At 40.9% G+C, this 72,089-nt stretch overlaps 1 protein-coding gene across 1 annotated transcript; it reads right to left on the bottom strand.

Annotated features, from left to right (window-relative positions):
* Positions 1-25,975: 25,975 nt before the first annotated feature.
* Positions 25,976-61,295, bottom strand: LOC126299375 (uncharacterized). Its single transcript, XM_049991237.1, has 2 exons — positions 31,518-61,295; positions 25,976-29,149 (listed from the first exon to the last, which is right to left on the bottom strand). The coding sequence occupies exon 1, from the start codon at positions 47,662-47,664 to the stop codon at positions 46,447-46,449; it is 1,218 nt and encodes a 405-aa protein (XP_049847194.1). The 5' UTR covers positions 47,665-61,295; the 3' UTR covers positions 25,976-29,149; positions 31,518-46,446.
* Positions 61,296-72,089: the final 10,794 nt, after the last annotated feature.

The following is a 72,089-nucleotide window of genomic DNA, read 5'->3' as shown; positions in this document are numbered from 1 at the left end:
TAGTAAATTTCATACAATGAGAACTGTGATTATTTTGTATCGGTGCATCAAGCATTTATGGGATACATTGTATGGCCACATCCATCTTTTATTAATTAATGTGTTCCTTCCACTGGAGCTATTACATTTCCAGAGGATTGATCAGTGCCATGTACAACCTAAAGAGCTCTTTGTAATTGTGCTCATCCCATGACGCGTTGGAAATCACGTTCCCAACAGTCTAAATGACCGAACGCGGCAGACCCAGAGGCCATGATGGAAGTATGATTTTACAATGCTTAAGTTTGATTGCATGTATTGAATGACCACAAAAGTTGATGCATTTCTGCTGTCATCTTTGGTATGGTGGAATCATCATAATGTCCTCCCTGTCATTAGATGCGTACAGGTTGACTTGCGACTTTAATGGAGTACTAGGTTTCCCATGAATTATTCCAAACAGCTATTAGGAAAATTCGTCATTCCATACAATAACATTTCATTCTTACACTGTGCCTAAAACAAGGAGAGTATGTGATGAGTGTTGGCATCTCAGTTGGAATGATACGTAATATTAAATTTTAGGATAGTTAATCCACCAACACACTCAATGGTTTACAGCACCTCAAACATTTTCAATATACAATCTGGAGTCACATCAGTCTTGTAATAAACTACGTCTTCTATCCATTTGAGCTGCCACATCATCAGAAGTGTAATCAGTGCCATGTAAACTCGTTTCATATTTGGCTGTTCTGTATGCTTAGGCTGTGGGACATTTGAGAATGACCATTCCAACGATCTTTTTGAGCAAGCAAACAAGCCATGGGGTTGGTAATTTTCTCATATGGGCAAATATGATGTCATCCTATTACAGGTATTGATTACAGTTACATGCATTGAACGATCGCAAAAGTTGATGCAATTCAACTGTTCTCTTTAATACTGTGTGAACTCGTCTTGATGTACTGCCTGTCTTTACCTGTATAGATACAGTGGAGGTCTCGACTTCCCATGAATTATCTCGAGCATCTATTACGAAATTTCATTATTCTGAACTACAACTCTTTATTCTTACATGATATCTTAAAACAAGAGATCTGTGAGGTAAAGTGATACATAATTATAAATTGTTGTGTAGTTAATCCTTCACAATCTTACTGATACAATAAATGTCGTACAATGAGAACCATAATTATTTTGTATCAGTGCGTCACGCATTTATGGGATACATTCTGTGGCCACATCAGCCTTTTATAAAATGATGTGTTCCTTCCACTGGAGCTATTACATTTCCACAGGATTGATCAGTGCCATGTACAACCTAAAGAGCTCTTTGTAATTGTGCTTATCCCATGATGCATTGGAAATCACCTTCCCAACAGTCTTAGTGAATGTGCACTGCAAACCCAGAGGCCATGATGGAAGTATGATGACGCATTGGGAATTACCTTCCCAACATTCTTAATAAACGTTCACTGCAGACCCAGAGGCCATGATGGAAGTATGATTTTACAATGATTAAGTTAGATTGCATGCATTGAATGACTGCAAAAGTTGATGCAATTCATCTGTTATCTGTAATGCTGTGTGAACTCGTCTTGATATACTGCCTGTCTTTACCTTCATGCTAACAGTGGCAGTCTCGACCTCCCATGAATTACATCGACCATCAATTAGGAAATTTCATTATGCTGAACTACAACTCATTAATCTTACATGATATCTTAAAACAAGACACCTGGGATAAAGTGATAGGTAATTCAAAATGGTTTGATAGTTAATCCTTCACAATCTTACTGATGTAGTAAATTTCATACAATGAGAACTGTGATTACATTCCTGGAAATTGAAATAAGAACTCCGTGAATTCATTGTCCCAGGAAGGGGAAACTTGATTGACACATTCCTGGGTTCAGATACATCACATGATCACATTGACAGAACCACAGGCATATAGACACAGGCAACAGAGCATGGACAATGTCGGCACTAGTACAGTGTATATCCACCTTTCGCAGCAATGCATGCTGCTATTCTCCCATGGAGACGATCGTAGAGATGCTGAATGTAGTCCTGTGGAACGGCTTACCATGCCATTTCCACCTGGCGCCTCAGTTGGAGCAGCGTTCGTGCTGGACGTGCAGACCGCGTGAGACGACGCTTCATCCAGTCCCAAACATGCTCAATGGGGGACAGATCCGGAGATCTTGCTGGCCAGGGTAGTTGACTTACACCTTCTAGAGCACGTTGGGTGGCACGGGATACATGCGGACGTGCATTGTCCTGTTGGAACAGCAAGTTCCCTTGCCGGTCTAGGAATGGTAGAACGATGGGTTCGATGACGGTTTGGATGTTGCGTGCACTATTCAGTGTCCCCTCGACGATCACCAGAGGTGTACGGCCAGTGTAGGAGATCGCTCCCCACACCATGATGCCGGGTGTTGGCCCTGTGTGCCTCGGTCGTATGCAGTCCTGATTGTGGCGCTCACCTGCACAGCGCCAAACACGCATACGACCATCATTGGCACCAAGGCAGAAGCGACTCTCATCGCTGAAGACGACACGTCTCCATTCGTCCATCCATTCACGCCTGTCGCGACACCACTGGAGGCGGGGTGCACGATGTTGGGGCGTGAGCGGAAGACGACCTAACGGTGTGCGGGACCGTAGCCCAGCTTCATGGAGACGGTTGTGAATGGTCCTCGCCTATACCCCAGGAATAGCAGTGTCCCTAATTTCCTGGGAAGTGGCGGTGCGGTCACCTACGGCACTGCGTAGGATCCTACGGTCTTGGCGTGCATCCGCATCCGTGCGTCGCTGCGGTCCGATCCCAGGTCGACGGGCACGTGCACCTTCCGTCGACCACTGGCGACAACATCGATGTACTGTGGAGACCTCACGCCCCACGTGTTGAGCAATTCGGCGGTACGTCCACCCGGCCTCCCGCATGCCCACTATACTCCCTTGCTCAAAGTCCGTCAACTGCACATACGGTTCAGGTCTGCACTGTCGCGGCATGCTACCAGTGTTAAAGACTGCGATGGAGCTCCGTATGCCACGGCAAACTGGCTGACACTGACGGCCGCGGTGCACAAATGCTGCGCTGCTAGTGCCATTCGACGGCCAATACCACGGTTCCTGGTGTGTCCGCTGTGCCGTGCGTGTGATCATTGCTTGTGCAGCCCTCTCGCAGTGTCCGGAGCAAGTATGGTGGGTCTGAAACGCCGGTGTCAATGTGTTCTTTTTTCCATTTCCAGGAGTGTATTTTGTATCGGTGCATCAAGCCACATCCATCTTTTATTAATTAATGTGTTCCTTCCACTGGAGCTATTACATTTCCAGAGGATTGATCAGTGCCATGTACAACCTAAAGAGCTCTTTGTAATTGTGCTCATCCCATGACGCGTTGGAAATCACGTTCCCAACAGTCTAAATGACCGAACGCGGCAGACCCAGAGGCCATGATGGAAGTATGATTTTACAATGCTTAAGTTTGATTGCATGTATTGAATGACCACAAAAGTTGATGCATTTCTGCTGTCATCTTTGGTATGGTGGAATCATCATAATGTCCTCGCTGTCATTAGCTGCGTACAGGTTGACTTGCGACTTTAATGGAGTACTAGGTTTCCCATGAATTATTCCAAACAGCTATTAGGAAAATTCGTCATTCCATACAATAACATTTCATTCTTACACTGTGCCTAAAACAAGGAGAGTATGTGATGAGTGTTGGCATCTCAGTTGGAATGATACGTAATATTAAATTTTAGGATAGTTAATCCACCAACACACTCAATGGTTTACAGCACCTCAAACATTTACAATATACAATCTGGAGTCACATCAGTCTTGTAATAAACTACGTCTTCTATCCATTTGAGCTGCCACATCATCAGAAGTGTAATCAGTGCCATGTAAACTCGTTTCATATTTGGCTGTTCTGTATGCTTAGGCTGTGGGACATTTGAGAATGACCATTCTAACGATCTTTCTGAGCAAGCAAACAAGCCATGGGGTTGGTAATTTTCTCATATGGGCAAATATGATGTCATCCTCTTACAGGTATTGATTACAGTTACATGCATTGAACGATCGCAAAAGTTGATGCAATTCAACTGTTCTCTTTAATACTGTGTGAACTCGTCTTGATGTACTGCCTGTCTTTACCTGTATAGATACAGTGGAGGTCTCGACTTCCCATGAATTATCTCGAGCATCTATTACGAAATTTCATTATTCTGAACTACAACTCTTTATTCTTACATGATATCTTAAAACAAGAGATCTGTGAGGTAAAGTGATACATAATTATAAATTGTTGTGTAGTTAATCCTTCACAATCTTACTGATACAATAAATGTCGTACAATGAGAACCATAATTATTTTGTATCAGTGCGTCAAGCATTTATGGGATACATTCTGTGGCCACATCAGCCTTTTATAAAATGATGTGTTCCTTCCACTGGAGCTATTACATTTCCACAGGATTGATCAGTGCCATGTACAACCTAAAGAGCTCTTTGTAATTGTGCTTATCCCATGATGCATTGGAAATCACCTTCCCAACAGTCTTAGTGAATGTGCACTGCAGACCCAGAGGCCATGATGGAAGTATGATGACGCATTGGGAATTACCTTCCCAACATTCTTAATAAACGTTCACTGCAGACCCAGAGGCCATGATGGAAGTATGATTTTACAATGATTAAGTTAGATTGCATGCATTGAATGACTGCAAAAGTTGATGCAATTCATCTGTTATCTGTAATGCTGTGTGAACTCGTCTTCATATACTGCCTGTCTTTACCTACATGCAAACAGTGGCGGTCTCGACTTCCCATGAATTATCTTAAGCATCTATTAGAAAATTTCATTATTCTGAACAACAACTCTTTATTCTTACAGAATATATTAAAACAAAACATCTGGAATAAAGTGATACATAATTAAAAATAGTTTTGTAGTTAATCCTTCACAATCTTACTAATGTAGTCAATTTCATACAACGAGAATCGTGTTTATTTTGTATCGGTGCGTCAAGCATTTATGGGGTACATTGTGTGGCCACATCCATCTTTTATTAATTAATGTGTTCCTTCCACTAGAGCTATTACATTTCCAGAGGATTGATTAGTGACACGTACAACCTAAAGAGCTCTTTATAACTGTGCTTATCCCATGACGCATTGGGAATTACCTTCCCAACAGTCTTAATGTACGTTCACTGCAGACCCAGAGGACATGATGGAAGTATGATTTTACAATGGTTAAGTTAGATTGCATGCATTGAATGACTGCAAAAGTTGATGCAATTCTACTGTTATCTGTAATGCTGTGTGAACTCGTCTTGATATACTGCCTGTCTTTACCTTCATGCTAACAGTGGCAGTCTCGACCTCCCATGAATTACATCGACCATCAATTAGGCAATTTCATTATGCTGAACTAAAACTCATTAATCTTACATGATATCTTAAAACAAGACACCTGGGATAAAGTGATAGGTAATTCAAAATGGTTTGATAGTTAATCCTTCACAATCTTACTGATGTAGTAAATTTCATACAATGAGAACTGTGATTACATTCCTGGAAATTGAAATAAGAACACCGTGAATTCATTGTCCCAGGAGGGGGAAACTTTATTGACACATTCCTGGGTTCAGATACATCACATGATCACATTGACAGAACCACAGGCATATAGACACAGGCAACAGAGCATGGACAATGTCGGCACTAGTACAGTGTATATCCACCTTTCGCAGCAATGCATGCTGCTATTCTCCCATGGAGACGATCGTAGAGATGCTGAATGTAGTCCTGTGGAACGGCTTACCATGCCATTTCCACCTGGCGCCTCAGTTGGAGCAGCGTTCGTGCTGGACGTGCAGACCGCGTGAGACGACGCTTCATCCAGTCCCAAACATGCTCAATGGGGGACAGATCCGGAGATCTTGCTGGCCAGGGTAGTTGACTTACACCTTCTAGAGCACGTTGGGTGGCACGGGATACATGCGGACGTGCATTGTCCTGTTGGAACAGCAAGTTCCCTTGCCGGTCTAGGAATGGTAGAACGATGGGTTCGATGACGGTTTGGATGTTGCGTGCACTATTCAGTGTCCCCTCGACGATCACCAGAGGTGTACGGCCAGTGTAGGAGATCGCTCCCCACACCATGATGCCGGGTGTTGGCCCTGTGTGCCTGGGTCGTATGCAGTCCTGATTGTGGCGCTCACCTGCACAGCGCCAAACACGCATACGACCATCATTGGCACCAAGGCAGAAGCGACTCTCATCGCTGAAGACGACACGTCTCCATTCGTCCCTCCATTCACGCCTGTCGCGACACCACTGGAGGCGGGGTGCACGATGTTGGGGCGTGAGCGGAAGACGACCTAACGGTGTGCGGGACCGTAGCCCAGCTTCATGGAGACGGTTGTGAATGGTCCTCGCCTATACCCCAGGAATAGCAGTGTCCCTAATTTCCTGGGAAGTGGCGGTGCGGTCACCTACGGCACTGCGTAGGATCCTACGGTCTTGGCGTGCATCCGCATCCGTGCGTCGCTGCGGTCCGATCCCAGGTCGACGGGCACGTGCACCTTCCGTCGACCACTGGCGACAACATCGATGTACTGTGGAGACCTCACGCCCCACGTGTTGAGCAATTCGGCGGTACGTCCACCCGGCCTCCCGCATGCCCACTATACTCCCTCGCTCAAAGTCCGTCAACTGCACATAAGGTTCAGGTCCGCACTGTCGCGGCATGCTACCAGTGTTAAAGACTGCGATGGAGCTCCGTATGCCACGGCAAACTGGCTGACACTGACGGCCGCGGTGCACAAATGCTGCGCTGCTAGTGCCATTCGACGGCCAATACCACGGTTCCTGGTGTGTCCGCTGTGCCGTGCGTGTGATCATTGCTTGTGCAGCCCTCTCGCAGTGTCCGGAGCAAGTATGGTGGGTCTGAAACGCCGGTGTCAATGTGTTCTTTTTTCCATTTCCAGGAGTGTATTTTGTATCGGTGCATCAAGCATTTATGGGATACATTGTGTAGCCACATCCATCTTTTATTAATTAATGTGTTCCTTCCACTGGAGCTATTACATTTCCAGAGGATTGATCAGTGCCATGTACAACCTAAAGAGCTCTTTGTAATTGTGCTCATCCCATGACGCGTTGGAAATCACGTTCCCAACAGTCTAAATGACCGAACGCGGCAGACCCAGAGGCCATGATGGAAGTATGATTTTACAATGCTTAAGTTTGATTGCATGTATTGAATGACCACAAAAGTTGATGCATTTCTGCTGTCATCTTTGGTATGGTGGAATCATCATAATGTCCTCGCTGTCATTAGCTGCGTACAGGTTGACTTGCGACTTTAATGGAGTACTAGGTTTCCCATGAATTATTCCAAACAGCTATTAGGAAAATTCGTCATTCCATACAATAACATTTCATTCTTACACTGTGCCTAAAACAAGGAGAGTATGTGATGAGTGTTGGCATCTCAGTTGGAATGATACGTAATATTAAATTTTAGGATAGTTAATCCACCAACACACTCAATGGTTTACAGCACCTCAAACATTTACAATATACAATCTGGAGTCACATCAGTCTTGTAATAAACTACGTCTTCTATCCATTTGAGCTGCCACATCATCAGAAGTGTAATCAGTGCCATGTAAACTCGTTTCATATTTGGCTGTTCTGTATGCTTAGGCTGTGGGACATTTGAGAATGACCATTCTAACGATCTTTCTGAGCAAGCAAACAAGCCATGGGGTTGGTAATTTTCTCATATGGGCAAATATGATGTCATCCTCTTACAGGTATTGATTACAGTTACATGCATTGAACGATCGCAAAAGTTGATGCAATTCAACTGTTCTCTTTAATACTGTGTGAACTCGTCTTGATGTACTGCCTGTCTTTACCTGTATAGATACAGTGGAGGTCTCGACTTCCCATGAATTATCTCGAGCATCTATTACGAAATTTCATTATTCTGAACTACAACTCTTTATTCTTACATGATATCTTAAAACAAGAGATCTGTGAGGTAAAGTGATACATAATTATAAATTGTTGTGTAGTTAATCCTTCACAATCTTACTGATACAATAAATGTCGTACAATGAGAACCATAATTATTTTGTATCAGTGCGTCAAGCATTTATGGGATACATTCTGTGGCCACATCAGCCTTTTATAAAATGATGTGTTCCTTCCACTGGAGCTATTACATTTCCACAGGATTGATCAGTGCCATGTACAACCTAAAGAGCTCTTTGTAATTGTGCTTATCCCATGATGCATTGGAAATCACCTTCCCAACAGTCTTAGTGAATGTGCACTGCAGACCCAGAGGCCATGATGGAAGTATGATGACGCATTGGGAATTACCTTCCCAACATTCTTAATAAACGTTCACTGCAGACCCAGAGGCCATGATGGAAGTATGATTTTACAATGATTAAGTTAGATTGCATGCATTGAATGACTGCAAAAGTTGATGCAATTCATCTGTTATCTGTAATGCTGTGTGAACTCGTCTTCATATACTGCCTGTCTTTACCTACATGCAAACAGTGGCGGTCTCGACTTCCCATGAATTATCTTAAGCATCTATTAGAAAATTTCATTATTCTGAACAACAACTCTTTATTCTTACAGAATATATTAAAACAAAACATCTGGAATAAAGTGATACATAATTAAAAATAGTTTTGTAGTTAATCCTTCACAATCTTACTAATGTAGTCAATTTCATACAACGAGAATCGTGTTTATTTTGTATCGGTGCGTCAAGCATTTATGGGGTACATTGTGTGGCCACATCCATCTTTTATTAATTAATGTGTTCCTTCCACTAGAGCTATTACATTTCCAGAGGATTGATTAGTGACACGTACAACCTAAAGAGCTCTTTATAACTGTGCTTATCCCATGACGCATTGGGAATTACCTTCCCAACAGTCTTAATGTACGTTCACTGCAGACCCAGAGGACATGATGGAAGTATGATTTTACAATGGTTAAGTTAGATTGCATGCATTGAATGACTGCAAAAGTTGATGCAATTCTACTGTTATCTGTAATGCTGTGTGAACTCGTCTTGATATACTGCCTGTCTTTACCTTCATGCTAACAGTGGCAGTCTCGACCTCCCATGAATTACATCGACCATCAATTAGGCAATTTCATTATGCTGAACTAAAACTCATTAATCTTACATGATATCTTAAAACAAGACACCTGGGATAAAGTGATAGGTAATTCAAAATGGTTTGATAGTTAATCCTTCACAATCTTACTGATGTAGTAAATTTCATACAATGAGAACTGTGATTACATTCCTGGAAATTGAAATAAGAACACCGTGAATTCATTGTCCCAGGAAGGGGAAACTTTATTGACACATTCATGGGGTCAGATACATCACATGATCACACTGACAGAACCACAGGCATATAGACACAGGCAACAGAGCATGGACAATGTCGGCACTAGTGCAGTGTATATCCACCTTTCGCAGCAATGCATGCTGCTATTCTCCCATGGAGACGATCGTAGAGATGCTGGATGTAGTCCTGTGGAACGGCTTGCCATGCCATTTCCACCTGGCGCCTCAGTTGGAGCAGCGTTCGTGCTGGACGTGCAGACCGCGTGAGACGACGCTTCATCCAGTCCCAAACATGCTCAATGGGGGACAGATCCGGAGATCTTGCTGGCCAGGGTAGTTGACTTACACCTTCTAGAGCACGTTGGGTGGCACGGGTACATGCGGACGTGCATTGTCCTGTTGGAACAGCAAGTTCCCTTGCCGGTCTAGGAATGGTAGAACGATGGGTTCAATGACGGATTGGATGTTGCGTGCACTATTCAGTGTCCCCTCGACGATCACCAGAGGTTTACGGCCAGTGTAGGAGATCGCTCCCCACACCATGATGCCGGGTGTTGGCCCTCTGTGCCTCGGTCGTATGCAGTTCTGATTGTGGCTCTCACCTGCACAGCGCCAAACACGCATACGACCATCATTGGCACCAAGGCAGAAGCGACTCTCATCGCTGAAGACGACACGTCTCCATTCGTCCCTCCATTCACGCCTGTCGCGACACCACTGGAGGCGGGGTGCACGATGTTGGGGCGTGAGCGGAAGACGACCTAACGGTGTGCGGGACCGTAGCCCAGCTTCATGGAGACGGTTGTGAATGGTCCTCGCTTATACCCCAGGAATAACAGTGTCCCTAATTTGCTGGGAAGTGGCGGTGCGGTCACCTACGGCATTGCGTAGGATCCTACGGTCTTGGCGTGCATCCGCATCCGTGCGTCGCTGCGGTCCGATCCCAGGTCGACGGGCACGTGCACCTTCCGTCGACCACTGGCGACAACATCGATGTACTGTGGAGACCTCACGCCCCACGTGTTGAGCAATTTGTCGGTACGTCCACCTGGCCTCCCGCATGCCCACTATACTCCCTCGCTCATAGTCCGTCAACTGCACATACGGTTCAGGTCCGCACTGTCGCGGCATGCTACCAGTGATAAAGACTGCGATGGAGCTCCGTACGCCACGGCAAACTGGCTGACACTGACGGCCGCGGTGCACAAATGCTGCGCTGCTAGCGCCATTCGACGGCCAACACCACAGTTCCTGGTGTGTCCGCTGTCCCGTGCGTGTCATCATTGCTTGTACAGCCCTCTCGCAGTGTCCGGAGCAAGTATGGTGGGTCTGAAACGCCGGTGTCAATGTGTTCTTTTTTCCATTTCCAGGAGTGTATTTTGTTTCGGTGCATCAAGCATTTATGGGATACATTGTGTAGCCACATCCATCTTTTATTAATTAATGTGTTCCTTCCACTGGAGCTATTACATTTCCAGAGGATTGATCAGTGCCATGTACAACCTAAAGAGCTCTTTGTAATTGTGCTCATCCCATGACGCGTTGGAAATCACGTTCCCAACAGTCTTAATGACCGAACGCGGCAGACCCAGAGGCCATGATGGAAGTATGATTTTACAGTGCTTAAGTTCGATTGCATGTATTGAATGACCACAAAAGTTGATGCATTTCTGCTGTCATCTTTGGTATGGTGGAATCATCATAATGTCCTCGCTGTCATTAGCTGCGTACAGGTTGACTTGTGACTTTAATGGAGTACTAGGTTTCCCATGAAGTATTCCAAACAGCTATTAGGAAAATTCGTAATTCCATACAATAACATTTCATTCTTACACTGTGCCTAAAACAAGGAGAGTATGTGGTGAGTGTTGGCATCTCAGTTGGAATGATACGTAATATTAAATTTTAGGATAGTTAATCCACCTACACACTCAATGGTTTACAGCACCTCAAACATTTTCAATATACAATCTGGAGTCACATCAGTCTTGTAATAAACTACGTCTTCTATCCATTTGAGCTGCCACATCATCAGAAGTGTAATCAGTGCCATGTAAACTCGTTTCATATTTGGCTGTTCTGTATGCTTAGGCTGTGGGACATTTGAGAATGACCATTCTAACGATCATTCTGAGCAAGCAAACAAGCCATGTGGTTGGTAATTTTCTCATATGGGCAAATATCTTGTTATCCTCTTACAGGTATTGATTAGTTACAGTTACATGCATTGAACGATCGCAAAAGTTGATGCAATTCAACTGTTCTCTTTAATACTGTGTGAACTCGTCTTGATGTACTGCCTGTCTTTACCTGCATAGATACAGTGGAGGTCTCGACTTCCCATGAATTATCTCGAGCATCTATTACGAAATTTCATTATTCTGAACTACAACTCTTTATTCTTACATGATATCTTAAAACAAGAGATCTGTGAGGTAAAGTGATACATAATTATAAATTGTTGTGTAGTTAATCCTTCACAATCTTACTGATACAGTAAATGTCGTACAATGAGAACCATAATTATTTTGTATCAGTGCGTCAAGCATTTATGGGATACATTCTGTGGCCACATCAGTCTTTTATAAAATGATGTGTTCCTTCCACTGGAGCTATTACATTTCCAGAGGATTGATTAGTGACACGTACAACCTAAAGAGCTCTTTATAACTGTGCTTATCCCATGACGCATTGGGAATTACCTTCCCATCAGTCTTAATGTACGTTCACTGCAGACCCAGAGGACATGATGGAAGTATGATTTTACAGTGGTTAAGTTAGATTGCATGCATTGAATGACTGCAAAAGTTGATGCAATTCTACTGTTATCTGTAATACTGTGTGAACTCGTCTTGATATACTGCCTGTCTTTACCTTCATGCTAACAGTGGCAGTCTCGACCTCCCATGAATTACATCGACCATCAATTAGGAAATTTCATTATGCTGAACTACAACTCATTAATCTTACATGATATCTTAAAACAAGACACCTGGGATAAAGTGATAGGTAATTCAAAATGGTTTGATAGTTAATCCTTCACAATCTTACTGATGTAGTAAATTTCATACAATGAGAACTGTGATTACATTCCTGGAAATTGAAATAAGAACACCGTGAATTCATTGTCCCAGGAAGGGGAAACTTTATTGACACATTCCTGGGGTCAGATACATCACATGATCACACTGACAGAACCACAGGCACATAGACACAGGCAACAGAGCATGCACAATGTCGGCAGTAGTACAGTGTATATCCACCTTTCGCAGCAATGCAGGCTGCTGTTCTCCCTTGGAGACGATCGTAGAGATGCTGGATGTAGTCCTGTGGAACGGCTTGCCATGCCATTTCCACCTGGCGCCTCAGTTGGAGCAGCGTTCGTGCTGGACGTGCAGACCGCGTGAGACGACGCTTCATCCAGTCCCAAACATGCTCAATGGGGGACAGATCCGGAGATCTTGCTGGCCAGGGTAGTTGACTTACACCTTCTAGAGCACGTTGGGTGGCACGGGTACATGCGGACGTGCATTGTCCTGTTGGAACAGCAAGTTCCCTTGCCGGTCTAGGAATGGTAGAACGATGGGTTCGATGACGGTTTGGATGTTGCGTGCACTATTCAGTGTCCCCTCGACGATCACCAGAGGTTTACGGCCAGTGTAGGAGATCGCTCCCCACACCATGATGCCGGGTGTTGGCCCTGTGTGCCTCGGTCGTATGCAGTTCTGATTGTGGCTCTCACCTGCACAGCGCCAAACACGCATACGACCATCATTGGCACCAAGGCAGAAGCGACTCTCATCGCTGAAGACGACACGTCTCCATTCGTCCCTCCATTCACGCCTGTCGCGACACCACTGGAGGCGGGGTGCACGATGTTGGGGCGTGAGCGGAAGACGACCTAACGGTGTGCGGGACCGTAGCCCAGCTTCATGGAGACGGTTGTGAATGGTCCTCGCCTATACCCCAGGAATAGCAGTGTCCCTAATTTCCTGGGAAGTGGCGGTGCGGTCACCTACGGCATTGCGTAGGATCCTACGGTCTTGGCGTGCATGCGCATCCGTGCGTCGCTGCGGTCCGATCCCAGGTCGACGGGCACGTGCACCTTCCGTCGACCACTGGCGACAACATCGATGTACTGTGGAGACCTCACGCCCCACGTGTTGAGCAATTTGTCGGTACGTCCACCCGGCCTCCCGCATGCCCACTATACTCCCTCGCTCAAAGTCCGTCAACTGCACATACGGTTCAGGTCCGCACTGTCGCGGCATGCTACCAGTGATAAAGACTGCGATGGAGCTCCGTATGCCACGGCAAACTGGCTGACACTGACGGCCGCGGTGCACAAATGCTGCGCTGCTAGCGCCATTCGACGGCCAACACCACAGTTCCTGGTGTGTCCGCTGTGCCGTGCGTGTGATCATTGCTTGTACAGCCCTCTCGCAGTGTCCGGAGCAAGTATGGTGGGTCTGAAACGCCGGTGTCAATGTGTTCTTTTTTCCATTTCCAGGAGTGTGTTTTGTATCGAAGTATTTATGGGATACATTGTGTAGCCACATCCATCTTGTATTAAATAATGTGTTCCTTCTACTGGAGCTGTTACATTTCCAGAGGATTGATCAGTGCCATGTACAACCTAAAGAGCTCTTTGTAATTGTGCTTATCCCATAATGCATTGGAAATCACCTTCCCAACAGTCTTAGTGAATGTGCACTGCAGACCCAGAGGCCATGATGGAAGTATGATGACGCATTGGGAATTACCTTCCCAACAGTCTTAATAAACGTTCACTGCAGACCCAGAGGCCATGATGGAAGTATGATTTTACAATGTTTAAGTTAGATTGCATGCATTGAATGACTGCAAAAGTTGATGCAATTCATCTGTTGTCTGTAATACTGTGTGAACTCGTCTTCATATACTGCCTGTCTTTACCTACATGCAAACAGTGGCGGTCTCGACTTCCCATGAATTATCTTAAGCATCTATTAGAAAATTTCATTATTCTTAACTACAACTCTTTATTCTTACATAATATATTAAAACAAAACATCAGGGATAAAGTGATACATAATTAAAAATAGTTTCGTAGTTAATCCTTGACAATCTTACTGATGTAGTCAATTTCATACAACAAGAATCGTGTTTATTTTGTATCGGTGCGTCAAGCATTTATGGGATACATTGTGTGGCCACATTAATCTTTTAATAAATAATGTGTTCCTTCCACTGCAGCTATTACATTTCCAGAGGATTGGTCAGTGCCATGTACAGCCTAAAGAGCTCTTTGTAAGTGTGCTTATCCCATGACGCATTGGAAATGAACTTCCTAACAGTCTTAATGAATGAGCACTGCAGACCTAGAGGCCATGATGGAAGTATAATTTTATGATGCTTAAGTTCGATTACATGCATTGAATGACCACAAAAGTTGATGCATTTCTTCTGTCATCCTTGGTATGGTGTGGAATCATCATAATGTCCTCCCTGTCTTTACCTGCATTCAGCTTGACTTGCCACTTTAATAGAATACTGGGTTTACCATGAATTATCCCAGGCATCTATTACGAAAATTCATCATTCCAAGCAATAATATTTCTCTTCTTACACTGTGCCTAAAAAAGGAGAGTATGTGATGAGTGTTGGCATCGTTGTTGGAATGATATGTGTTATTAAATTTTGGGATAGTTAATCCACCAGCACACTCAACGATTTACAGCACCTCAAACATTTACAATATACAATCTTGAGGCACATCAGTCTTGTAATAAACTACGTCTTCTATCCATTTGCTCTGCCATATCATCAGAAGATTAATCACTGTCATGTAAACTCGTTTCATATTTGGCTGTTCAGTATGCTTAGGCTCTGGGACATTTAATGTTGACCATCTTGCATTGACTATCTTTCCGAGCAAGCAAACAGTCCATGGGGTCGATAATTTTCTCATATGGGCAAATATGATGTCTTCCTTTTACAGGTATTGAGCACAGTTGCATGCATTGAACAATTGCAAAAGTTGACACAATTCCACTGTTATGTTTAATACGGTGTGAACTTGTCTTGAAGTACTGCCTGTCCTTACCTGCATGCAAACAGTGGCGGTCTTGACTTCCCATGAATTATCTCGAGCAGCTATTAGGAAATTCCATTATTGTGTACTACAACTCTTTTTGTAACATGATACCTTAAAACAAGACATCTGTCAGATGTGATACATAGTAATAAATTTTTGGGTAGTTAATCCTTCAGAATCTTACTGATGTAGTAAATTTCATACAATGAGAACTGTGATTATTTTGTATCGGTGCATCAAGCATTTATGGGATACATTGTGTGGCCACATCCATCTTTTATTAATTAATGTGTTCCTTCCACTGGAGCTATTACATTTCCAGAGGATTGATCAGTGCCATGTACAGCGTAAAGAGTTCTTTAAAACTGTGCTTATCCAATGACGCATTGGGAATCACCTTCCCAACAGTCTTAATGTACGTTCACTGCAGACCCAGAGGCCATGATGGAAGTATGATTTTACAATTTTTAAGTTAGATTGCATGCATGGAATGACCACAAAAGTTGATGCAGTTCTACTGTTATCTGTAATACTGTGTGAACTCGTCTTGATATACTGCCTGTCTTTACCTTCATGCTAACAGTGGCAGTCCTGATCTCCCATGGATTACCTCGAGCATCTATTAGGAAATTTCATTATTCTGAACTACAACTCATTATTCTTACATGATATCTTAAAACAATAGATCTGTGAGATAATGTGATACATAATTATAAATTGTTGGGTAGTTAATCCTTCACAATCTTACTGATGTAGTAAATTTCATACAATGAGAACTGTGATTATTTTGTATCGGTGCATCAAGCATTTATGGGATACATTGTGTGGCCACATCCATCTTTTATTAATTAATGTGTTCCTTCCACTGGAGCTATTACATTTCCAGAGGATTGATCAGTGCCATGTACAGCGTAAAGAGTTCTTTAAAACTGTGCTTATCCAATGACGCATTGGGAATCACCTTCCCAACCGTCTTAGTGAATGAGCACTGCAGACCCAGAGGCCATGAGGGAAGTATGATGACGCATTGGGAATTACCTTCCCAACAGTCTTAATAAACGTTCACTGCAGACCCAGAGGCCATGATGGAAGTATGATTTACAATGTTTAAGTTAGATGGCATGCATTGAATGACTGCAAAAGTTGATGCAATTCTACCGTTATCTGTAATACTGTGTGAACTCGTCTTGATATACTGCCTGTCATTACCTTCATGCTAACAGTGGCAGTCCTGATCTCCCATGAATTACCTCGAGCGTCTATTAGGGAATTTCATTATGCTGAACTGCAGCTCATTATTCTTACATGATATCTTAAAACAATACATCTGTGAGATAAAGTGATACATAATTATTAATTGTTGTGTAGTTAATCCTTCACAATCTTACTGATGTAGTAAATTTCATACAATGAGAACTGTGATTGTTTTGTATCAGTGTATCAAGCATTTATGGGATACATTGTGTGGCCACATCCATCTTTTATTAAATAATGTGTTCCTTCCACTGGAGCGATTACATTTCCAGAGGATTGATTAGTGCCATGTACAACCTAAAGAGTTCTTTATAAGTGTGCTTATCCAATGACGCATTGGGGATCACCTTCAGAACAGTCTTAGTGAATGAGCACTTCAGACCCAGAGGCCATGATGGAAGTATGATTTTACTGTGGTTAAGTTTGGTTGCATGCATTTTATGACTGCAGAAGTTGATGCAGTTGTACCCAGAGGTAGAGAAAATATAGGGTCACACATGTGTCCCACTAATTGTAACTATGCTAAAAAAATATTTTAGAAGTATAATACGTTTAAGAAACTGTAGTTGTCATTTGTAAATATCAAGGTATTGAAAATACCAAAAATACTTTCTTCGGACATTTTTATTAGTCAGAATACGACAAAAACTGTCTCGAAACACAAGAAACTGAAGTTTTGCTGCGGAAACTCATACGACAACCCACTTAAACACTCACAGCTTCGTATATACTGAGAATTTCATGCATAGATTATTTTCTGAGCAGAAATATGCAACTCGCTTCCTAGTGTTTTAAATAAAGCCCAATATTAGTGGGACATATGTTGGCCAGCAACTGCGAAAGAGTCAAATGATATTTTTGGAGACGTAATCCACTGTCAGTCTCACATGTTGATGGTACCTTAAGCATTTACAATATGCAGTAGGAGGCACATCAAACTATTATTAATGTCATGTTCTCTGCACCTGTGGTGCCACATTGTCAGAGGTTTAATCAGTGTCATGCAACGAAACTGAATAGGCCTTTGTGGTAATCTTTAGCCTGTGAAACATTTGAGAATCATCTTCCTAACAATGCAGTGAGCATGGAAACTGAAAGGCGATGATGGCACAGTTGTATAATTCCTCAGTTTGGTTGCATTCACCAAACAATTCCTAAAGTAATGCAGTTCTACTGTTATGTACAATGGTGTGTGAATTGGTGATTAAGTCTTGCCTGTCTTTACCTATAGGCATTGAGAATTGCCCCTTTCTTAGTGGGTTTCTTGATGACACATGAATTACCCCAAGGAGCCATTGGGAAACTTTATCATTCGTAACTATAACTCTCCATAGTTACACGGAATCTTAAAACAATAAGCCGAGTAAATGCGGTGCCTTCAGCATTTATGGGATACTTACAGTGGACACACAAATCTTGTATTCAATGACCTTATCATTCCACTAGCACTGTTACGTCATCAGAGGTTAATCAGTGCCATGTACAGATTTTGGGGACAGTTGCAGTTTTGGTCTCCTTAGGCAGTGTGACATTAGAGAATGGCCATGCCATTAATCTTTCTTGGCAGGAACAGCAGACTGAGGGGTTCAGTAATTTTCCCATGTGGCCCAAATGATGGCAAAATGTTACAGTTATTGAATTCAGTTGCATGCATTGATCAGTTGCGAAAGTTGATGGAATTTCTAATGTTGTTTGAATGCGGTGTGGAATCGTCATGACGTCTTGCCTGTCTTTAGAATCGTGCAACTAGACTTGCCCTTTTAATAGCTTTTGTGTCTCCCATGAATTATCCAAGCAGTTGTGAGGATATTTCATCATTCGAAATTAAAACACTTTATTCTTACTGTGTCCCTCAAACGACATGTACACGATGAATGTTGATATGAGAGTTCAAATGATACGTATTATTAAATTTTTGGATAGTTAATACATTGACAACCACATAGGTTAATGGTGCGTCAAGCATTTACAATATGCAGTCAGGAAGCACAACAATCTGTTATTAATGTCATGTTGTATCCTCTTGAGGTGCCACATCATCAGAGGTTTATTCAGTGCTGTGTACAATCGGTTTCAGTGTTCCGTGGCCAGTATTCTTAGCCTCTGAGATATTTGTCGGTTATTGTCCTAACAATGTAGCTGATTGAGCATGATAACTGAAAGGCCACGTAGTTGGCACAGTTGTATAATTCCTGAGTTTTGTTACATTCACTGAATAATCACCAAAAGTTGATGCAGGTCAACAGTTATCTCTGATAGGGTTTGAACTGGTGATAATGTCCCGTCTGTCCTTACTTGTGTGCATTTAGAATTGACCCTTCCATACTGGGTACCTACTTGACCCATGAATTATCCCAAGGTGCCATTAGGGTATTTCATCATTCAGAACTACAACTCTTCATTTGTACACGGAATTGTAAAACAATAGGTTGATGACATGGATCTGATAGTCCCAGGGAAATTGGTATGTAATAACAAATCTTAGGATAATTACTCCTCCCACAATCTTTCAGAATGCAGTGAGGACCGTCATTCCTATTTCTTAAAGTTACCTCAATCATTTATAGGATACATAAAGTGGGCACATAAATCTTGTCTTAAATGAGGTTTTCATTCCACTGGGCGTGCTGCATCATCAGAGGTTGATCAGTGCCATGTACAGCCGGTTTGACAGTTGCAGCTTTGGTATGCTTAGTGAGTGAGACATTAGGGAAAGAGCATGCCCACAATCTTTCTGGGGAGGAACAGCAGACTGAGGATTCAGTAATTTTCCCATGTGTGCCATGATACTAGCATACATTTAGAATGGTTGAGGTCAGTTGCATGAATTGGACGAGTGCAAAAGTTAATGAATATCTGTTGTTGACTTTGATGCGGAGTAGATTTGTTCATAATGTCTTGACTATCTTTACATGCGTGCAAGAAGAACTCACCACTTTAAAAGCTTTTAGGTCTCCCGTGAAGTACCCAAGAAGTTATTAGGAAATTTCACTATTCCAAACACTAACATTCCATTCTTACACTGTGCGTAAAACAAAAACTGTATTTGATGTATGTTGATATGACAATTGAAATGATATGTATTATTAAATTTTTGGAGACGTAATCCACTGACAGTCTCACATGTTAATTGTACCTGAAGCACATACAATATGCAATCAGGAGGCACATCAAACTATTATTAATGTCATGTTCTCTGCACCTGTGGTGCCACATTGTCAGAGGTTTAATCAGTGTCATGCAACGAAACTGAATAGGCCTTTGTGGTAATCTTTAGCCTGTGAAACATTTGAGAATCATCTTCCTAACAATGCAGTGAGCATGGAAACTGAAAGGCGATGATGGCACAGTTGTATAATTCCTCAGTTTGGTTGCATTCACCAAACAATTCCTAAAGTAATGCAGTTCTACTGTTATGTACAATGGTGTGTGAATTGGTGATTAAGTCTTGCCTGTCTTTACCTATAGGCATTGAGAATTGCCCCTTTCTTAGTGGGTTTCTTGATGACACATGAATTACCCCAAGGAGCCATTGGGAAACTTTATCATTCGTAACTATAACTCTCCATAGTTACACGGAATCTTAAAACAATAAGCCGAGTAAATGCGGTGCCTTCAGCATTTATGGGATACTTACAGTGGACACACAAATCTTGTATTCAATGACCTTATCATTCCACTAGCACTGTTACGTCATCAGAGGTTAATCAGTGCCATGTACAGATTTTGGGGACAGTTGCAGTTTTGGTCTCCTTAGGCAGTGTGACATTAGAGAATGGCCATGCCATTAATCTTTCTTGGCAGGAACAGCAGACTGAGGGGTTCAGTAATTTTCCCATGTGGCCCAAATGATGGCAAAATGTTACAGTTATTGAATTCAGTTGCATGCATTGATCAGTTGCGAAAGTAGATGGAATTTCTAATGTTGTTTGAATGCGGTGTGGAATCGTCATGACGTCTTGCTTGTCTTTAGAATCGTGCAACTAGACTTGCCCTTTTAATAGCTTTTGTGTCTCCCATGAATTATCCAAGCAGTTGTGAGGATATTTCATCATTCGAAATTAAAACACTTTATTCTTACTGTGTCCCTCAAACGACATGTACACGATGAATGTTGATATGAGAGTTCAAATGATACGTATTATTAAATTTTTGGATAGTTAATACATTGACAACCACATAGGTTAATGGTGCGTCAAGCATTTACAATATGCAGTCAGGAAGCACAACAATCTGTTATTAATGTCATGTTGTATCCTCTTGAGGTGCCACATCATCAGAGGTTTATTCAGTGCTGTGTACAATCGGTTTCAGTGTTCCGTGGCCAGTATTCTTAGCCTCTGAGATATTTGTCGGTTATTGTCCTAACAATGTAGCTGATTGAGCATGATAACTGAAAGGCCACGTAGTTGGCACAGTTGTATAATTCCTGAGTTTTGTTACATTCACTGAATAATCACCAAAAGTTGATGCAGGTCAACAGTTATCTCTGATAGGGTTTGAACTGGTGATAATGTCCCGTCTGTCCTTACTTGTGTGCATTTAGAATTGACCCTTCCATACTGGGTACCTACTTGACCCATGAATTATCCCAAGGTGCCATTAGGGTATTTCATCATTCAGAACTACAACTCTTCATTTGTACACCGAATTGTAAAACAATAGGTTGATGACATGGATCTGATAGTCCCAGGGAAATTGGTATGTAATAACAAATCTTAGGATAATTACTCCTCCCACAATCTTTCAGAATGGCATATTTCATACAGTGAGGACCGTCATTCCTATTTCTTAAAGTTACCTCAATCATTTATAGGATACATAAAGTGGGCACATAAATCTTGTCTTAAATGAGGTTTTCATTCCACTGGGCGTGCTGCATCATCAGAGGTTGATCAGTGCCATGTACAGCCGGTTTGACAGTTACAGCTTTGGTATGCTTAGTGAGTGAGACATTAGGGAAAGAGCATGCCCACAATCTTTCTGGGGAGGAACAGCAGACTGAGGATTCAGTAATTTTCCCATGTGTGGCATGATACTAGCATACATTTAGAATGGTTGAGGTCAGTTGCATGAATTGGACGAGTGCAAAAGTTAATGAATATCTGTTGTTGACTTCGATGCGGAGTAGATTTGTTCATAATGTCTTGACTATCTTTACATGCGTGCAAGAAGAACTCACTACTTTAAAAGATTTAGGTCTCCCGTGAAGTACCCAAGAAGTTATTAGGAAATTTCACTATTCCAAACACTAACATTCCATTCTTACACTGTGCGTAAAACAAAAACTGTATTTGATGTATGTTGATATGACAATTGAAATGATATGTATTATTAAATTTTTGGAGATTTAATCCAATGACAGTCTCACATGTTAATTGTACCTGAAGCACATACAATATGCAATCAGGAGGCACATCAAACTATTATTAATGTCATGTTCTGTGCACCTGTGGTGCCACAATTTCAGAGGTTTAATCAGTGTCATGCAACGAAACTGAATAGGCCTTTGTGGTAATCTTTAGCCTGTGAAACATTTGAGAATCATCTTCCTAACAATGCAGTGAGCATGGAAACTGAAAGGCGATGATGGCACAGTTGTATAATTCCTCAGTTTGGTTGCATTCACCAAACAATTCCTAAAGTAATGCAGTTCTACTGTTATGTACAATGGTGTGTGAATTGGTGATTAAGTCTTGCCTGTCTTTACCTATAGGCATTGAGAATTGCCCCTTTCTTAGTGGGTTTCTTGATGACACATGAATTACCCCAAGGAGCCATTGGGAAACTTTATCATTCGTAACTATAACTCTCCATAGTTACACGGAATCTTAAAACAATAAGCCGAGTAAATGCATGCTAAATGCAAGCAAAAGTGATATGTAATAGTAAATTTTAGGTGTAATTGATTCTCGTACAATATTACAGGATTGGTTAATTTCATACAGTGAGGACCATGATAATTAATTCATAAAGGTGCCTTCAGCATTTATGGGATACTTACAGTGGACACACAAATCTTGTATTCAATGACCTTATCATTCCACTAGCACTGTTACGTCATCAGAGGTTAATCAGTGCCATGTACAGATTTTGGGGACAGTTGCAGTTTTGGTCTCCTTAGGCAGTGTGACATTAGAGAATGGCCATGCCATTAATCTTTCTTGGCAGGAACAGCAGACTGAGGGGTTCAGTAATTTTCCCATGTGGCCCAAATGATGGCAAAATGTTACAGTTATTGAATTCAGTTGCATGCATTGATCAGTTGCGAAAGTTGATGGAATTTCTAATGTTGTTTGAATGCGGTGTGGAATCGTCATGACGTCTTGCTTGTCTTTAGAATCGTGCAACTAGACTTGCCCTTTTAATAGCTTTTGTGTCTCCCATGAATTATCCAAGCAGTTGTGAGGATATTTCATCATTCGAAATTAAAACACTTTATTCTTACTGTGTCCCTCAAACGACATGTACACGATGAATGTTGATATGAGAGTTCAAATGATACGTATTATTAAATTTTTGGATAGTTAATACATTGACAACCACATAGGTTAATGGTGCGTCAAGCATTTACAATATGCAGTCAGGAAGCACAACAATCTGTTATTAATGTCATGTTGTATCCTCTTGAGGTGCCACATCATCAGAGGTTTATTCAGTGCTGTGTACAATCGGTTTCAGTGTTCCGTGGCCAGTATTCTTAGCCTCTGAGATATTTGTCGGTTATTGTCCTAACAATGTAGCTGATTGAGCATGATAACTGAAAGGCCACGTAGTTGGCACAGTTGTATAATTCCTGAGTTTTGTTACATTCACTGAATAATCACCAAAAGTTGATGCAGGTCAACAGTTATCTCTGATAGGGTTTGAACTGGTGATAATGTCCCGTCTGTCCTTACTTGTGTGCATTTAGAATTGACCCTTCCATACTGGGTACCTACTTGACCCATGAATTATCCCAAGGTGCCATTAGGGTATTTCATCATTCAGAACTACAACTCTTCATTTGTACACGGAATTGTAAAACAATAGGTTGATGACATGGATCTGATAGTCCCAGGGAAATTGGTATGTAATAACAAATCTTAGGATAATTACTCCTCCCACAATCTTTCAGAATGCAGTGAGGACCGTCATTCCTATTTCTTAAAGTTACCTCAATCATTTATAGGATACATAAAGTGGGCACATAAATCTTGTCTTAAATGAGGTTTTCATTCCACTGGGCGTGCTGCATCATCAGAGGTTGATCAGTGCCATGTACAGCCGGTTTGACAGTTGCAGCTTTGGTATGCTTAGTGAGTGAGACATTAGGGAAAGAGCATGCCCACAATCTTTCTGGGGAGGAACAGCAGACTGAGGATTCAGTAATTTTCCCATGTGTGCCATGATACTAGCATACATTTAGAATGGTTGAGGTCAGTTGCATGAATTGGACGAGTGCAAAAGTTAATGAATATCTGTTGTTGACTTTGATGCGGAGTAGATTTGTTCATAATGTCTTGACTATCTTTACATGCGTGCAAGAAGAACTCACCACTTTAAAAGCTTTTAGGTCTCCCGTGAAGTACCCAAGAAGTTATTAGGAAATTTCACTATTCCAAACACTAACATTCCATTCTTACACGGTGCGTAAAACAAAAACTGTATTTGATGTATGTTGATATGACAATTGAAATGATATGTATTATTAAATTTTTGGAGACGTAATCCACTGACAGTCTCACATGTTAATTGTACCTGAAGCACATACAATATGCAATCAGGAGGCACATCAAACTATTATTAATGTCATGTTCTCTGCACCTGTGGTGCCACATTGTCAGAGGTTTAATCAGTGTCATGCAACGAAACTGAATAGGCCTTTGTGGTAATCTTTAGCCTGTGAAACATTTGAGAATCATCTTCCTAACAATGCAGTGAGCATGGAAACTGAAAGGCGATGATGGCACAGTTGTATAATTCCTCAGTTTGGTTGCATTCACCAAACAATTCCTAAAGTAATGCAGTTCTACTGTTATGTACAATGGTGTGTGAATTGGTGATTAAGTCTTGCCTGTCTTTACCTATAGGCATTGAGAATTGCCCCTTTCTTAGTGGGTTTCTTGATGACACATGAATTACCCCAAGGAGCCATTGGGAAACTTTATCATTCGTAACTATAACTCTCCATAGTTACACGGAATCTTAAAACAATAAGCCGAGTAAATGCGGTGCCTTCAGCATTTATGGGATACTTACAGTGGACACACAAATCTTGTATTCAATGACCTTATCATTCCACTAGCACTGTTACGTCATCAGAGGTTAATCAGTGCCATGTACAGATTTTGGGGACAGTTGCAGTTTTGGTCTCCTTAGGCAGTGTGACATTAGAGAATGGCCCTGCCATTAATCTTTCTTGGCAGGAACAGCAGACTGAGGGGTTCAGTAATTTTCCCATGTGGCCCAAATGATGGCAAAATGTTACAGTTATTGAATTCAGTTGCATGCATTGATCAGTTGCGAAAGTTGATGGAATTTCTAATGTTGTTTGAATGCGGTGTGGAATCGTCATGACGTCTTGCTTGTCTTTAGAATCGTGCAACTAGACTTGCCCTTTTAATAGCTTTTGTGTCTCCCATGAATTATCCAAGCAGTTGTGAGGATATTTCATCATTCGAAATTAAAACACTTTATTCTTACTGTGTCCCTCAAACGACATGTACACGATGAATGTTGATATGAGAGTTCAAATGATACGTATTATTAAATTTTTGGATAGTTAATACATTGACAACCACATAGGTTAATGGTGCGTCAAGCATTTACAATATGCAGTCAGGAAGCACAACAATCTGTTATTAATGTCATGTTGTATCCTCTTGAGGTGCCACATCATCAGAGGTTTATTCAGTGCTGTGTGCAATCGGTTTCAGTGTTCCGTGGCCAGTATTCTTAGCCTCTGAGATATTTGTCGGTTATTGTCCTAACAATGTAGCTGATTGAGCATGATAACTGAAAGGCCACGTAGTTGGCACAGTTGTATAATTCCTGAGTTTTGTTACATTCACTGAATAATCACCAAAAGTTGATGCAGGTCAACAGTTATCTCTGATAGGGTTTGAACTGGTGATAATGTCCCGTCTGTCCTTACTTGTGTGCATTTAGAATTGACCCTTCCATACTGGGTACCTACTTGACCCATGAATTATCCCAAGGTGCCATTAGGGTATTTCATCATTCAGAACTACAACTCTTCATTTGTACACCGAATTGTAAAACAATAGGTTGATGACATGGATCTGATAGTCCCAGGGAAATTGGTATGTAATAACAAATCTTAGGATAATTACTCCTCCCACAATCTTTCAGAATGGCATATTTCATACAGTGAGGACCGTCATTCCTATTTCTTAAAGTTACCTCAATCATTTATAGGATACATAAAGTGGGCACATAAATCTTGTCTTAAATGAGGTTTTCATTCCACTGGGCGTGCTGCATCATCAGAGGTTGATCAGTGCCATGTACAGCCGGTTTGACAGTTACAGCTTTGGTATGCTTAGTGAGTGAGACATTAGGGAAAGAGCATGCCCACAATCTTTCTGGGGAGGAACAGCAGACTGAGGATTCAGTAATTTTCCCATGTGTGCCATGATACTAGCATACATTTAGAATGGTTGAGGTCAGTTGCATGAATTGGACGAGTGCAAAAGTTAATGAATATCTGTTGTTGACTTCGATGCGGAGTAGATTTGTTCATAATGTCTTGACTATCTTTACATGCGTGCAAGAAGAACTCACTACTTTAAAAGATTTAGGTCTCCCGTGAAGTACCCAAGAAGTTATTAGGAAATTTCACTATTCCAAACACTAACATTCCATTCTTACACTGTGCGTAAAACAAAAACTGTATTTGATGTATGTTGATATGACAATTGAAATGATATGTATTATTAAATTTTTGGAGACTTAATCCAATGACAGTCTCACATGTTAATTGTACCTGAAGCACATACAATATGCAATCAGGAGGCACATCAAACTATTATTAATGTCATGTTCTGTGCACCTGTGGTGCCACAATTTCAGAGGTTTAATCAGTGTCATGCAACGAAACTGAATAGGCCTTTGTGGTAATCTTTAGCCTGTGAAACATTTGAGAATCATCTTCCTAACAATGCAGTGAGCATGGAAACTGAAAGGCGATGATGGCACAGTTGTATAATTCCTCAGTTTGGTTGCATTCACCAAACAATTCCTAAAGTAATGCAGTTCTACTGTTATGTACAATGGTGTGTGAATTGGTGATTAAGTCTTGCCTGTCTTTACCTATAGGCATTGAGAATTGCCCCTTTCTTAGTGGGTTTCTTGATGACACATGAATTACCCCAAGGAGCCATTGGGAAACTTTATCATTCGTAACTATAACTCTCCATAGTTACACGGAATCTTAAAACAATAAGCCGAGTAAATGCATGCTAAATGCAAGCAAAAGTGATATGTAATAGTAAATTTTAGGTGTAATTGATTCTCGTACAATATTACAGGATTGGTTAATTTCATACAGTGAGGACCATGATAATTAATTCATAAAGGTGCCTTCAGCATTTATGGGATACTTACAGTGGACACACAAATCTTGTATTCAATGACCTTATCATTCCACTAGCACTGTTACGTCATCAGAGGTTAATCAGTGCCATGTACAGATTTTGGGGACAGTTGCAGTTTTGGTCTCCTTAGGCAGTGTGACATTAGAGAATGGCCATGCCATTAATCTTTCTTGGCAGGAACAGCAGACTGAGGGGTTCAGTAATTTTCCCATGTGGCCCAAATGATGGCAAAATGTTACAGTTATTGAATTCAGTTGCATGCATTGATCAGTTGCGAAAGTTGATGGAATTTCTAATGTTGTTTGAATGCGGTGTGGAATCGTCATGACGTCTTGCTTGTCTTTAGAATCGTGCAACTAGACTTGCCCTTTTAATAGCTTTTGTGTCTCCCATGAATTATCCAATCAGTTGTGAGGATATTTCATCATTCGAAATTAAAACACTTTATTCTTACTGTGTCCCTCAAACGACATGTACACGATGAATGTTGATATGAGAGTTCAAATGATACGTATTATTAAATTTTTGGATAGTTAATACATTGACAACCACATAGGTTAATGGTGCGTCAAGCATTTACAATATGCAGTCAGGAAGCACAACAATCTGTTATTAATGTCATGTTGTATCCTCTTGAGGTGCCACATCATCAGAGGTTTATTCAGTGCTGTGTACAATCGGTTTCAGTGTTCCGTGGCCAGTATTCTTAGCCTCTGAGATATTTGTCGGTTATTGTCCTAACAATGTAGCTGATTGAGCATGATAACTGAAAGGCCACGTAGTTGGCACAGTTGTATAATTCCTGAGTTTTGTTACATTCACTGAATAATCACCAAAAGTTGATGCAGGTCAACAGTTATCTCTGATAGGGTTTGAACTGGTGATAATGTCCCGTCTGTCCTTACTTGTGTGCATTTAAAATTGACCCTTCCATACTGGGTACCTACTTGACCCATGAATTATCCCAAGGTGCCATTAGGGTATTTCATCATTCAGAACTACAACTCTTCATTTGTACACGGAATTGTAAAACAATAGGTTGATGACATGGATCTGATAGTCCCAGGGAAATTGGTATGTAATAACAAATCTTAGGATAATTACTCCTCCCACAATCTTTCAGAATGGCATATTTCATGCAGTGAGGACCGTCATTCCTATTTCTTAAAGTTACCTCAATCATTTATAGGATACATAAAGTGGGCACATAAATCTTGTCTTAAATGAGGTTTTCATTCCACTGGGCGTGCTGCATCATCAGAGGTTGATCAGTGCCATGTACAGCCGGTTTGACAGTTGCAGCTTTGGTATGCTTAGTGAGTGAGACATTAGGGAAAGAGCATGCCCACAATCTTTCTGGGGAGGAACAGCAGACTGAGGATTCAGTAATTTTCCCATGTGTGCCATGATACTAGCATACATTTAGAATGGTTGAGGTCAGTTGCATGAATTGGACGAGTGCAAAAGTTAATGAATATCTGTTGTTGACTTCGATGCGGAGTAGATTTGTTCATAATGCCTTGACTATCTTTACATGCGTGCAAGAAGAACTCACCACTTTAAAAGCTTTTAGGTCTCCCGTGAAGTACCCAAGAAGTTATTAGGAAATTTCACTATTCCAAACACTAACATTCCATTCTTACACTGTGCGTAAAACAAAAACTGTATTTGATGTATGTTGATATGACAATTGAAATGATATGTATTATTAAATTTTTGGAGACTTAATCCAATGACAGTCTCACATGTTAATTGTACCTGAAGCACATACAATATGCAATCAGGAGGCACATCAAACTATTATTAATGTCATGTTCTCTGCACCTGTGGTGCCACATTGTCAGAGGTTTAATCAGTGTCATGCAACGAAACTGAATAGGCCTTTGTGGTAATCTTTAGCCTGTGAAACATTTGACAATCATCTTCCTAACAATGCAGTGAGCATGGAAACTGAAAGGCGATGATGGCACAGTTGTATAATTCCTCAGTTTGGTTGCATTCACCAAACAATTCCTAAAGTAATGCAGTTCTACTGTTATGTACAATGGTGTGTGAATTGGTGATTAAGTATTGCCTGTCTTTACCTATAGGCATTGAGAATTGCCCCTTTCTTCGTGGGTTTCTTGATGACACATGAATTACCCCAAGGAGCCATTGGGACACTTTATCATTCGTAACTATAACTCTCCATAGTTACACGGAATCTTAAAACAATAAGCCGAGTAAATGCATGCTAAATGCAAGCAAAAGTGATATGTAATAGTAAATTTTAGGTGTAATTGATTCTCCTACAATATTACAGGATTGGTTAATTTCATACAGTGAGGACCATGATAATTAATTCATAAAGGTGCCTTCAGCATTTATGGGATACTTACAGTGGACACACAAATCTTGTATTCAATGACCTTATCATTCCACTAGCACTGTTACGTCATCAGAGGTTAATCAGTGCCATGTACAGATTTTGGGGACAGTTGCAGTTTTGGTCTCCTTAGGCAGTGTGACATTAGAGAATGGCCATGCCATTAATCTTTCTTGGCAGGAACAGCAGACTGAGGGGTTCAGTAATTTTCCCATGTGGCCCAAATGATGGCAAAATGTTACAGTTATTGAATTTAGTTGCATGCATTGATCAGTTGCGAAAGTTGATGGAATTTCTAATGTTGTTTGAATGCGGTGTGGAATCGTCATGACGTCTTGCTTGTCTTTAGAATCGTGCAACTAGACTTGCCCTTTTAATAGCTTTTGTGTCTCCCATGAATTATCCAAGCAGTTGTGAGGATATTTCATCATTCGAAATTAAAACACTTCATTCTTACTGTGTCCCTCAAACGACATGTACACGATGAATGTTGATATGAGAGTTCAAATGATATGTATTATTAAATTTTTGGATAGTTAATACATTGGCAACCACATAGGTTAATGGTGCGTCAAGCATTTACAATATGCAGTCAGGAAGCACAACAATCTGTTATTAATGTCATGTTGTATCCTCTTGAGGTGCCACATCATCAGAGGTTTATTCAGTGCTGTGTACAATCGGTTTCAGTGTTCCGTGGCCAGTATTCTTAGCCTCTGAGATATTTGTCGGTTATTGTCCTAACAATGTAGCTGATTGAGCATGATAACTGAAAGGCCACGTAGTTGGCACAGTTGTATAATTCCTGAGTTTTGTTACATTCACTGAATAATCACCAAAAGTTGATGCAGGTCAACAGTTATCTCTGATAGGGTTTGAACTGGTGATAATGTCCCGTCTGTCCTTACTTGTGTGCATTTAGAATTGACCCTTCCATACTGGGTACCTACTTGACCCATGAATTATCCCAAGGTGCCATTAGGGTATTTCATCATTCAGAACTACAACTCTTCATTTGTACACGGAATTGTAAAACAATAGGTTGATGACATGGATCTGATAGTCCCAGGGAAATTGGTATGTAATAACAAATCTTAGGATAATTACTCCTCCCACAATCTTTTAGAATGACATGTTTCATGCAGTGAGGACCGTCATTCCTATTTCTTAAAGTTACCTCAATCATTTATAGGATACATAAAGTGGGCACATAAATCTTGTCTTAAATGAGGTTTTCATTCCACTGGGCGTGCTGCATCATCAGAGGTTGATCAGTGCCATGTACAGCCGGTTTGACAGTTACAGCTTTGGTATGCTTAGTGAGTGAGACATTAGGGAAAGAGCATGCCCACAATCTTTCTGGGGAGGAACAGCAGACTGAGGATTCAGTAATTTTCCCATGTGTGCCATGATACTAGCATACATTTAGAATGGTTGGGGTCAGTTGCATGAATTGGACGAGTGCAAAAGTTAATGAATATCTGTTGTTGACTTCGATGCGGAGTAGATTTGTTCATAATGTCTTGACTATCTTTACATGCGTGCAAGAAGAACTCACCACTTTAAAAGCTTTTAGGTCTCCCGTGAAGTACCCAAGAAGTTATTAGGAAATTTCACTATTCCAAACACTAACATTCCATTCTTACACTGTGCGTAAAACAAAAACTGTATTTGATGTATGTTGATATGACAATTGAAATGATATGTATTATTAAATTTTTGGAGACTTAATCCAATGACAGTCTCACATGTTAATTGTACCTGAAGCACATACAATATGCAATCAGGAGGCACATCAAACTATTATTAATGTCATGTTCTCTGCACCTGTGGTGCCACATTGTCAGAGGTTTAATCAGTGTCATGCAACGAAGCTAAGTAGGCCTTTGTGGTATTCTTTAGCCTGTGAGACATTTCAGAATTATCTTCCTTAACAATGCAGTGAGCATGGAAACTGAAAGGCGATGATGTTGGCACAGTTATATAATTCCTCAGTTTGGTTGCATTCACCAAACAATTCCAAAAGTAATGCCCTGTACAATCGGGTTGACAGCTGCAGTTTTGGTATGCTTAGGCAGTGAGACTTTAGAGAATCACCATCCGAATAATCTTTTGTGGTTAGAACAGCACAATAATTGGGTCAGTAACTTTCCCATGTGTCCCATAAGGATGGCATATTGTTACAGTGGTTGAGTTCTGTTGCATGCATATTCTTTGGTGCAGTGTGGACTCGTAATAATGCCTTGCCTGTCTTTATATTTGGGCAACTAGATTTGCCCCTTTAATAGGTTTTTGGCCTCCCATGAGTTATCTCAAGAAGTTATTAAGAAATTTCATCATTCTGAACAATAAAATTTCATTCTCACACTGTGCCTAAAATAAGGCATGTATTTGATTAATCTTGATGTCACAGTTTAAATGATATGTGGTGTTATATTTCTGGATATTTAATCCATTGACAATCTCATAGGTTAATGGTGCTTCAAGCATTTACAATATACAATCAGGAGGCACATTAATCTATTATTAATGTCATGTTCTATCCACTTGAGCTGCCACATCATCAGAGGTTTAATCAGTGCCTTGTAGAATTTGTTTCAGAGATGCATGCTCGGTATTCTTAGCCTATTTATTTATTCAGCAGGCACAAAAATCTTTTGTTAAATAACCTGCTCTCTTCACTGAAGCTGCACCATCATCAGAGGTTCAATCAGCGTCATTTAATTATTTTTTTTAGACATTTCTGTTCTGTATGATTACCTTTGAGACATTTGAGAATCACCTTCCCAACAGTGTTGCTGAGTGAGCATAGAAACTGAAAGGCCATGATGTTGGCACAGTTATATCATTCTTCAGTTCAAAAGCTTGTGCTGTTTTCCCATGAATTATCCCAAGCAGCTATTAGGAAATTACCTTATTCCAAACAATAACATTTCATTCTTACACTCTGCTTAAAACAAGAAGACTATGTGATGAATGTCGATATGGAAATTTAAATCATATGTATTATTAAATTTTTGGATAGTCAACCTATTGATAATCTCACAGGTTAAAGGTGCCTCAAGCATTTAGAATTTACAGTCAGGAGGCATATCAGATCTTGTATAAATGACATGTTCTATCCTCCTGAGCTGCCACATCATCAGAGGTTTAATCAGTGCCACATATGTACAGTCTGTTTTAGAGTTGCCTCTTTGGTATTCTTAGCCTCTGAGACATTTGAGAATCACCTTTCTAAGTGAGCACGTTGATTGAAAGGCCATGGCGGTGATATAATTCTGCAGTTCAGTTGCATGCATTTAACAATCCCAAAGGTTGATGCAATTATACAGTTATCTTCGACACAGTGTGAACTCATCATAATGTACTGCCTGTCTTTATGTGTGTGCATTTAGAATTGCCCATTTAATAGTGGGGATCTGGATTTCCCATGAATTATCCCAAGGATCTATTAGGAAATTTCATCATTCTGAACCACATACATAACAATAAATTTTTGGATAATAGTTAATTGGTCTTGTTCTCCAATAGCAAATTTCATACAGTTAGTACAGTGATTATATTTTGTTAATAGAGCCTGAATCATTTACAATATACATGCAGGGGGCACATCAATAATGTATTAAAAGATCTGTTCTTCCCATTGGCACTGCTATATCATCAGATCTTTAATTAGTGCCATATACAGTCGGTTTGAGAGTTGCCTTTTTGGTATTCTTAGGCCGTGAGACATTTGAGACTCATCATCCCAAAAGTCTTGCTGAGTAAGCACAGTAGACTGAAGGGTCGGTAATTTTGTGGTGAGGGCCATGATGATGGCACTCTTGTGACGGTTGAGTGTGGTTGCATACATTGAACATTTCCAAAAGCTGAAGCACTTCAGCTTTCTACTTCAATACAGTCTTAACTCCTCATAATATGTTGCCTGTCTGTACCCACATGCAACTGGACTTGTCTCGTTTATAGGTGGATTTAGCCTTTGCATGAATTATCCCAATCAGCTATTAGATAATTTCATCATTCAGAAGAACAACTCTTCATTTTTACATGGTATCTTAAACAAGAAGACTGTGAGATGCATGTTAAAATGTGAGGTAAAGTGATAGACAGTAATAAATTGTTGGATAGTTAACCCCCCCCACAATCTTACTGCAATAGCAAAATTCATTCAGTGAGAACTGTGATTATTAATTTTTAATGGTGCCTCAGGTACTTATAGGATACATTCTGGGGCTCATCAGTCTTATATTAAATGACCTGCTCCTTCCACTGGAGCTGTTACATCATCAGAGGTTTATTGAGCCCCATGTACAATTGTTTTGAGGTTACCTGTTCAGTATACATAGCCGGTGAGACATTTGTGAATCACCAACCCTACAATCTTGCTGAGCAAGCACATCAAACTGAAGAGCTGATAATTTTGTGGTAAAGACCATGATAAAGCCATGTTCTTATAATGTCTGAGTGCAGTAGCATGCACTGAACGATCACAAAACTTTAGGAACTTCTACTATCATATTTGATACAGTGTAAAGTTGTCATAATGTTCTGCCTGTCACACCAGCATACGACTGGACTTGTGCCTTTAATAGGATTCTGGGTTTCCCATGACTTATTCCAAGCAGCTAGGAGAAAACTTCACCAATCCAAACAATATCATTTCATTCTTACACTGTGCCTAAAACAAGAGTATTTCAAGAATGTTTAAATAATATGTATTATTAAATTTTTGGATACTTAATCCATTGACAATCTCACAGGTTAATGATGCCTCGAGCATTTACAATATACTATCAGGAGGGACATCAGTATTGTATTAAATGGTATGTTCTGCGATAGCAAATGTCATACTTTGAGAGCAGTGATTACTTTTGTTAACAGTGCCTCAACCATTTGCAGCATACATACAAGGGGCATACATATCTTGTTGGAAATGACCTTCGCTTCCATTGGAGCTGCATACATCATCAAAGGTGTGATCAGTGTCATGTACTTGGACCTCAACACCCTTCTATCCAGTGTGATTTGCCTGTTGAACATTGGGTAAAATTGTTTGAGCCTTCAATTTGTTTTATTGGTTATGTTCATTTGTTGTCCCCCAATGTTTATTTCTGGTCCAGCCATACACTGAGGTAACTAACTTTTGTAAAGGAGTATATTGGGCTGTGGGTGGTGTTATTTGTGTACAGTTCTGTGGTTTCTGCAGTTGTTTCAGTTTGAAAGTGGACAGAACTGCTTTGCACTTGTCGATGAATGCCCTCCACAGCCCCTGTGGCTTAATTGGTGGTGTAGCCATGTGTAATATGTTTTACTACGTGGAGGACTTGTGTTTCAGGAGTGGTGATTCCTGAATACGAATTTCTCGACTCTCGAGGTGTTGTTGTTGACACAGTACCCCTCATGAGACATTTGAGGATAAGCTTCTCAAGAGTCTACTTGTGAGAGCACAGCAGACTGATGGGTCAGTAATTTTATAGGGAAAGCCATCATTGCTTACTTATGTAGTGGTTTAGTTCGATTGCATGCATTGAACGATCACAAAAGTGGATGCAATCTTCGGTCATTTTCAACACGGTGTTAACTCGTCATATTATTCTGCAAGTCTCTAGTTAAGCGCAACTAGACTTACACTGTTAACAATGGTGGTCTGGGTTTCCCATGAGTTATTCAACCAGCTAGGAGGACATTTCTTCATTCCAAACTACAACTTTCCATTCTTACACAGTACCTTAAAACAAGAAGTGTGTGTGACACATGCTGAAATTTCAGATAAAATGAAACTTAATAAATTTCAGATAAATGATCCACCCACACTCTTACACCGATAGCAAATTCCATACCTTGAGAACAGTGATTATTTCTTGTTAAGGGTGCCTTAACTATTTACACGACACATACGGTGGGCACATAAATGTCTTTTTAAATGACTTGCTCTTGCCACTGGAGCTGCTGCACCATCAGAGGTTTAATGAGTGCCATGTACAATCTGTTCGAGAGTTGCCGTTTCAGTGTGCATAGTGTGTGAGACATTTGAGAATCGTCTACTCAACAGTCTTGCTTAGTGCAGACCGCAGATTGAGGGGTCAGTAATTTTTCGAGGTGGGCCATGTTGATTGCCCACTTTTGTAATAGTTGAGTTGGGTTGCATGTATTGAACTATCACAAAAGTTGATGCACTCATGCTGTCGTATTTATTACAGTCATATCTCATCATAATGTCTTGCCTGTATGTGCCTGTGGTCAACTAGACCTGCACATTTAATAGTGTAGTCTGGATTTCCCATGAATTATCCCAAGCAGCTATTAGGAAATTTCATGATTCCAAAGTACAACTCTTCTTATTACGTGGTATCTCAAAGCAAGATATGCATGTAATGCCTGTTGAAATGCTATGAAAAATAATATAGAATGTTAATCTTTTGGATAAGAATTCCACCCACAATATACAGCAGTAGCGAGTTTCATACAATGACAACAGTGATTATATTTTAACAGTCCCTCAACCATTTGCACTATACATACAAGGGGCACTCATATCGTGTAGGAAATGACCTTTTCTTCCATTGGAGCTGTGTACATCATGAAAGGCCTAATCAGTGTCATGTACTTGGACCTCAACACCCTTCTAACCAGCGTGCTGTGACTGTTGAGCATTAGGTAAAATTGTACGAGCCTTGTTGGTTATGTTCACTTGTTGTCCCCCAGTGTTAGTTTCTGGTCGAGCCAAACAGTGAGGTACCTAACTTTTGCACTGGAATGTATTGGGCTGTGGATGGTGTTATTTGTGTAGAGTTTTGTGGTTTCCACAGTTGTTTCAGTTTGAAACTGGACGGAACTGCTTTTCACTTGTCAATGAATACACTCCTCCCCCCCCCCCCCCCCCCCCCGCAGCCCCTTCTCCCCCTCCCCTTCCCCGCCAGTCCCTGTGGCATAATTGGTGATGTAGCCATGTGTAATATGTTGTACTACGTGGAGAATTAATTGTGTTTTAGGAGTGGTGATTCCTGAATACAAATTTATCCAGTCTCAGGGTGTTGTTGTTGACACAGTACCTCATGAGACATTTGAGGATACGCTTCTCAAGAGTCTAGCTGTGAGAGCACAGCAGTCGGATGGGTCAGTAATTCTGTGTGAAAAGCCAAGGTGGTGACCTCCATTTATAACGAGTGAGTTTTTTTACATGCCTGAAATGATATCAAAAGTCAATACATGGCTTTTTTCTTCTTTGGCACAGTGTGAACAGTTCATAACATCTCGCCTGTTTCACATGTATGCAACGAGACTCACCCATACTATAACAGTGCTTTGGGTTTGTGATGAATTATCCCAAGCAACTAGGAGGAAATTTTGTCATTGCGAACAACAACTGTGCATTCTTACACTATATCTTAAAACAAGAATGTGTGACATACATTTTGAAATGCCAGTTAAAATAATACTTAATAAAAAAAATTTGGATAAAATATCCACCCACAATCTTACAATGATAGCAAATTTCATGCAGTGAGAACAGTGATTATTTTTTGTTACCAGTGCCTCAAGCATTTACAGTATACATACAAGAGGCACATAAATCTTGTAGGAAATAACCCGCTCTTTACACTGGATCAGAATACATCTGAGGTTTAAAGAGTCTCTTGTACAGTCTGTTCCAATGTTGCCTTTCTAGTGTGCATAGCCTGTGATACACATGAGAGTTATGTTAATGAGTGCACACTGCAGACTGAGGGGTTAGTAATTTTGCAGAGGGCTGTGACAGTGGCCCACTTTTGTAATGGTTGAGTGGAGTTATGTGCCTTGAACTACCACAGATGTGAATGCACTTTTCCTGTGTTCTTCGATACACTGTTAACTCGTCATAATGTCATGCCTGTCTCTACATGCATGCAAGTGTATTTACCGCTGTAATTGCATTCTCTGTTTCCCATGAATTATCCCATGCAGCTGATAGGAAATAATATCATTCCGAACTACACCTTTTATTCTTACACACTATCTTAAAGCAAGCAGTCTGTTAGATGAATGTTGAAATGTGAGGTAAAGTGATCTGCCCAGTATTAGCAAATTTCATACATTGAGAATAGTGCTGCTTTTTTTAAAAAAACCTGAGGTATATACGGGATGCATATAGTGGGAACATAAATCTCGTGTTAAATGACCTACTGTTTTCACTGTAGCTGCTACATCATCAAATGATTAGTCAGTGTCATTTAAAATCTTTTTCAAGTATTCCTGTCCCATATGCTTAGTCTGTGAGACATTTGAGAATCACCCTTGCAACAATCTCGCTGGGTGAGCATGGAAACTGAAAGGTCATGATGTTGGCATGGTTATATAATTCTTTACTTCTGTTATATGTACCAAACAATCACAAAAGTTTTGCTCTTGTACTGATATCTCTGAGACGGTGTGAACTCATCATAATGCCCTGTCTGTCTTCACATGTGTGGGACCAGACTTGTGAATTATCTCAAGCAGCTAATTGTAAATTTCATCAATCCAGGAAACAACTTTTCACTGTTTACAGGTTCTTACAGGAAGATTGCATGATATGCATGCTGAAATGCCAGTTAAAATGATGATAATAAAATTTTGGAAAAGTAATCCACCCAGAATCTAACAGTGATAACAAATTTCATACTTTGAGGTCAGTGATTACTTTTGTTAACAGTGCTACAACCATTTACAGCATACATAGAGGGGCACACATATCTTGTAGGAAATGAGACCTTCACTTCCATTGGAGCTGCATAAATCATCAAAGGTGTAATCAGTGTCATGTACTTGGACCTTGACACCCTTCTATCCAGTGTGCTTGACCTGTTGAGCATTGGATAAAGTTGTTAGAGCTTCAAGTTTATTCTATTGGCTATGTTTGTTTGTTGTCCTCCAATGTTAGTTTATGGCCCCACCAGACACTGAGGTACCTAATCTTTGCAAAGTAAGGTTTTGTGGTGTGTGTGGTGTTATTTGTGTGCAGTTTTGATGTTTGAGCAGTTGTTTCCGATTGAAAGTGGACAGAACTGCCTTGCACTTGTCAACAAATAATCCCACAGCACCTGAGGCTTAATTGTTGTTGGAGCCATGTGTAATATGTTGTACTATGTGGAGTATTCGTCATGTTCTAGGAGTGGTAATACCTGAATACAAATTTCTCCATTCTTAAGGTGTTGTTGTTGATGCAGTTCCTCATGAGACATTTGAGGATAAGCTTCTCAACAGTCCAGCTGTGAGAGCACTGCAGATTGATGGGTCAGTAATTTTGTGTGAAAAGCCAAGATGGCTGCCTCCTTTCATAATGGTTGAGTTTTGTTGCATGCCTGAAATGATATCAAAAGTCAATACATGGCTTTTTTCTTCTTTGGTACAGTGTGGACACTTCATAACATCACACCTGTTTCACATGTGTGCAACGAGACTCACCCATACTATAATGGTGCTTTGGGTTTGCGATGAATTATCCCAAACAATTAGGAGGAAATTTTGTCTTTCAGAACAACAACTGTGCATTCTTACACTATATCTTAAAACAAGAATGTGTGAGATACATGTTGAAATGCCAGTTATAATAATACTTAATAATAAATTTTTGGATAAAATATCCACCCACAGTCTTACAATGATAGCAAATTTCATACAGTGAGAACAGTGATTATTTTTTGTTACCAGTGCCTCAAGCATTTACAGTATACATACAAGAGGCACATAAATCTTGTAGGAAATACCCGCTCTTTACACTGGATCAGAATACATCATCAGAGGTTTAAAGAGTCTCATGTACAGTCTGTTCCAATGTTGCTTTTCTAGTGTGCATAGCCTGTGATACACATGAGAGTTATGTTAATGAGTGCACACTGCAGACTGAGGAGTTAGTAATTTTGCAGAGGGCTGTGACCGTGGCTCACTTTTGTAATGGTTGAGTGGAGTTATGTGCCTTGAACTACCACAGATGTGAATGCACTTTTCCTGTGTTCTTCGATACACTGTTAACTCGTCATAATGTCATGCCTGTCTCTACGTGCATGCAAGTTTATTTACCGCTGTAATTGCACTCTCTGTTTCCCATGAATTATCCCATGCAGCTAATAGGAAATAATATCATTCTGAACTACATCTTTCATTCTTACACACTATCTTAAAGCAAGCAGTCTGTTAGATGAATGTTGAAATGTGAGGTAAAGTGATCCACCCACAGTATTGCAGTAGTAGCAAATTTCATACAGTGAGAATAGGTTTTTTTAATGGTACCTGAAGAATATATGGGATACATAACAGTGGGAAAATAAACCTTGTATTAAATGACCTGCTTTTGCCACTGTAGGTGCTACCTCTTCAGAGGTTTAATCAGTGCCATATACAGTCTGTTTGAGAGCTGTGAGTTCATTATGCATAGCCTCTGAAGCATTTGAGAATAACCTTCCCAACAGTCTTGCTGAGCGAGCACAGCAGACAGAGGGACCATGATCACTATTCGGTATTATAACAATTGAGTTCGGCTGCATGTGTTTAATGATCCCAAATGTGGATGCACTTCTACTGTCATCCTTGATAAAGTGTAAACTCGTCATAATGCCTTGCCTGCCCTTACCTATGTGTAACCAGACTTGCCATTTTAATAGTGAGGGTCTGAGTTTTTCATGAAAAGTCTCAAGCAGATAGTGGGAAATTTCATTATTCCACTTTACGAGTTGCCTGGAGAGTGTTGGCCCCCACATCTGCACACGTCACCTAAGTCCCTTAAATTCCAGGGAGCGAGCTATGAGCTCTAATGCTCATTTAGTCACATCCCACATGCATTTGATCGGGTTCAGATTTGCCAAGTTGGGGACCCAACACATAAACTGGAACTCACCACTGTGTTCCTCGAACTACTCCATTACATTCCTGGCCTTGTGACATGGCGCATTATGCTGTTGAAAAATGCCACTGCCATCAGGAAATACAATCATCATGAAGGGGTGTACGTGATTTGTAATCCATGTATGATACTTTTGGCCATCATGGTGGCTGCACGAGCTCCATTGAACCTACAGTTGGCCACATGAATGCTGCCCAGAGAATAATGGAGCTGTCACCAGCTTGCCTCCCTCTTGCAACACAGGTGTCATGGTAGTGTTCCCATGGAAGACGACAGATTTGTGACCTCCTACTGCCCTGATGAAGGAGGTATCGGGATTCGTCAGACCATGCAAAACTCTGCCACTGACCCTACGTTCAATAATGATGGTCACATACCTATCTTAGTCATAGTTGCTGATGCCCTGGTGTTAACATTGGTACATGTGTGGATCGTCGGCTGTGGACGCCCATTGTTAGGAGTCTTAGGTGCACACACTGTGTGTTCAGTCACACTTGTACTCTGTCTGATTTGTTAAAAAAGCCCCCAAAAAGGCCCAGGATTTTCATTTTATGCTGAAAGTATACATAATGAATTATAAGAAAAACGCTTCAAATTTAAAAGCGCTTGTTCAAAAAAATGGAGAAAATACAAGATACTTTCGTAAGGATCTATTCACAGAGCCAAGAGCTACTCTAAGAGAAAAATAAACCCTATTTATTTTAAAATACAGGTGTTGTACAGCGTAATTTTTCGTGGATGATTTTATTTATCAATATCTATTAGCATACATTGAATGTCCTCCTTAATGAGGCAGGAATAAGAGCTTGAAGAGGGTCTTGTTCTGTTAATAATAGCAATATCTTTTCTCGTGAGCACTGATAGAGAAACTGAATCACCTAATTTCATGTGTCATTGATTTTATGATCCATGTCCACTAACATTGTCCATTCCGTTCTTGCTTGTTGGGCGAGTATGCTATGAAAATCACTGTATGTATGTCAGTAGGAAGTGCATGCCACACAATATTCACCAGTTGGTCTGCACGTTCGTTGCCACCAGCTTGCCCACACTGTTCGTGAAGTGCATATTTCATGGGCAAGTTGCGAGCACTTGTTCATAAGACATCCTTCCACATGGCCCAAAACAATCACCTCAAATTCAGATGTTGATCCCCGTTACAAAACTTTTTTCTGGACATTCATTTGGCTTTCCATATACAAAATTAGAGGAAGTGGTGGTAATATGGACCCCCAGTTTGTTTTTGAATAAAATATTGTATACTAATACAATAGTAGTACCTTAATTGATATAGTTATACTCTACTTACAGTTAACTAAGACAATATATTGATAAATTCCTTGAAATGTTTTAATATATTTATTATTATTTTGTTTCCCAAATATGATAAATTTGACTGCGAACAAAATGTGCAGTTAATATGGTTCCTATGGTGTTTGTAATATGGACTCCCAGTATATTTTAAGGATTTTCTGTGGCAAGAAAACTGAAGAATTGCTTCATTATAATATGCATTTATTATGAAATATAAAACCATAAAAGTATAAAGTAGCACAGTACTAGTGACAGAAGTCACAAACATAGTCCTCCTTCTCCACCTTTGCACACTTGTTGTGAGCCCATAAAGAGCACATTAGGTGTTGCACCCATAATTCACCATGAACATCATTTGAAAACTTCCCGTCACAGAATAGGCAAAGAGCATCGTCTTTATCTGGCTGGAGTTCACCAACCAGAAGGTCACATGGAGAATCACCAGAACCAGTCGAGGGCCCCATGACGTCGTCGTAAACACAATCTGAGTCATCACTGTCCATTTCTTCTTACTTAATCAAAGTTTTCTTTTACTGTCGACTATTCTTACTAACGCCTCTTCCATGACCAGATGCACCACGCCCTCTACTACAAGTTTGGGTTTGGGTTCCAGAACAAGATGGCTGTGATATATCATAAGTCAAGTTCCTTTTGATAGCTGTCAATTTCCCTCATCTGCGTCCACAGCCACGAAGATTAGCTGCAACTTTTGTCTCTTCTATGTAAGCTTCTAATTCGTTTTTATATGGAGATCCTGTCACAAGACTAGCAACACACGGTTTTTGCCCACGAGACAATGTTTTCATCTTCTCAGGTATGTGATGGATATCCCTTGGAGACACACTAAATGCAGTTTTAATAGGCTCATGGACACCAGTTTCAATAGTATCAAGGTCCTCTTCAGTCTGAACTCTCTTTTCGGGTTCCTGTTGTTTCGGTTGGTTGGCAGGCGCAGGAATCTGGACTTCTTCCCCAGCGATGAATTCATCATCTTGAAATATATTTCTTTCTAAGGGATAAATTCCTGTTACCCTAAACCCATTTACTGCATTAATGCTGGTTGTACACTAGAGGTGGGCCTTGCCAAAGAGAGACGCCACATCATAGGGTCCAACAGGTTTGCTTTCATTAAGTATCCACTGACGAATATTCTCCCTGTAGTGAGTCTTTAAGTGCACCCATAAAAGTATGATCCAGGAGTTGCAGTTTCTGTGTTGTGTGTGAAGACTGTGGCAAAATGGTGATGAAGTTTTTTCGTGCCACATCAATATTCCTTACATGGGAGAAGTGACCATTAAGGATGAATAGAATAGGCGAAGTCTCTGTTGGCTTTGTTTTTTCAACAAAATGTTTCAGCCAGTCCGTGAATAGGTTTGCTTGAACCCAACCAGATGGGTGGGCTCTCCCAATTGACCCAGGAGAAGCACCTTTAATAAGAATGTCTACCATATTCATTCTCGGGAATATGAACATCAGCGGAACATATCAACCTCCCACACTCATCGAACAGATGACCGTTACTAGAGACCCATGATCTGCAGCAATCAGAGAACAAATTTGGCGTTTACCTCTGCTTGCAATTATTTGTGGGATCTTAGTATGAACTACACTAAGGCCTGTTTCATCGACATTCCATACATGACCTTCTGGATATTTATGTTTCTGGTATTCAGCTTGTAGCAAGTCGTAAAGTGAGTTAACCCTCTCATGGGTAAAGCCTTTTGCCCGAGCATATGATGTTCCGGTTAGCTTTCTAATTGAAAGCTTATCTTGATGATGTTGAAGAAAGTGGTCAAACCCTTCATTCTCAGGAATATGAACATCAGCGGAACATATCAACCTCCCACACTCATCGCACAGATGACCGTTACTAGAGACCCATGATCTGCAGCAATCAGAGAACAAATTTGGCGTTTACCTCTGCTTGCAATTATTTGTGGGATCTTAGTCTGAACTACACTAAGGCCTGTTTCATCGACATTCCATACATGATCTTCTGGATATTTATGTTGCTGGTATTCAGCTTGTAGTAAGTCGTAGAATGAGTTAACCCTCTCACAGGTAAAACCTTTTGCCCGAGCATATGATGTTCCGGTTGGCTTTCTAATTGAAAGCTTATCTTAATGACGTTGAAGAAAGTGGTCAAACCAAGCCCTTCCAGCAATTCCATTTCTGAAGTTTGTTGCAGTTCCATTCCTACCTGCGAGTTAGACTCAAATAATAAGGTCAACAATATACAGTGGTTGGTCTCGTTGACTGTCGATAGTACGCACTATGTCGTATGATTGATCATCAAAATACAAGGAAGCATCATCAAAAAGTTTCAATTCGAAGTCCACAGTTGGTATGTCAGTCAGGCAAAATTGCCATGGGCATTGAGGCAATCATTCCACCGATGCACCAGGTTGAAGATACCCATTTGGTAAAACACTGTGTCCTGCTGCATGAAGAAGTCTGTAGCTGCCTGCTACACATCCTTGTCCAACAGGAATCGTCGACCCTTCAACACATTTTTAAGGGAGTGTAGGCATGCTAATCACATTGGTAGAGATGAGGACTATAGAGTGGGTGTTTGAGTGTCTTGCGCTTGAATTGGGGTAAGTCTGCTTTACAGCATTTGCGATATGGAGACATGAATTATCTTGTAGCACAGCACTCCTTGTCACACTATTCCACAGTGGTAGTTTTCGGCAGACATACTTCTCCATACACATTCTTCATTCTCTGAGAAATGTGTACCAGTGTTTGTCCTCCTGAAGCCAAGAGAAGAATAACACTGTGTTGGACCTGCTTAGATGCATTTGGTAATGGTGTCACCATAATTCGTGTTTCCACATTTACCCCCTGCACGTCAGAAAGACACAAATGCCACACTAGTCCCTTGGGCACATGTTGGTGCTTATACACCCACATCAGAGTTGTGCTACATTGCATATACACCACAGCAACGACCTCAAATGGAAAATCTGATCATCCCATGCAACTAGGTCGTCTATATTCTCATAAGGGTGATACAGGGGATCCTGACTCCCTGGAGTCCCCCTTTGACTGCGTCCTTACTAGTGCAGAGGCCATGTCAAAGCGATGGCAGGTAACTGTGCAGGCGGCTCTACATAACAGGAATTACTGGCTGGAATATGGCATCAATGATACTAATGGTTCCTTAGTGAGAGCTCTGATTGAAGAACTGCTACTGCAGTCAGCGCCTCACCCAGAGCACTTAAAAGGATGGAACTGGCTGTCACAGCCCAGGATACTGCAGGGTCTGTTTGCAGCCACATGACCCCATGAAATCATTAAATGAAAAATCAAATACTCTTTATTTGGACTGTGTCCACTGTTTTATACCACACTGATAAGCATTAAAAAACATTGAAAATAATAATTTTCACAGCATTGAGTACATAAACTGTACAAGTGCTGCATTTTTACCGTTGCTGTATGTCAATTGGAAAGCAAACTTCATTCAAATTCCTAAAGTGTTTTTCTTTTTTTTTTAATTTTAATTAATGTTTTTCAAATTTTGGAAGTTAACCATTCGTACCTGACCATTTCACCAAAGATGGGAGAGAGCAACTGGTGGTGAACAATTGCTTGAACTCTTACACACTTTTTTCTCTAACTGATTTCACGCCCTTATTCAGTGAGGTAGGCACAGTTTTGCACACATTCAATTAATATTTTTACTTCATGGAAAAATATGTCACATGGCTGCATTTTGGTGGAATTACTTGCTGGGTGCTAGTAGGCAGATGCCTATCATTTTGAAAAAAATTCATTGTACAATGTGGGATTGGTTTGTCCATCCCAAGAATCAGTCAGTAGTGGAAATCTTTCATTTTTTACATATGGCTTTTCAGTGTTCTTTAGAAAACCTTTATGTAGATTTGTAGTCAGCTTTATAGATTTTGATGCTTTGTTCTCTTGCGCACTATGAGAGGGAGCACAATTAATAATTATAGAACTACCTAAATCTAGATTGGGGAGCAGTTTTTCCTGCACCCACTTCTCAAAATTGGTAACTTTCATTTACCTGTGATAAACTCTGTTGGCTTTTCTGGTTCTAAAATTAGTTCTGCTCCACTGACAAAGCTGCTCCTGGCATCTGTGTGATGAGCTTATTTTATGAGCTGGTATTTGTAGTGTAGCAGTGGCTGCAGTTGTCGTGTCTGGCCCACTCGTCTAGTATAGAGTACCTAGGAAGCTGTTTTCTCAGACAGTTAGACAACAGTTCAAGCATATCATATTAATGGTTTTTATTACATTAACCCTAGCATTACCAACGTATTTTTGGTACATGTAATACCAACGGGGAGGCCTCAAAGGCCCATAAAGATTACCACAATTTATTTTATCATAACTCAAGTTTATTTACTTCTGATACCTCTAATAACAATTCAAAATGCTTAGACATTGTTTTTGTATACTGGATAATAAAAGATGTTATTATAATAGGAATAAAATGAACAAATCACGAGATTCAGTTTATATATATTTTTGGAGTAATGTTTCAAAATAGTGTTTTCTTATAAAAACGACTTTTTTAATTCGATACACTACATGAAGCAAACAAAATTTACTGTCTCATTCTGCAACGCATTTTTCACACAACACTGTCTTCCTGCAGTGTTTCCCACAGACGTGTTTGTGGCACTGAGAGCAGGTAACAGTTGACTTTCCCAGCTTGTTGTACTTGATCTTTTTAGATGCAGCTTCTTGGCAGCATAGGTGGCACCATCCACGTGTTCCTGGTTCTGCTGTTGCAGATGATGGTTCTACAGAGCAGCTGAGCTTCCGTTGTGTGATGCTTTCCATTGCCATTATTACTGGCTTCTGAAGTCCATACAAATTTTGTGCCCGTTTATCTACTTGAGATCTTATTAGTTCGAGACCTAAGTTAGTGATAAAAACCCTTCTGCGGTTTAGCAAATTCTTTTTCCAATTCGGAAAGTTGAGGAGGAAGAGTGAATATGCATTTATTGCTGCTATGTCAATGAGTGTGTAGAAGAGAGACAAAGGCCATCTTCTTGTTCCTCTCTTTGTGCTGTAGTGTCTTGCCATCTGGTCTATGGTGTCCACGCCTCCCTTTGTAGAATTATAAAAAAGATTTATGTTAGTCTTTTTTGAGTCTTCATTCAACACCCCTTCTGAGTGATAAGTTGAAAGCATCAACAGCAGTCGCTTTGGCTTCTCGCGGACTAGCGTTGATGCAAGAGTAACTGGTGGTCTCTGTGTCTGAGGGTCAGTATAAGCAAAGATGGAAGAGTGTAAACTGTGGCCAGTTGTAGTCTTCAGCTCTTCAGGTATGTGTCGTCTGTTAGACTGTAGGGTGCCAACAAGTGTGAGGTGAAAATCATTCCATAGAGTCTCAGCAAGCTCCACTGAAGTGTAGTACCGATCTGTGGTAACATTACGGCCTGATTTTTCAATAGGTTTTATTAGTCTCTTTACAATTTCCATCGGTCCATTTGAATGCTGTGTATTTCCTGACTTGCCTGTATAGATGTCCATGCTGATCACATATCTAGTCTCAGAATCAGACAGCATTCGAATTAGAATGCCATATTTTCCAGGTTTTTCTTTTAGAAACACCTTGAATGGACAGCGACCACGGAACAAAGACAACATCTCATCCACTGTTGTATGTAGATCAGGAATGAAATACAATGGAAGTGAAGAATTGAAGCTTTCAAAAATTTCCCTCATTGGAGCAAACTTGTCAGTCTGGCGATGAATTTCTCTTGTGTTCTTATCATCAAACCTCAATATTTTAGTCAATTCGAAAAATCGGGTCCAACTCATTGATCCATAGTACACTTGTCGGCCCTGAAGCAAAGACCATAAATCTTGGACAGGTATCTTATTGTCATATTTGAACCCACGATTGGCAAGAGTCCTATATAACAAAATAACTCATCTTCATCTGTGTGCTGAATACCTAGTCGAGAAGCCTCTTCATTTGAGTGTAGTTTTATTAGATTCATAATTTGAGGTGTAAAAAAGAGCTCTATAGCCTCTTTCGGAGACACAATTCTTCCTTGTTGTCCTAGCCCCATTCTTTCTCGCACTATATTTTGTACAGAACGCCGATATTGTCGAGATGGCTTCGTAATATACTCTCGTCCACTTTTTGCAATGAATTTATCACTTTTTGCAATGAATTTATCACATTCTGTATCATTATCATCTGGTGGATTGGCTTCAACCTCATCTTCATTCTCAGACGATGAATCAGTTCTAATTTCTTCCACATCATCATCCACTTCACTTTCCTCTTAATCTGATTCGTCCAAAACTTCTTCTAGCACTCTTTCAATGGAACTATCACGTAAACGTTGACTACACATGTTGCTGGTTCAACAGCAGCAGAAACACTGAAAATAACAATGGTCCGCTTCATAATAATATATCTGAAGGCAACAATGCCAAAATTCGTTTTATGGTAAGAATTTGAAATGAAAGACTCAACCTCGTAAATCTTTCCTCGGCTATTACCAACGGGTGGGCTTCTAAGGCCCACAGAGAATTAAATCAAGTAAATGAATTTTAATTACATTTTTATTCCGAAATTCTGTAATGACTCAATAGTACATTCAATAACGAACAATTACCTTTGCTTTCAAGTTCATATATCAAAGGGTGTGGATACAACATAGAAAAACTGAGTCAGTGGGCCTACGAGCCGTCCCCCCCCCCCCCCCCCTGCCCCGTTGGTAATGCTAGGGTTAAATTGAATTGACAGTACTTAACTTAGCAGATTTACAATGAGGTGTCACAAGCAAATGGTGTCATGCAAATAATCAATGTCCTTTAATATATACAATTTCCATGCAAGCAAATAATACTGTTCACGAGTCACGGCTCATCTTCTAGCGTGCATCTTCTAGTGTGGGTGTGGCTAGCTGGAGTAGCGCTTATGTTCTCTTCGTATAGGGGCCGCTCACGTGTGGTATGGTCCTAGTCAGCGTGCTGTTGGCTGTCGTCATCTCACAGCCTTCTCTGCTGTAGCAATTCAGACCAACATGCCAGTGCTTGATGTTATGCTGGAATAGCAGTGACCACGATCGAGGGGTAGGAGCCATTCTTTGGGCTAGTCAGGAGGCATTTGGGGGTCGATGATCTCTGGTGATGATCACCCTGCTGCCTCCTGACCCAGCGGGCATGTGAGACCTTCAGGCTGTCACCTTCTGGAGCAGGCCCTGCATCTTTGCTGTAAAGGTCACCTGGTTGATGGCATTGTATTGTTGGTTACTATATGATCGGGTATGTGGCCCCAGAATAGAAGATACCATGTTAGGATTTGAGTGTGTAATGAAATCCACTCCCACAATATACACTTCAGCTATAATTGCAGAATGGATGGGATGAGCACCATATTGGGTAACCTTCTTTGCGTTATCTGAACTGTTGTAAAATTTTGAAAGAATAGTAAGGGAACCTGCAGTGGGACCAGATATGGGATACCTGAAACGAGTGAAGAAAAAGAAAGTCTGGAGAAATTAAAATAAGTACTCACTATCGCTACAGTATCTTATAGAATAGCCAGGTTGTCAACAAGGAAGTTGTTCTATAGACCAAGTTTGGGAAAAGGAATCATCAGAGAGCAGGATTGTAGCAAGCAAAGTAAGAAGTACTGAAATGGCATGGGCTCTCTATGTGCCATGCATATATTTCCAAACAAGTTGGCAGCCTACCGTGGGGAGGAGCACTACTTTTGCACTACAGATCATTCCTGGACACCCTTCCTATCACTTCATTTATGAGATAAAAGGAGTGTCTTGGAAGCTGGTGCAGTGACTGGGTAATGGAATTTGTGATATGTAGTAGTTAGTCTTTCTTATTTTCTTCTTGATAGTGACTGACCACATAAAATTTGTGTCTCTTGTCATGCTCATCTTGATTTTTATTAGTGTCAATTATGTAATGCTTGTGCTGCTTCGCCATATAAGTGATAATATTGTACTTAGGGTTTACATGAATACTTTACTGAGCAAAATATCAATAAGAAGAGTTCAGTTATAAACATTGAAAGCACAAAATAAGAATTCCAGACAGATCACACTACCACTCATCTATCATTTCAATTGACCTGTGGTGGATTCAGGGTGGTTTTCTCCAGAGAATACACCAACATGTTGAGAACTATATTTTATTTCACATCATGGCAGAACAACACATACGGAACTGAACTTTGGCATGGTAGGAAGCAAAGAAGTCAGAGATGAATACAATGCAAAAATGGTTTGTTTATGTATCGATGTTTCTGGTGATGAGTTCATCGGCGCCACATACCGCTGCCCCAGTACGGAGTACTGTTGAGAGACCAGAGGAGGGGTAACTATGGCATCAGGTGGAGTTGTGCGAGGTAGACGAACGATAGTAAGCTCGACGGAGTCCTCCAGTAGTGGTGTTGGAAGTTGTCGAGCTGCGACGGTTTGCCAGTTGACATGTAAATCGTGGAAGTGAGCCGGTCATCATACAGGCTGTGTGTGTCGGGAGGAGGCGGGTCTGTACGGAGCAATCATGACAATGTCGGCCGAAGGTGTTGCGAATGCCCGGAGCGTTTCAAGGTCGACGTCAGGCGGCAGAGGGAAACACTTAATTAAGTGGCATAATATCACAGAATTATCACTGGGCGATGAGAAACACACGATAAATAGCAAATTGTCCCCGAGTATTATAGAAATGATGTCAGAGGGCACAGGGACTGTCACCTCAAGTGAGGGAGTGTTGACCAGGGGAGTGGGGAAAGAGAAACCTCAACACGGTGACTCAGGCGAGAGCAGTTTGTGGTCGTGGGTTGTGAGCTCGATCGAGAGAGTGTGGTTGGTGGGGAGCTCGGCAATGAGCTCAAAGAGGAGTTCTGAGATGCACACGACGGTGAGTGATCGCTCGAGGGAGGGAGCAAAGGTGGAGCATCATGTGGCAGTAGGCGGAGTGGAGCGCTCGTGTCAGGTGATGGCGTAGATTCGGGCTCGACATGAGCTGTTTTAAGTCTGTTCAGCGACACAGTGATGGGGGAATTTCTTTATCAGTATGCCAAATGAGTTTGTGGATCGCCGAAGCACACTATAAGGGCCAGAGTATGGGAGCTGGAGAGGTGCTCATACGGAGTCGTCCCGGAGCATGACAAAATTACAGTCGGAAAGGGAAGTGAGTACATAGACCGTTGGAGAAGTGGGATTTCACACTTTCAATGAACGAGGGTAGGGGTGAAAGCGAGTGATAGGCAGGAGGACAGACGAGTTCTCCTGGGTGGACCAGGGTTTGTCCATAGACATATTCTGCAACTGTCCCTTTGATGTCTTCCTTGTAGGTTGCTTGAGCACCGAACAGTACAAGCGGCAGGGTCTCCATCCATAAGGAATCATGGCAGCGGAGGGCCACCTTGAGGGTGCGGTGCCAGTGCTCAACAAGGCCATTGTTTTGCGGATGGTAAGCAGTCATGTGTATGCGTCGGATTCCGCAGATATGGCAAATGCCATTTTGTTCAATGGCTGACTTGAACTGATGGTCCTCGTTGATGGGAATGACCACGGGACAACCGGAATGCGATACCCACGACTCAATGAAAGAACGAGCGACAGTTTCTGTGGTAATGTTGGGAAGAGGGGCGGCTTCGTCCCAATGAGTAGTATGATAAATGGTGGAAAGTATGTAGCGGAAACCATTGGAGGCGGCAAGAGGGCCCACAATGTCGATGTGCACGTTCGAAATCGCCCAGGGGGGTATAGGGACGTTGCCGGGAGGGGGAGAGGTGTGTTTGGGTGTGTTTGTGTACCTTGTTGCGTTGACAAGCAAGGCATACATGTGCCCACTGTTGCGAGTCTTTATTGATGTTTCACCAAACAAAGTGCTCCGCGACTAGGCAGACTGAAGCTCGAATGCCAGGGTGAGCCAAGTTGTGAAGAGCATTGAAAACAGCTCGACGGAGCATGGTGGGCATAACGGGGTGGAGTGTGCCCACTGTCATCGCACCATACTTCACCGGAGATACCGGGAAAGGTGGTAAGAACCGGGTGTAGAGAAGAAGCTGGGTCAGAGATTAATTTCTGTGTATCTTCGTCAGAGGATTGGAGTTCAGGGAGAGCAGAAAGATCCAACTGGCAGGGAACTGTGAAATGAAGTCGAAATAACGGAAGCGACTTGGGGAGGGTCGGCCGGGGAGTTCATTATAGCAGCTGCCAAGGGTTTGTGGTCAGTGAGAACATAGAATGAGCGCCCCCTCGACATCCTTTTGAAAATGTTCTCGATCGCCTCGTACACATCCAGCAGTTCGTGATCGATCGCCGAATATTTGCGTCAGGTGCCGAGAAAGATTCTGTCATTTCTGGTGTACACTGCACAGGTCGGGTTCCAGAGGTGTTTTTTTCTGCCAAAGTGTCGGTTAACAGGGCTTGGATTCCTGCGGCTTTGGGGTAGGTGTTTTCGATAGTAGTTCATGGTGCCAAGAAAACGCCGAAGTTCTCTGAATGAAGAAGGTCTTGGTAGATCTAAGATGGACTGTACTTTCTCCGGTGGAGGTGTGATACCGTCAGCCGATTCCTGGAACCCAAGGAAGGTGACAGCAGGCTGTTGCAGTTGTAGTTTGTTGGGGTTGGTTCCAATGCCTGTGGCTTTCAAGGTGTCTAGAACGGTCTGCACATGATGTATATTGTCCTCGACAGAGGAACTGAAGACAAGTATGTTGTTGAGGTAAGCAAAACAGAATATGAGGCCGAACAAAACCTTGTTAATAAAACGTTGCCATGTCTGTGTGGAGTTTTTGAGTTCAAAAGGCATAAATCGGAATTGAAAGAGGCCTATGGGCATGGTGATTGCTGTTTTTTCAATATCCTCGGGGGCCATTGGAATTTGGTGGTAAGCCTGTTTACAGTCGATGATGGAAAAAACAGATGCGCCCGATAGAGCGCTGGTGAAGTCGGCAATGTTTGGTACAGAGTAGTTGTCCATTAGAGTTCTCGCATTCAAGCGACTGTAATCCCCGCACATGCACCAGGTTCTGTCTTTTTTGGGTGTCATATGAATGGGAGTGGACCAGCAGCTGGCGGAGGGTTCGATGACACCGGCGTTTAAGAGCTTTGTGATTTGCTTTTTGAGATCACAAAGGTGCTCGGGGCAAAGTCTCTGGGGTTTACTAGAGATGGGAGGCCCCTGTGTGAGGAGCAATCTGTGCATTGTTCCGTTAGTAACCACAGTGATGTTGCCTGACACAAGGGAGACTGTTTGTGTACTGCTCGCATTGTGCGAGTCAGCGGTGCAGGATTACTGCAATCGGTGTAGGTCGGCTTTTCCAAAGGAAGCCGAGGTGGTGACGTGTCCCGGGAGTCAACGCGAGAAGATGGCCGCCGGCCCGAAGTGCAAACTCCGGAATCATAAAAGTTCGGTTGGGTTAGTGAATCGTTAGTAGGCACCACGGCCGTGGGTGTGGCCTGTGGCAGCATGGTCTCGGTCGAAACATGTGAATTGCGTTCAGACGCGAGTACACTGTCTGTGTAGTTCATAGAGTTCACACGGTGGCGGTACAGGAGCAGCGGTTTCACAGTTTGCAAGATCGTCCACTGGGGGCAGGCCAGGCTGAAGTGAGGCGCAGCGCGCATGCGTAGTGGTACACAAGTCAGAGTCAACAACTGTGGCGTGAGGAGGGCGTGGCACTATGGGGCTGTCAGTACATGCGGCGACAGCAGTACGGGGGCCTAGTTTACACACGTCTGTGTACGACATTGCGGTGACAGCACAGTTGATAGAGGTGACGGGTGAGGAGCACACGGAAGTAGGATTGTCTGTGCAGTCGATGCACTTACTAACCTTGATTTGTCCTTGTTGAAGTGTTTTTAATTTCTTGAGAGCGATGGAGAGCTCGAACTGCTTTTCGTGGATCCGGCGGGAGAGCTCGAAATTTTCGTTGCGTAGGCGAGTGACCTGTTCTTGCTCGACGAAGCACTTGTGTGTAATTTCTTGCAGCGCAGTCAAAAGAGACAAGCATGTGTGTACTAGTTGAGCACGAACAGATGCATCCAGGGAGCAAGGGCTTGACGGAGCACAGGGAAAGTGTTTGTCAGGTGATGAAACACGATGTTGCGCACTATGTCCTGGGGAAGTTTGTGGTGGCGCAAGAAATCAATGCCTATGATAGGTTTGTCAATATCACAGACTAGGAAAGTCCACTCGAGCTTGCAGTTCGGAGAGAGCATAACAGAATGGGATGTCGAACCAATGCACTGCAGTTTAGTGGAGTTGACGGCTTGTAGTGATAAGTGGTGGGAACGAATGTTCTCAGATGCTAGAGACGTGGGTAGTAGGGACACATCAGCACCTGTGTCAATGAGGAACTGTTGACCTTAAGACATGTCTTTGACATATAAGCTTCCACAAAGGTTAGGTCGTTCACAAACTGAGTGAAGCACTGGGAGGTGCCTGTCTTGTGTGCAGGAGGTGTCACCCGAACCTACCTGCGACCGGCATTTGGGAAACAGTAAGGCAACCTGCAGTTCCTTGCTGCATCACCGAAACATGTGTGGAAGTAGCAGTAGGGGTAATGTGGATGTGCATTCTGCAGAGAGCCCATAGCCAAGGGGGAAGGATGAGGGTCCGTGCCTGCCAAAGAGTTGACTGCAGGAGGGAGCGAGGCTATCGGCGGTGCCAGCGAGTGGTTACTGGTGTCCAAATTAACGCGGCGTCTGTGGCGTGCAGGGGGAGGGCAAAGCTGTTGGTGGGAGGCGGGTTCAGTTTGCCGGGTGTGAAGCTCGAGTTGTAGTGCAGAATGAGCTCGGTCAGCGGCGCGGAGAAGTGCATCAGTTGCTTGATCTTCACGGCAAGAGATGGCAGTTAGGACAGAAAGAGGAAGTTTCTTGATCCAGATTAACAAGAGTGTGTTATCGGGCATGGCCTGGTTGTTAACGAGGACTTGGAGACGGCGCCACAGCTGTGATGAAGTCGAGTCACCGAGTTGTTCCTTGGAGATGAGCTGCTGAACCTTCTCAGTCGACGTTCATGTAACACATTTCAGTATCGTCCTCTTGACAGAAGCGTATATGTCTACCTGAGGAGGTGTGGTGACTTAAATCATGAATCAAGTCAGCAGGTCGTGGAGACTGTTAATGAGACAAATATACCATGAGTAGCCATCAAGCAAATAATATTGAAAGATCTGCTCGACTAAGGCGAACCAGAATTCGGGGTTCTCGATGGAGAATGCAGGTAGTTTTGGCAATTTCGCAAGTGGTGGGGGCCTGGAAGCAGCCTCACCAGCTAAAGAGAAAGTCTGTAAATGAACGTTTAATGCACACTTCTGGAACTTTCTATGGAGAAATTCTATGTTATGATCGCAAAAATACGAAAACTTGTGAAAACTGTTTCATAACCTAATTTCGAAAGACGATTTGCATCAAGAAATATTGCTAAAAAGATTTATTTACGTTTTGAAACACGATTTAAATCATTTTACATATAAATAGTTCTAAATCACTCAAGAAATATCCAGAATCAAATGTCAAGATACTTCTGGAAACATCGGTACAAATCTGGTGAAGGTTATCCAGAGGCTGGTGGAGAAATATTATAAAATCTATTTGGAAATTACGCTTGTAAGAATTTATATGTACTTATCCTTTTACTTACTTTAATCTGTACTAGGATTCTGTAATGTCTAATTTGGTTTTGAGTCGTGAATTGCTATCGTATTGTAAACAAAACATTGTCAAAGACTCTCATTGTTTGGAAAGATATTAATACACCTAGGAGTTGCCAGTTCGGATATGCAGTGCGGTTAGCTCTGAGAGTCAGTTGTTGTGTCTGTGAAGTCTGTCAGTTCTGTTTGTAAATAAACGTCTGTAATGAAGAATTACTTGTCGTCAATATGAACTCAAGACCTTTTGCACGAAGCATTTTTGCGATCATAATATAACTTCTGGAACTTTCTATGGAGAAATTCTATATTATGATCGCAAAAATACGAAAACTTGTGAAAACTGTTTCATAACCTAATTTCGAAAGACGATTTGTATCAAGAAATATTGCTAAAAGGATTTATTTACGTTTTGAAACACGATTTAAATCATTTTACATATAAATAGTTCTAAATCACTCAAGAAATATCCAGAATCAAATGTCAAGATATTTATGGAAACATCGGTACAAATCTGGTGAAGGTTATCCAGAAACTGGTAGAAAAATCTTATAAAATCTATTTGGAAATTATGCTTGTAAGAATTTATATGTACTGATCCTTTTACTTACTTTCATCTGTACTAAAATTCTGTAATGTCTAATTTAGTTTTAAGTCGTGAATTGCTATCGTATTGTAAACAAAACATTGTCAAAGACTCTCATTGTTTGGAAAGGTATTAATACACCTATGAAGTAATTCGTCTATATTCTCGGGATGATCGGTCTCTCTTTCCAGATACTTATTTAGGTGTCTTGAATCTAGTACACGCCTGACACTGACATCACGTTTTGCAACCACTACCAAAGGATTATTGTATTGGCTCTTACTTCTCTCAATGATGCCCCACTCTTCCAATCTTTTGAAGTTCATTTTCTACATCTTTTCTCTTTGCAATGGGTACACTAGAAGGTTTTATAAAGAATGGCTCATGTGGTTTTAATCTGAGTTTACATTGATAATTCTTTACTCTGCCAGGTCTATCATCAAAAACATCACAGTAATTCCACAATAATCTTTCTAATTCTACCTTCTGTTCTTGGTTCAAATTATAACATTTCAGCTCCTCAACACCAAATTAAAACATTCCACTTCAATTTATTTGCACTTATAGCGATCCCAGCTTCCTCAACCAAATTAAAACGTTGCATTAGGAGGTGTCTGCTTCGTGCAAAAGGTCTTGAGTTCATATTGACGACAACAAGTAATTCTTCATTACAGAACAATTTCAGTTTGGTCACGTTTCGTAGGCCAAACAGCCTGCCAGAATTTGGGTAGACTAGACGGTAAGCATTCGGATGAGGATTGTCCTGAATCTTGAAAGGTCCAATGTATATGTCAAAAAACTTTTTTAATTCACCACTGATGGCTTTAGACTTCTCTTGTGTTTTAACAAGGACCAAGTCTTCAATTTGAAATTGAGTAGGCTTCAATCTTTTGTCATGTCTACATTTCCTCTTATCACCTTGAGATTTCATGGTCTTTCTCACTATTTCCTCTCTCTCTTGAGCACTTAATGGTTTGCAGACTGGAAAATCAATGAAATCACTAATTGGATGTGGTGGTTTGCTATTATACTGTATTTCATAAGGCGAAAACCCTGTTGAGGAATGCTGTAGGCTGTTCACAACATTTTCGAATTTCTCAACATAATCAATCCAACTAGCATGATCAGTATTGCAGTAGGTTCTAAAGAATCGCCCAATTTCCCTCGTGTATCTCTCTGAAGGGGTTTCGTGACGGATGATAAGCTGAAATAAGAATGTGACTTATATTTTCATCTTCAACAAAAGCTTTCCATACTCCAGAAGTAAATTGAGTCCCATTGTCTGATAAGATTTTCTGAGGTTTTCCAACCCTGCCAAAATAGTCTCCTGATTTTTGAAATAATGCTCTTACTGTTTGCCTTGCGAAGAGGGTATAACTTAATGAATTTTGAAAAAACATCAACCATAACAAAAATGTAGCAATAGCCTCCTCTGGTCGTCGGTAATGGTCCATATAAGTCAACAGCGACTAACTCGTGTTGTTCTTTTGGTAAGATGTTTTGCTCCTTAACACCAAATTAAAACATTCCACTTCAATTTATTTGCACTTATAGCGATCCCAGCTTCCTCAACCAAATTAAAACGTTGCATTAGGAGGTGTCTGCTTCGTGCAAAAGGTCTTGAGTTCATATTGACAACAAGTAATTCTTCATTACAGACGTTTATTTACAAACAGAAGCAGATATGACGTCCAAAGCGTGGGCAGCAGTAGCATTCTCGAGCCTTCGCGGCGTGGTCGGGGAGCTTGATGGAGCTGTGAACTGGCCCTGCAGTAGAGTGAAGGTGTCACATTGCGGTGGAGGACGATGTGTCACGTCGCGGAAGGCTGACGCGGATGAGGCACCGGTTTGTGCCGAAAACGAATGCGGAAGCTCAACAGGAGCCGGCGCGGATGCGACAGGTGATAAATAATTCATGAACTGTGGGCGCAAGTTAACACGCTGATAGCTCGACGAGAGAGTTCAGCTGTAATCACCTGTGTGGCAGGGAGGCAGCGGAGGTGTGGGCTGAACCAAAACACCGTGTGTATAGTGATGCCGAACATGGGGTGAGTGGTAAAAAGATTCATTGTTCAGTCACTCCACTCGAAATCACATTCGAATAAGGTGAGAGCTGTGGCACAGAGCACTGGGGCATAGTAGTAGAATGTAGGGCGTCGTTAGGCCCACTAGACCACTTGTTGTTCATGTTGCAGGCTGATGTGCAAGCATGGTCGGAATCTGACGTGAAAGGCCCACGAGTCTGGTAGGGCTGACCACGTGGCTGTAGTTAACGTGGGGTTGCACGGAGTAAGACGTCAAGAATTGTTACTCCGGCAGTGGAAAGTTGTCCAATGAAACATTAATGGAGTTTGACATTGGTACCACACTGCATCAAGAGCCATAAGTAGTGGTGGCACGGTTAGAGGAGGTAGGCACATGAAGTGGCGGGAACAAAGGCATTTGGTAACCAGAGTCATGCGTGTTCCTAACCTCACTTGTTACAGGCTCGAGAACATTGTGACACCAGGGGAGCCGTTGAAGGAGAAACACCATGTTGCAATCCTGGCGGGTGTACATCGCCAGCAACACGGTGCATATTTGTCACAAAATTGGGCGTTAGGTGTGGAGCCAGAGTCATTGTTTGAACACTATTATGGTAAAACACACAAAAATAACTGGCGCAGTCATCGCAGGCACTGTCAGAAACCAAAAACGAATAATGAAGAAACTCGGGGTTAGGGTGGTTGTCTCCAGAGAATACACCAACATGTTGAGAACTATATTTTATTGTACATCATGGTAGAACAACACATATGGAACTGAACTTTAACATGGTGGGAAGCAAAGAAGTCAGAGATTAAAAACAGTGCAAAGATGGTTTGTTTATGTATCGATATTTCTGATGACAAGTTTATCGACGGCACAGACCTATTGATAGACCATAGATCAGCCTAATAAATATTAGTGTGTATTGGTGGGCACAGGTCTGCTAGTTACTCTCGTGGGCCTTCTTAAAAGCCATGCAGGTGGCCAAGAGGCTGGACCATGTTATTTCCCTGCTTTATGAGAGTGTGGTCAGCACACGACATGCTCCTCCAGTCATGGTGAAAGCTGGCAAAACTGATTTTTACTTTCAACTCTGAATCTGTCGATGTTGGACAACAACTGTTATGCCAGTTTAGACCAATCCACATTTGCAATTAGGTTCATTGACTGATGTTCTGTGACGCTGTCATGGTGGGTGAATTAGTAAATTTATGCACTGTATAATGGTTTGTTCAGTATAGATGTAGATGTGTACTATTTTGGGTATTAGCGGCACACAGCCCTCTCAGTGAGTCAGTGAGTGTTGAGGCACAGAGGTCCTAATCAAGGTGAATTGCTGTTCCATTCCTCATATTGGTTTTGGTGTGTCTAACCTCTGCCCCCATCTCCCCTTTTCCCCCATGTGGTATGTAAACCACATGTATGCTATTCAAAGAAAGCAACTGTTCATTAACCTACAAACTTTACTGAAGTAATATTTGATGTTTAGCTTGTAATAGCTAAGTAAGCATGTGTGTGTTCAGGAACAATTACTTAACTTTAGACTTCTTCTTCTTGTTGTTGTCTGCCCGCTTTTTTGCCTAGTAGGTATAATATGCTTAGCTTGATGTCCTAAGGTTGCAGGTTGTTAATAATACCATGAAATAAATAAATGAATGCAGGTTATTTCTGTTCGTCACTATTACTTTAAATACATTTAAAACACATGTGTAACACTGCACTTTTCAAAAAAATATCTGATATATAATCATACTTTCCTTATTTCCATGTTTCACAACCTCATTCCACACATACTAAGTGGCAACTGGGGGGAATAGCTCATCAAACAAAGATACATGCAATCTACCAGTGATATATATTATGCAAAGATGGTAGCATGTAACAATTGATTATTACAGTCTGTTGCAAATTGAACATTTATATTGCTAGTAAATTTATAAGTGATGCTATGAAAATAAAAAACATTATCAATAATGATATTTAGTATTAATTACCTATAAATCAAATTATGACTTTTTTTAAATACATCAAGAAAATTTTAGACAAATACTTGTGTCATTAGAATCGATGTAGCTCTAGTATTAATAACAACATATTTGTTTTGATAGCTACTGTAGGTACACACATTGTTTCAATTAAACTGTGGATAATTGAAATGAGAGTTTCTACAGATTGGTGTTTTACCATTAATAAGTATGGCACAGTCAATTAACTCTAGAGTAGTGCCGTTTGAGCTGGTACATCTAAAGCATCCATTTCATGGGTGGACTACCTTCAACAGTGTCACTGTCTTCACCCAGTAAAATATTGTGGAAGTTTTGGAATTAAACCATGGGCATTACCACCAAATGGAGAGAATCAGCTTCATGCCCCCTTTTAATCCTAGATTACTAAACCCAAATAAAATTTAAGATTGCAGGTGGTTTCTTGTCAGTTCCCATCAGTCTAGACACATGAGTGAGACATCCTATTGATAAGTACCTTTATGGCAAACACTGTTGTCAAATATGACCGAATTATTTGCTGCCTGACTCCAACTGTTTGTTGATACAAGTGTAATTGTTGTAAATATTATAAATGTATAGTTACAGTGTGCCTGTAATAGTCGGCATATTTGTTTTGTCTCTTAGAATTTTTCTTAGTGTGTCATGTAAGGAAAGGCACACAAGAGTGTTAGTTTATACCCATTCTAATCTCATCTTCTGCTAGTTTAAGTAACAAAATATGGATAGTGTTGAGTTTTATTATGACATTACTGAAATAAAGGACAATGCAGAATTCAGTGAACAGGAAAATTCTCTCTAAGATAATGTTGTATGTACAGATGACAGTGATGTAACTCAGACTTTGAAGCAGAAAATGAGGACAAAAAGAAATGGGAAAGTATCTCTGAGTCTATGGAAGACCAAGCTAGATCTTACATATACTGTAATAATAGTGTCCCAACCAGAATAATCTCTACTCATGTAGTGTTTAAAATACTCTTGTGGCTATAATAATTTGTAATTAGTTTGTAACATAAATTTACCCCCAAAAACATTTTGGCAGTTACATTGCCACTGTAGTGTATAAAAGAGGACTTTTGTACTTATTTTGTATTAACATACTATTGGAGATCTAATAATTGTATGTAACTAGTGTAAAAGCTATAAATTATGATTTCCTTTGAATAAATGTGGAGTAAAATGTTTACAATGATTTAATAGCAGTTTAATATTCCTACCCTGCCTTTAATGCTCTAGGGTTAAGGTCACAAGGGGCCTAGCCCGCATGAGTTGCCAAGGATGTTGGTCTTGGAAGTGGTTTTAGCAGTGCAGCAACTCAATAGATTCTTCGTCTGGACCAATTTCCAGAAATACAGCATTTTCTCCCAATGATTGTCAAATATCGGTGATGAGAATTTTTTCCCCACTGCTTTTACTAAAATCAGCTAACTCTGTCAGTATAAATTTATACCAATTTTCCACATATATTTTGATGGAACAAAAGAGATGAAAAATGGAAGTAAATGTGTTCACAATTTTCTAAGCTATTTGGAATTAACATGAAATAAATTTTGTGGTTATGCATCAGATAAAAACTCATGCTGTCTTGTTAAAAGTGTTATGTATTTACAGTGGAAAAATTTAATCTATGTATTCGTGGGGCATGGAAGCAGAGAGGCCTTCACACACGTCACCTAACTCCCATAAATTATGGGGAGGAGAACGATGAGCTCTGACACCATGTTCAATCACATCCCAGATATGTTTGATTGGGTTCAGATCTGACAAGTTGGGGAAGCCATTACGTCAATTGGAACTTGCCACTGTGTTCCTCGAACCATTCCATCACACTCTTGGCCTTGTGACATGGCACATTTTGTTACTGAAAAATGGCACTGACATTGGGAAACACGACAGTCATGATGGGGTGTAAGTGGTCTGCAACTAATGTATGATACTCCTTGGCCATCGTGGTGCCTTGCATGAGCTCTACTTGACCCATGGACACCCATGTGAATGTTACACAGATCATAATGGAGCTGCCACTAGCTTGTCTCCATCCTGCAGTACAGGTGTCAAGGAGCTATTCCCAAGTAAGATGACAGGTTTGTGCCCTCCCACTGGCTTGATGAAGAAGGTATTGGGATTCATCAGACCATGCAATACTGTGCCACTGTGTCAATGTCCAGTCTCAATGGTCACATACCCATTTCAGTCCTACTTGCTGATGTCATGGTGTTAACATTGGTGGTTTATGGGTCGTCAGATGCAGAGGCCCATTGTTTGGAGTGTTCGGTGCACTGTGTGTTCAAATACATTTGTACTCCGCCCAGCATTAAAGTCGGTTGTTAGTTCTGCCACAGTTCGCCACCTATCCTGTTTTACAAGTCTGCCCAGCCTACATCATCAGACACCTGTAATGAGGGGTGGCCACACCACCTCATGATTTCGTGTTGTGATTTCACCTTTGTTTCACCGCATGTTGTAGACACTCACCACAGCACTCCTCAAACACCTCACGAGTTGTGTGGTTTCCAAAGTGCTCATGCCAAGCCTATGGCCCATCACAGTCTGGCCTCAGTCAGACTTGGATAGATCATGCGTCTTTACCATTCTACACATGGACAGCACACTCACTGATACTACATTCTCTGAGCATGTGTCTGACCAGCAGTCATTCCTCACCAGGTGGTGATGCTCTATCGCCTGTACTAGTTCATATTTGTAGTAGGTTGGCGGTGATAATTAACATGTCAAGTATGGCACAGAACTTAGCAGTTCTCGTGTACACTGCACAATTTCTTTAATATTCTTAGAACCTCATGCCTCGTGCCCCTCAGAAATTTGAGCCAGGCTGGGACAGTCTGGACAATCAGAGCTGCATATTCCTGAGGAAGAGGGTGGTTTTTTGTGATTCCCCTCTATCACTTCTTGTGAATGGTAGTGTGGTTCCTTACACAATACTCTAGTTTTTCACCTCATCTTTAAGCAACTGCCTTTTTTGCAATAAGTGGTGTAAGTTTGCTAACCTTGTTGACCCCCATCCATTAGTGTGGGTATTCTGACATTGGCCTCTCAATATAAAACAAAGATTCCAAGACTTACCAAGCGCGAAAGCGCCGGTAGATAGGCACAATAAATAAAACACACACACAGAATTTCTAGCTTTCGCAACTGACGGTTGCTTCTTCAGGAAAGAGCCATGTTGATCCTGTGCTGAACTTAGGTTGGTGAACAACAATGGGTGCAAATTTTTTCGAGATTTTTTTTGGAAAATTTTTTCGAAACTTTTCCGAAAAAAATTTTTTCGAACCTTTTTTCGAATTTTTTTTTTTCGGAATTTTCCTGAATTTCCCCGCCCTTTAACGTGTTTTGGAGACAACACAACTACCTAACCTTTGCACCCATTGTTGTTCACCAACCTAAGTTAAGCACAGGATCAACATAGCTCCTCTATCCTGAAGAAGCTCGACCGAGCGAGGTGGCGCAGTGGTTAGCACACTGGACTCACATTCGGGAGGACGACTGTTCAATCCCGTCTCCGGCCATCCTGATTTAGGTTTTCTGTGATTTCCCTAAATCGCTTCAGGCAAATGCCGGGATGGTTCCTTTGAAAGGGCACGGCCGATTTCCTTCCCCATCCTTCCCTCACCCGAGCGTGCGCTCCATCTCTAATGACCTCGTTGTCGACGGGACGTTAAACACTAAGATCCTCCTCCTCCTGAAGAAGCAACCGTCGGTTGCAAAAGCTAGAAATTCTGTGTGTGTGTTTGTGTGTTTTATTTATTGTGCCTATCTACCGGCGCTTTCCCGCTTGGTAAGTCTTGGAATCTTTGTTTTTAATATATTTTTCCCATGTGGAAGTTTCTTTCTATTTTGGTTTGATTCCTGGCCAGATTGAAGATTGTCTCTGCTTGTGGACTGCTTGTCATCACCAGCATGCAAGTCGTCCAATGTGGCGTCACCTCAAATAAGACTTGCAACCTGGCGGCTGAACTTCCCCAGATGGGTCTTCCCGACCTTTAATGCTATATGATCATTTCATTTTTTTCTATCATTTATTGTTAACAGATATCCAATCTGCATTTGGGTCGCACTTACTTGACTCTTGCACAGAAAGGTATGCAGTATACTACTGCATCCATTTTCAATACATTGCCACAAGAATTCAAAAATCTTAGCAGTAATTCATGTGCTTTCAAATTGAAACTGAAGAGTTTCCTCATGGGTCACTCCTTCTAATCTGTCAAGGATTTCTTGAAAAATTAACCTGATTCCTGTGTTATATCATTGACTGCATTTAAATAAACTTATGGCTTGTATTTCTTGGCTTCATAAACATTTTATTTTCCCTGTTATTACTTTTATGTTGTAGTTTCATGTACTAACATGTTCCACGACATTGGAGATTTGCTCCTCAACTAGGTCCTACAAAACTAGAAGTGTAAAATAAATTTTAAAAAAGGTTCTTCATCCTTTCCAGAGTTTTGTACTCTGCCTCAGGTGGATTCATCATTCGTGTGACATTTCTGTACTTGCATAACTCTCAGTGCTTATGTTCATTAAGAATTTTGCACTTCAGAAAGTTTGTGGCTTTGCCTTTGCCACAGTTGGATAAGTTGGTTTCCAAATGGTGTAGGTCACAAAAATTGAAAAGTGGGCACTTATTAATAGACAGACCTTTATTAGTATCTGGTAGGTGGTGTAGCTTGAGCACCTTGGTAATCAGGTAGTGTACATCCAAATGCTCATGGCATTCAGGCCTGTTTACCAGTGCCTGGTAACAAACAAGTTAATGGTTTATGAAATGCAATGTTGAGGTTTTCTGACAAAGACTTTCAAGAGTGTAATTAATAGGGATAAAAGTAGCTGGAAATAAAAGTAACTGGCTGAAAATTCATCGCATCAGGTACAATAAAGCACGTGTAACAACTGTTTTAAAAATTTAGTAAACTCTCAGTGACAAGATTGAATCCCAGGAGGCTGATTTGAGAAAATAGAATGCTTTGTAAGCAGGACTGGACACTTGTCAGTGAGCTTTGCTTGGTGTCAGTTTCAAACAGCTTACCCTGACAAAAAATTCGTCATAGAAGTGAAGAAAATAAATGGCATATCTTTGAAACTTTATTCCCCCCTGTCATCATGAGTTCTTTCTAGGTTTACAATGTGGTCGTGCCAACATTTGGAACAGTGATGAAACCGTTAAAACACCAAAAAAATGATATTGTCTAAATTTTCATTGTGTGATTTTCAGTTTTCCCTTTTTTTAGGATATTTGACAGTTGGTAACAGTTCTGTTTTTTGTTTAGGTTGTCAACTTTTATTTAAGCTTATTTCCCTTTCACAATTATCTTTCTCCCTGCCACAATATAATGATTTTGAGGCAGTTAATGCTGTTTAACAATAGATTATTACATTGTGATAGAAAGTTTGCATTTACAAGTTATTGCCATGCCCTAATTTACTTAAGAGCTGCAAACTTCAAATTTTGCATTCCTGACCCAAAGTTGAATTTTGGGCATACACCACTTGGCAGCCAATCTGATAAATTATTTACATGGAAACAGAAACCTTTGTTAAAGAAGAAAGACGAAAAGAATTTGAAACCATGAGCAATGACATGCAAACTTTATGGAATACAAAATTTTACTTTGAAGTTATCAATGGTTTGGGTGGTTCTGTCATAATGTGCCAACATTTCAAAAAAAAAAAAAAAAAAAAAAAAAAAAAAAAAAAAAAAAACTAGATGATGGTTGCTTGGTAAAGGTGTGTAGTATTTGCAAACAATTAGAATTTCAGATACTGTTGAGACTGTGAAGTCAACACAGAAATAATATTAAAGTCTCAGGTGGCCAAGCAGATTAGTTCATCAAAATGACATATTTTCATGAGTGTCATTCATACCTTTGCTAGAAGATGATGGGATTGACACTATTTGAAACATTGTGCCATTTTGACAAATTTGCCTGCTTGGAGACCCAAGAGCTTTGCATTAGTTAGCTCACTGGGAAGGACAATGAGATCATAACTTGGGATGGTTCAACTCTGAGTAAGTTAAGTCCCATAGTGCTTGAAGCCATTTGAACTAACTCTGAGTAAGCTTCAACACAATAAGCTCCCATGCTTTTGAGCTTAAAAGAAACAGGTGGCTACACCATATTAGTTTCATATACAAAAAAAAAAAAACCTTAGTCCTAATTAGTTGCCATGTATTTATGCAGATTGAGTCCAGTTGCTCACATAAAAATGTATAAATATGCACTCTAGATATGAAACCATAAAGAATATGAAGACATTGGGGTGATGAGAGGTCCACTGCAGGTTTTTTATTGACTCTGAAATCATGTCTTTTATCTCAGTAGTTTGAGACTGGATACATTAGTCAGGATGTCTGTTTTTCATACCAAACCCTTCAATTTGCTTCATGCACCAAATCTTTGAACACATGCTTGTGCAGCAAGATGATTTTTTCTTTGATCTGCTGGGGAATTAATAACATTAACAGCTAATTTATTCACTACCTGCATTGAATTAGGCTGAAGAATGGAAAATTTTGGCCTTGGAAGTATTCAGATGATTTTGTACTAATATTGTGTCTCAACAGTTGACATGTATTGCTATTACAGCATCTACACAAATGTGAACCACTTAGCTCTTTCATTGGTATGAATGTGATGATTTTTCTGAAGCAAATAATGACAGGAGTAAGGTTGCTTGCCTTCACATTGTATTTACAGTGATACAGGTGAGATTTATATTTAACCTTTTGTTGTGTGTAGATAGTACTCCTTCACTAAGCCAGTAAAGTGATTTTTATTTTCATACATATTTGGCTGGCATTTGTAATCTGTTATATAGCTTTCCATCAATACTGGATGATAAAAATTTAAGTGTCACTAGATAATAAAGTTGCTAAATATTATTGATTTGGTGTAAGATGCAAAGATGATTGAAAAGCTAAAAATATCCATTAGAATTTGCTTGCAGTCTGATAGAACTTGAAGAAATGTCAAACTTTGATGAGGTAGGTAAGACATTTGTTATGCCAACAGTGAGGATTTTTCTTTTGACACATAGTCAAATGTACATTGTATGCAGTGTCCAATGAAGAAATATATATATATATATATTCCACGTGGGAAAAATATATCTAAAAACAAAGATGATGTAACTTAGCAAGCAAAAGTGTTGGCATCTTGATAGACACACAAACACACACACAAAATTCAAGCTTTCACAACATATGTACGGGTGGACATGTGTGTGTGTGTGGGCGCGCGCGCGAGAGAGAGTGTATACCTGTCCTTTTTTCCCCCCAAGGTAAGCCTTTCTGCTCCCGGGATTGGAATGACTCCTTACCCTCTCCCTTAAAACCGACATCCTTTCGTCTTTCCCTCTCCATCCCTCTGTCCTGACCAAGCAATCGTTGGTTGCGAAAGCTTGAATTTTGTGTGTAGGTGTTTGTTTGAATGTCTATGAACATGCCAATGCTTTCACTTGGAAAGTTAAATCATCTTTGTTTTTATTGTATGTTCAACAGATTGAACCATTTTGGGGTCATTTTGTAATCAGTATATTCGTGGCTGGAAGGACTCTCATTACATTTCATCGTATGAAGAGTAGAGGACAGCATACTGTAATGAGAGAACACTTTCAATATTAATGCCAAAGTTTTATTGATATCGGAAGCAATACCATTGGGTTCCATTATTTACATGAGTTGATTACACACTTCAGAATGAAATTGTCAAGCACTGGGAGAATACAGAGTTCCAACAAGAAGGAAACTTAGGTCTGACACAAAAATTTGGAAAAGTGGTTGTGGTTCCAATGATCAGTCTGTGTGTGGAGATGAACAGTTCAGTTTTTAAAACAGAAGTATAGTCTGAAAAGTTCTCTGAATGGAATAGAAATAAGGACCTACCTCAGTTAATTTTATTTTTCAGTGCAATCTCCCTGTACACTAATGCACTTGGTCCAATGATGTTCCAATGCCGTGATCTTTATCTCAAAAATTAGATTCCTCCAGGCCTGCAAAATAACTTGTCAACTTGGGCTTTCAGTTCATGGTGTGGAGAGACTCTCTCTCTGCTGAAGAAAATTGTGATCTTTGGGGAGGGATGGAAGTATGATGAAGCCAAATCCAGTGAATAAGATGGGTGTGAAAACAGTTCACATCATAGTTCATGTATTTTTCACATGGCAATGACATTTGTGTATGGAAGTGCATTGTCTTGGTGACAGACGACATTCTTTCTTGCCAAACTTGGTCATTTTTGTGTCTAGCTATTGTTGGTCCAGGAGGTTAACATAGTATTTTTCAGTAATAGTGTGAAGATAACCTATCAGCAGAATCCTTTTTGCATCCCAGAAAACTGACACCATTACCATTCTACCCAAACATATTGCCTTTGCTCTCTTTGGTGGTGTTGGTGGTGGTGGCGGCGGTGGTGAATCAACACGATTGAACTGCTTTGACTGTTGTTTTGCCTCTTGGGTACAGTAGCGGACACAAGATTCATTTGGGGTCACGAACTGGCACAAAAAATCTTGGTTGCTCTGAAAATGGGTCAAACATTGTTATGTAATTTCCTTTCTGTTGTGTTCCTGAACCTGGGTTGAGAGTTGCACCACCCATGAAGCAGATAATTTTCTCATACGAAATTCCACAGTTGAAATGCAATATGCCTGTTCAGATGTTATGCCTACACCTTCAGCAATATCTAGCACTTTCAGTCAGTGATCCTCCATAACCATTGTGTGCACTTGCGCAACAATTTCTGGGGCAGTGGCACATATTGGCTGACCACTATGTGGATCATTATCTAAGCTGTCGTGACAAAATTTAAACTCTTTTGTCCACTTGCTAACAGTTAAATATGAAGGAACAGACTTCTCCAGTCTGTTGTCAAAATCAGTATGAATTTCCTTTCATTTCAAACCTTTATTTATGAAGTATTTAATCACTGCTTTAATCTCGATTTTCTACAGTTTTCACAAATCACTACATGAGAACAACAAGAGAGACATGTCTGAACCACAATTCTTTACTCAGAGCACAGAGTACTGACACGTTACATGTTTACTCCTATGGTGTTATTGTAGGCTTCAGTCCAGAGACTGGTTTGCTGTCCATGCTACTCTGTCCTGTACAAGCCTATTCATCTCTGAGTAACTACAGCAACCTACATCCTTCTGAATCTGCTTACTGTATTCATCTCTTAGTCTTCCTCTATGATTTTTACCCTCCACGCTTCCCTCCAGTATTAAGTTGGTGATGCCTTGATGTCTCGGAATGTGTCCTAGCAACCAACACTGTCTGAAACTTCCTGGCAGATTAAAACTGTGTGCCCGACTGAGACTCGAACTCGGGACCTTTGCCTTTCGCGGGCAAGTGCTCTACTATCTGAGCTACCGAAGCACGACTCACGCCCGGTACTCACAGCTTTACTTCTGCCAGTACCTCGTCTCCTACCTTCCAAAGTTTACAGAAGCTATCCTGCAAACCTTGCAGAACTAGCACTCTTGAAAGAAAGGCTATTGCGGAGACATGGCTTAGCCACAGCCTGGGGGATGTTTCCAGAATAAGAATTTCACTCTGCAGCAGAGTGTGCGCTGATATGAAACTTCCTGGTAGATTAAAACTGTGTGCCTGACCGAGACTCAAACTCGGGACCTTTGCCTTTCGCGGGCAAGTGCTCTACCATCTGAGCTACCGAAGCACGACTCACGCCCGGTACTCACAGCTTTACTTCTGCCACTGTCTGCTGGTCAAGTTGTGCCACAAATTTCTCTTTCCCCAATTCTGCTCGGTGTCTCCTCATTAGTTACGTGATCTACCCATTTAATCTTCAGCATTCTTCTATAGCACCACATTTTGAAAGCTTCTATTCTCTTCTTGTCTAAACTATTTATTGTCCATGTTTCACTTGAAGAAATGGCTACACTCCATACAAATACTTTCAGAAAGAACTTCCTGAGACTTAAATCGACACTTGATGTTCACAAATTTCTCTTCTTCAGAAGTGCTTTCCTTGGCATAACCTGCCTACATTTTATATCCTCTCTGCTTCAACCATCATCAGTAATTTTGCTCCCCAAATAGCAAAATTCATTTACTACTTTAAGCGTCTCATTTCCTAATCTAATTCTCTCAGCATCACCTGATTTAATATGACCACATTCCATCATCCTTGTTCATCTTATATCCTCCTTTCAAGACACTGTCCATTCCGTTCAACTGCTCATCAGGTCCTTTGCTGTCTCTGACAGAATTACAATGTCATCAGCAAACCTCAAAGTTTTTATTTCTTCTCCATGGATTTTAATTCCTATTCCAAATTTTTCTTTTGTTTCCTTTACCACTTCCTCAATATACAGATTAAATAGTATCGGGGATAGGCTAGAGCCCTGTCTCACTCTGTTCTCAATCACTGCTTCCCTTTTGTGCTTCTTGACTCTTATAACTGCCATCTGGTTTCTGTACAAATTGTAAATAGCCTTTTGCTCCCTTTGTTTTACCCCTGCCACCTTCAGAATTTGAAAGAGAGTATGCCAGTCACCATTGTTAAAAGCTTTCTCTAAGTCAACAAATACTGGAAATTTAGGTCTGCCTTTCCTTAACCTATCTTCTAAGATAAGTTGTAGTGTCAGTACTGCCTTGCATGTTCCAACATTTCTACAGAATCCAAACTGCAGCTGTGACTTATTAAATTGATAGTTTGGTAATTTTCTCACCGGACTACAACTGCTTTCTTTGGAATTTGAATTATTATATTCTTCTTGAAGTGTGAAGGTATTTCACCTGTTGCATACCTCTTGTTCAGCTGATGGAAGAGTTTTGTCATGGTTGGTTCTAATGGAATGTTCTCTACTCCCAGGGCTTTCTTTCGACTTAGGTATTTCTGTGCTCTGTCAAACTCTTCACACAGTATCATATTTCCCATTTCAGCTTCATTTATGTCCTCTTCCATTTCCACAATATTGCCCTCAAGTACATCACCCTTGCATAGACCCTCTATATACTCCTTCCATCTTTCTGCTTTCCCTTCTTTGCTTAGAACTGGTTTTCCATCTGATCTCTTCATATTCATACAAATGGTTCTCTTTTCTCCAAGGTCTCTTTAATTTTCCTGTAGGCAGTATCTATCTTACCCCTAGTGATATACACCTCTAAATCCTTACATTTGTCCTCTAGCCATCCCTGCTTAGCCATTTTGCACTTCCTATCAGTCTCATTTTTGAGATGTTTGTATTCCTTCTTGCCTATTTCATTTACTGCATTTTTATATTTTCTCCATCCAGCAGTTAAGTTCAGTATCTCTTCTGTTACCCAAGGATTTCTACTAGCCCTCGTCTTTGTACCTACTTGACCCTCTGCTGCCTTTACTGTTTCACCTCTCAAAGCTACCCATTCTTCTTCTACTGTATTTCTTTCCCCCATTCTTGTCAATTGTTCCATAATGCTCTCTCTGAAACTCTCTAAAATCTCTGGTTCTTTCAGTTTATCCAGGTCCGATTTTCTTAAATTCCTATGTTTTTGCAGTTTCTTCAATTTTAGTGTGCAGTTCATAACCAATAAATTGTGGTTTAAGTCCACATCTGCCCCAGGAAACATCAAAAACTTTTAAACCTGGTTCCTAAATCTCTGTCTTAGCATTAGATAATCTATCTGAAACCTTCCAATGTTTTTAAGCCTCTTCCACATATACAACCTTCTTTCATGCTTCTTAAACTAATTGTTATCTATGATTAAGTTACGCTCTTTGTAGAATTCTACCAGGGGACTTCCTCTTTCATTCCTTACCCCCATTCCATATTACTTACTACTTTTCTTTCTCTTCCTTTTGCTACTATCAAATTCCAGTCCCCCGTGACTATTTAATTTTCATCTCTCCTAACTATCTGAATAATTTATTTTATCCTGTCACACATTTCATCAGTCTCTTCCTCATCTGTGGAGCTAGTTAGCATACAAACTTGTACTACTAGGGCAGGCGTG

This window comes from Schistocerca gregaria, chromosome X, assembly GCF_023897955.1.
Source record: "Schistocerca gregaria isolate iqSchGreg1 chromosome X, iqSchGreg1.2, whole genome shotgun sequence".
Classification (NCBI taxonomy): Eukaryota; Metazoa; Arthropoda; class Insecta; order Orthoptera; family Acrididae; genus Schistocerca; species Schistocerca gregaria.
Note: the sequence above shows the minus strand (reverse complement) of the source record. Positions and strands in the feature narration are given on the sequence as shown.

Coding starts and splice junctions, on each gene's coding strand:
- LOC126299375 (XM_049991237.1), bottom strand. CDS start 47,664: ATGAGTTGGACCCGATTTTTCGAATTGACTAAAATATTGAGGTTTGAT.